Genomic DNA, 71,943 nt, shown 5'->3' with positions numbered 1-71,943 from the left:
GAGGCGGCCATCTTGTACGCGCAGCCGAGTGACCGCTCCATCATGCAGAGCCAGAGCCTGCTGCTGCAGCTGGCGCGTGATGACCAGGTGTGGGTGCGCCTGTACAAGGGCGAGCGCGAGAACGCCGTCTTCAGCGACGACTTCGACACCTACGTCACCTTCAGCGGACACCTCATCAAGGCCGAGAGCGAGGGATAGGACACAGCCAATGGGCTGCCTTAGCCCACGTGATGTCACTGCCATTTACACTGTGTGTCATACGCATTACTGCCTTACGGTTCAATGACTTATTTGAGTTTTTAAAATCATTACTTTATTTCTTTGTATTCTATAATGTTTATTTAAAGAGAGTGAGATTCGTCTTTGGGAGAGGCATGTTGGAATAGCAGAATCATGAGTATTGAACAGCAGACGTACTAATCCCTGATCAGGTGTAAATCCATTTATTGATTACCAGAATCTGTCTTATCCAAACACACACACACACACACACACACACCACACACACACGGCTGCCCCTACTGATCTCATAGTTGGCCTGGGAGGCAGTCGTATACACACACACAGAACAAACACACACACAGTGGTATGATGGATGATCTCAAGACCAGATGTGGGCAGATGAGGCTAGGTGTTACCCATGCTGCATCAGGGCCGCATCAGGGCCAGAGTCTGAGCAGAAGGCATGCCAGGTGATGGGGTACAATCTACATCTCAACAACAAGTGACATCCTCCATCAGAGTGTTACGGGTTCTAATGAACTCTGAATCTGCACGTCTGTTTCCAGTTCAGTAAAAGGTGCTTTACTCCAAACTAGCCGCACCAGGCTGACTCTCTTGCAATACCAGACTTGATCATGTGCGGCACTATCAAATACATTGCAAGTCAATGACAGAGTGCTGTGTGCCTGCATTAAAGACAACCTGAATCTTACAGAATTACACATAGTTCCTTTAAGTGCCTAGCAACAGACAGAACCCCCAACCAAACCCACAAGCAAATCAACAATTCCATTAACATACAGGAACAAATTTCACAAATTTCACAATTTGCCCTTCTATGCTTTTATCAGCTATTCCCGTTTGCTTTTGTTTATGTAAAGCACATTGAATGACCTCTGTGTATGAAATGCGCTATATAAATAAAGTTGACTTGACTTGACCTTGACATGGTGTAGCACTGAAATAGACTCATACAATACAAATGATCACGATAAACAATTGTTTTTGCCCTTTATTCCTCACCATGGCAAGTGCTGACAGCGAAGCCGATGCGCTTGTTTTGGTGGTCAAACACCACATAGAAGCCCTCCATGATGACGGCACCCATGACGGTACCTGTGCTGGACTGGGACACGGCAAACTTGTAGCAGTCCTCGTGCGGCAGGCCCATGCCCTCTACAGGTAGCAGGTACTGCTGCAGAGGGCACAGGGGACAGGACAGGGACATGTCAGTAGACACAGAGTCACACATCGATGCTGCCTCCAAAAATGACCGCTATTCAGGAAATATAAGATATCCTAGAAAGCAGCGAAATTAGTCGTTTCCGTTTCAAACCGCACTAGTTGCCTCGCTCCCCAGTTAGATATCTTAAAAGGCAGCAGTTTTTCCCGTTTCAAACAGACCCATAATCTATCTCAAATTGTCAGCTGAAATGTAAGCTCTCAGGACAGCTCACAGAGGAATCACAGCGCCCTCTATAGGTTACTAATCGATATGAATGAAAACACTTGTTCAGAAATGTCCCTTCACCCCAACACATTTTAAAAGGTATTATATTTATTGTCTTGGAAATAGAAAAGATTATATGTCTCCAACAACCACATCCACCAGAGTTCTTGAGGACATACGTGTTAAAGAACTTTCAACAGACCAAAAAAAATTCAAATCGTCCTTACCTGTGGCAGGATGGAGATGCGGAAGGACTGGTTGTGGTTTTCGCTCATCAGGTACAGGGAGATGACGGGGAAGATGTGCCAGGGGGTAGTGCCCGCCTGCCAGCACACCAGCACCTCTCCCAACCAGAAGCCTGAGGGGAACAGCTGAGTCTGCAGGACCAAACAGAAACAAATAGTTCGCAACACACGCTGAACTTGAATCAAACATTCTTTAGAACACAGCTGATCAACCGTCTGCTTTCACTTTTGAATGAAGTTCCAATGCAAGAAGTGACCGGAATACTTGCGGAGTGATATGATCAGCAGCACAAAACCCGTTTCCATTGACAGCGGTAATTATATGTTTGCAGCGGTAATTACATGAATTTATTTTACTGTAGAACGTTACGTCTGTCTCATTCTCACCTGTGGCACTAGCACATCACACATCACACATCACACACACACATCACACATCACACATCACACATCACACACACCTGGAAGTCTTGGTGTATCCAACACCACACAGCTGCAGGGAGAAAAGGTCGGGTACGTTTGTCTGACGAACCAGTGAGTCAAAGAAAGGCTCCAGCGTCTTGTCTGGCTGTAGGGTAAAAACACAAACAACCACTCCAATTAACACTGGGTCCACATGCACTTAGTATGTGTGTGCACTTGCTCGTCTTACAAAACACAACTCACCCGTGCGATTTCAGCATAGGCCAATCCCAGGATTCCTTCCCTGTTGGAGCCCTTGATGAAGAAGTGGTCCGACTTGGTTATGGCTGCGATGTTGGCCCTCAGTGAGGCGTTGGGCCCATGGGGTATGGAGACCACATCAGTGCCCAGCTCCCCTGTCTGTAGGGAACAGACACGTTGCGAGGTCTTTGTACGAGGCGGACCTGTAACAAGAAGTGGAGGTTAAATGCCACGGACAGAGAAACCTTCTGATGCATTTTTAACATCCAATTACAGCCATAACAGGATCGCAATAGCAACTTAAACTTTAAAGATTTAGCAATTTAATTAAACAATTTAATGGCAAAAGGTCTGCAGCATGTTGGTATATGATGATTAACTGGGTTAAATCTATCATAGGCTATTGTGGATAACTGGATTAAAGCTACCATCACACGTGATGCCAAGAAACAATTCTCAATTGAAAAAATATAATAAAATATAATAATATAATACACTGTGCATTAAATAATTGGGAGTCAAAAGCAGTGTTGCGGACATTATATTTTTTCAATTGAGTATAGTTTTCTTTTGTCCTGCACCTGCCAGAAGGTGGGATGTGCACACATTAACTGTTTGCTGAACGAAGAAACAATTCTCAACCATTATAGCAGTGCCACCTCTGCCCATGCAATGCAGTGGTGACTAAAGAGCGTTTAACATGGGTGCTAACTCACAGCGACCGATGGTAGTATCTGCGGAGGAAGGAGCTGCTCCGACCGATGGTAGTATCTGCGGAGGAAGGAGCTGCTCCGACCGATGGTAGTATCTGCGGAGGAAGGGGTGAGGAGCTGCTCCGACTGAGAAATTACTGCTGCCCGTATCTACCAGAATATGCAACTGCAAGGAAAAACACAAACATTCCATGCCCTTTAGCTTAGTCTAATATGATTTGTTATGCCACATACTGTGAAGTGGAGGTGGGTTCTAGCTACTGACACAGGAGATTAATGATGATGACACACAGAGCACAAGCCATGAGCAGAGCATCATGGGTAATCATGATCTATCTTAGACAGTGATTGATCATAAGAGTGATTTGAAACTGTGTTAATGAGAGATAATTAAATGTGAAACACATATAACATACTCTCAAATTGTGACTGTCAAGATTAAAAATGTATGTTTTTTTCTCTCTGAAATAGGTCCTTTTTTTCAAGATAAACACAGATTTCTTGGCAGCAGACTTTCAACATCTTTCCACACACTTTTCATCAGCCGACGAAGCAGTGGGCTACTACAGCAGCCATCTGAGCAGCCTCCTGGACCTCCATGCCCCTGTCAAAACCAGAACAGTCACCTTCACCCGCTCAGCTCCCTGGTTCACAGATGGGCAGCAGGGCGGGTCCCTGAGCGGCGCTATGAAGCCTCTGAGCGGCGCTATAAAGCCTCTGGCCTCACTGTCCATCCCTGAGCGGCGCTATGAAGCCTCTGGCCTCACTGTCCATCCCTGAGCGGCGCTATGAAGCCTCTGGCCTCACTGTCCATCCCTGAGCGGCGCTATGAAGCCTCACTGTCCATCCCTGAGCGGCGCTATGAAGCCTCACTGTCCATCCCTGAGCGGCGCTATGAAGCCTCTGGCCTCACTGTCCATCCCTGAGCGGCGCTATGAAGCCTCTGGCCTCACTGTCCATCCCTGAGCGGCGCTATGAAGCCTCTGGCCTCACTGTCCATCCCTGAGCGGCGCTATAAAGCCTCACTGTCCATCCCTGAGCGGCGCTCTGGCCTCACTGTCCACTAACAAGTTTACCGGGAGCAACGACAAAAATATGCACAGTCCCTCAAAGATGCAAGGTCACAGTTTTACTCCGATGCCATCAGAAACAGTCCAGGAAATTCCAAGCAGCTTTTATTCCACTGTAACCCCCCCCCCCCCACAGAAGAGCAGTGTCAATCACCTACTCAACCCCCCCCCCCCCACAGAAGAGCAGTGTCAATCACCTACTCAATCACCTACTCAACCCCCCCCCCCCCACAGAAGAGCAGTGTCAATCACCTACTCAATCACCTACTCAACCCCCCCACACAGAAGAGCAGTGTCAATCACCTACTCAACCCCCCCCCCCCCCCACAGAAGAGCAATAAATTCACTTTTTCACATCAAAAATTGCACATATTCGCTCTGCCCTTCCTGGTCCTCCCAGCCTAACTGTTTCTCCAACATATACTGTCTCGCAATCCCTAAACTGCTTTCCTGAGGTTTCATCAGAAGAGGTGCAGAACATCATCAGGAAGATGAAATCCTCCACCTGTCCCCTGGACCCTCTCCCAACCTCCCTGGTGAAAACCCATATCACTGTCCTAACCCCCCTGATTACCGCTGTCATCAACCATTCCCTCCAAACTGGTCACGTTCCCCCTGCCTTGAAAAATGCCATAATCAGACCATTGCTCAAAAAACCCACTCTTGATCCGGAAGTCCTATCCAACTACAGGCCCATCTCCAATCTCCCTTTCATATAGAAAGTACTTGAGAAAGCTAGCCTGACGAGCCAGACCCACATTAAAATGTAGGGTCTGGGCACTCACCGTTCGCAGTGCTCAGTCCAAGGTTCGGGATAATCGGTTGTCTTTCAAATTCACTCTGCAAGCAACAGGACAGCGCTATGAGTCATGCGTTTCCCAACAACGGAGCTAGTTGGCTAGTTCAAACTTTTGCCAACTTAATAAAAGCTTAACCCGTGTCACACTGTTCGCCAACAGCAACATCCATCTTCTTTGTTTTCAAGTAGCAGGGAATCAAACCGTTGCAACTCTGCCATCAATCATTATGTTAAGCCCGCCTAACGACTCTATACACGATTTGATTGCCCTGATAGAAGTTTAATTTTTCGAGCTCACAAGCCAACGGAGAGTTGCTAGACTAGCCCTGGAAGTAAATGCAATTTGCTGCCGCTAGGGTGCGTCTAGATTTCTAGGCTATGAGAAAGCAGTTGCCACCCACCTTCAGGACCACCTCAAACAAAATTCTAGTCCGGTTTCTGCTCCACCCACAGCACAGAGACTGCCCTGATGGTGGCTCTCCCTCCCTCCTCATCCTCCTGGACCTTTCTGCTTCATTTGATACTGTTGACCATGACATTCTTTTAAACCGGCTCTACCATACCACTGGACTCAATGACACTGCTCTCAGTTGGTTCAAATCATACCTCACAAACCGGACAGAATACATCTCCCTGGGCCACTCCAAATCAAATTCACACACAGTCACCTGCGGTGTCCCCCAGGGGTCAGTCCTTGGCCCCCTCCTCTTCATCCTCTACCTCACCCCCCTTGGCCAAATCATCAGCCGTCACAAAATTTCATTCCATTGCTATGCTGATGACACACAGCTCTATGTAAATGCCACAGCTGCAACCCCATCCTCACAGTTATCCCCATCAAAACTCACCACCTGTCTGGAGGAGATAAAGGTATGGATGGAGCACAACTTCCTCCAACTAAACAGCTCCAAAACTGAAGTCATACTATTTGGCACTCCTCACCTGACCAAATCATCATCCATAACCAGCATCACCTTTTCTGGCTCCAACATCCCCCTCTCATCAACAGTCACAAATCTTGATGTAAAAATGGACTCCCAACTCACTTTTGAAGCCCATATAAATCACCTCTGCAAGACCTCATTCTACCACTGTTGGAGCCATTTCTGCTATTCAAGTTATTTGTAATTTATAAGTTAGTATGAGTATAATTTATGTATGATTATTTTATAGTTTGTAATATGTAGCACATTTGTGTCACAGGGTGCTTGATTGTGGGCACGGATTGGGTGCCTCTGCTTCGCCTACTTTAGATACACACCTACACAGGTGAAGCAGCTGATGAGTTTGAATGGGCTGGCGGGAGTGGAGGAAGATAGTTTTTTGACCGTGGTCGTGATCGTAGCCTACTCTAATTTATGGAACATATGCATTCGAACATAATAAATACATAATAAAACATAATAAATACATAATAAAACATAATAAATACATAATAAAACATAATAAATACATAATAAAACATAATAAATACTGAAGGAATAACGATACCTGCGCGTACAAGACCTTGTCTACTCTTGGCAAAAACGCGTCGGATGCCACAATAACCACCTCCGTAACATTTTCCAAACTCCGCCCCATTCTCTCCCTCTCAGATGCTGAAAAGCTGGTTCATGCCTTTGTCTCCTCCAGACTGGACTACTGTAACACACTTCTCATTGGGATCCCTAGCAAGAGTCTGCAGAGGCTTCAGTACATCCAAAACTCTGCAGCTAGGATCCTGATGAGAGTGCGGAAACATGAGCACATTACCCCCATTCTCCACTCACTCCACTGGCTTCCCGTCTCCACCAGGATTGAGTACAAGGTTTCCCTCCTCACTCACCAATGCATCCATGGACATGCCGCCCCCCCCCCCCCCCCCCTCAAAGAAATGATCAACCCACAAAACACAACACGCTCCCTCCGCTCTACTCACTCAAACCTCCTCCACACACCCAGAACCAGACCCAGGATCATGGGGGATAGGGCTTTCACACACACACACACACACACACCTCCACATACCCAGAACCAGACCCAGGATCATGGGAGATAGGGCTTTCTGTGCTGCTGCCCCATGTCCGTGGAATGCCCTTCCTGACACCTTGAGGGCACCACAATCCACTGACTGTTTTAAAAAAGGTCTTAAGACATTTCTTTTTAGCAAAGCTGTTGGTCCCCTTTAGATGTTTCTCTTTAGCAAAGCTTTTGGTCCCCTTTAGATGTTTCTCTTTAGCAAAGCTTTTGGTCCCCTTTAGATGTTTCTTTTTAGCAAAGCTTTTGGTCCCCTTTACAGTAGATGTTTATTTTTAGCAAAGCTGTTGGTCCCCTTCAGATGTTTCTTTTTAGCAAAGCTGTTGGTCCCCTTTAGATGTTTCTTTTTAGCAAAGCTTTTGGTCCCCTTTAGATGTTTCTTTTTAAAAAAACTTTTCTTTTTTTTCTTTTTTCCGTAAACTGCTCACATTTTGTGTGTGTGTGTGTGTGTGTGTGTGTGTGTGTAGCACTTTGAGATCTTCTGATGAAAAGTGCATTATAAATAAAATTTATAATTATTATTATTATTATTATTATTATTATTATTATTATGAGATCCTCTACTCTTTATGTATGCCATCTACATTTGAAGTGTTCCTGTAACCTTCTTGATTGCTAGAAACCTTAATTAGGTCTATCGTGCAGATGGGTTTTGAAGAGACTAGTACACTCTCCTTATCACTATCCAAAACACTATGCAGAAGTATTGTGAATCTCACTTACAGGTGTTGTATGATGTATGATGTATAATATGATAAATTATCAGTGCAAGGTTTTGTGGCTCCTTGGGTACCACTTGACTTGGTGAAAAATAGAAAATAGTTTAGTTATCTTACAGCCACACTACACTGAAGTTTATTTGAGCTTATATCAAAATAACATCTTTGATATGGCATCCTCAGGTGTGTGTGTGTGTGTGTGTGTGTGTGTGTGTATGATGGGGTGGTCCTGCAAGTCTTTTGAAGCTCTGCAAAATGTGATCCTCATTCAACCTCACACTGAGTGAATGGGAGCAAGGGAGAGACAGACCAGAAGTTGAGACAGAGAGGGCAACCTGAGAACAGTCAAGGTGTGTGTGGAGAGAGAGAGAGGGGGCCGAGGGGCAACAGGAGCCAGATGACTCCACTCAGAGCAGGGTAATGAGAAAAAGAGGGACAGAGAGATTGAGACAGAGCGATCAAGATCAGTGAGAATTAGAGATATCCAACAGACAGTGACGGACTGGACGGTCTGGCATTTGGGCAGATGCCAGAAGGGCCGCGGCCCCTCGTGGGTCGTTTGGGCCGGCCAATCACGGAGCGGCATGCTTGTCGGGTTTGCGCGGCCCATTTATCGTAAAGACGGTTTTACAATATCTCTCGGCCCACTCAAGTATCAATAGTGTTACATGGCTTCCAATCAGCCATTTATCTCTGACTCCCTTTTCCTCCTCCACAGTAGCAAACTGATCAGTATTTATACCAGACATGAGTCTCTACACTACAGTCATGGTGACCCTCAATATTTACATCAGTCTACATTCTTTTGTAACCTTATTCAATCAAATGATTTAAAAGTGCATTGTTTGAAATTGGAATACAATAAATATGCTGCCTGTACTGTATCTTTTATTTTATTATTGGTTTACAAAAGTTAGGCTACATGAAGCAATGACTTCTGGAAATTTCAAAAACGAATGCGTCTACTTCCTTCAGCACGGGGAATTGCCGATCTAGCATGCCTTGATCCTCGGAATTTTCCCCTTATAAAAGCTAATAAACTGCCCCCAAATGCACTTCGAAACATAAGAGAATGTCTGCTTAAATTCAGTGAAGGTGCTACGGTTGAAAATCTACAGTCGGAATTGACACATCTCGCCACGCACTGGGACAGCCTAAAAAAAAGTCTCCTCTAAACGAGTATACAGTCAAAGCGTCGGACTTTGATGATGCCGCGGAGATATAGGAAGATACAGAAATAAACCTGGTGAGCAAGAAATGTGCTACCTGCAAGAATTGTGCAATCTGTTTCTATTTCCTTCTCCAGCAGTTAAACCTCTTTACCTGTGCCTACAACTATATATGGTTAGCAAATGAATTCCTACTAACACTGTCATGTACTTTGGCATGCAAACGGAGTTTTTCCACTCTTAAATTCATCAAGAATCGCCCAAGGACACGATTGTCACAGGATATGCTGATAGCGACAGAGAAAGAGGTCCTATAATGAACTTGGATGCTGATGACGTGATAGACAGGGTTGTGGAGAAGAGCAAGCTCCTTCGCACCTTGTTAACTGCATGACGTTAATTAAGACACGTTTGTGGAGCGGCTGCTCTGATGGGTTTCCCGTTTACCAACAAAACTAGGCCTACATTCGCACGCAGCCGTGGGGCAGAAGACGCTTGGTGCCACAACGTTATAAACTTGACTTAAATAGTCTACAATCGGAATTTTTTATATACCCCTGGTCCCCTGTTGTCTCAATGATAATAACATCTCATTTCAGGCTATATTTCAGAGTTTGCCGTTCATTTGCATTAACATCGTATTTTGTCATTTTTGGCGAAGACATGCATTCCTTTAGGGATATTGAACATATTGAACATTCTCTAACCATCGTGATTTCGAATTGGTGCAGTTTCCAGCACAAAAACTCATTTTGTTCTTTTCATGGAGAGCACTGCTCTATGCTGTTCTATGGTGCTTTCTGCCTCTTGCGCACACATGTTTTCGTGACGTTGCATAGAAATCCATGTAGCCTATTCTAGGCTATTTTTTTTTTCATTTTCATATTTCATATTGCGTTCATTTTTTTGGAGTTGTGCATTGATATATCCATGTTCTTTGTTCAGTCTTTATGCATATTAAAGTTAGAGTTCATCACCAATGGGGCTACAAACGTGTTATGTCTGTGCATGTGAAGTTATATCTGTGTGTTGCGGGCACATGCATGCACGTGAGTGCGCGTCCCCGTGTGGGCCGCTGGTTGGTAAAAATGCCAGGGCCGTTTTTTAATCCCAGTCCGTCACTGCCAACAGAGCATCCTTTTAGGAAATACTGAAAGTGCACAAGAACTTCAATGAAGGCTGACTTTCAGTGAAGTCCTTAACTGAATGAAAGGAAATCCAAAGGTTTCTATGTGCCCAGATCATCTCTTGTTTTTTTTTGACATATCACCAAAGGCAGGGAATTTCACAACCATTGTGGTTTGTCAGCATGGATGTTTGCCTCTTTCCCTCGCTTTCCCTGCCCCTGGCATCCGGCCATGCAGTCTGCCGTCTGAGGGATGATCCGTCTTGTGCCTTGTGCCAGCTCCTCCCCCCTCTCTTCCTCTGCTCTGTCAAAAATAAGAGCCCTTACGCGGAAGTGTGCTCAGGTCATCTACGGGTTCTGGACACACAGCAAGCATATGACAAGGTGATCTGCTGATGCAGGGGAAAAATGAGCAAATAACACAATGGGAATATGAGCTGTACTAAGCAAGAACACACACACACACACTATACACACACACACACTATACACACACTATACACACACACCCTACACACACACACACTATACACACACACACACTATACACACACTATACACACACACCCTACACACACACACACTATACACACACACACACACACTATACACACACACACACTATACACACACACCCTACACACACACACACACACTATACACACACACACACACACACTATACACACACACACACACACCCTACACACACACACACTATACACACACACACTATACTAAGCAAGAACACATGGGCTACTACTGGCCAATCCTCTCCAATTGTTTAGAATTGGACTCTGGGCGTTTGGGAACAGCTGAGGGAGGAGGCTACTTGAAACTGTGAGTTTCGGTCGGTGTGAGCGAGCGGACTTTCAGTTGACAGTAATTAACACCCTTTTGAACAATCTAAGCTGTGCGAACGTCAGAGGGCGGTCTACGCTGATTCATCATTAGTGAGACACGAGGACAGCTGCATGCAATTCCTGTCAGCATAACAATAGTGGCTGTAGCTGAAGCATCAGCCCTCATTTCAGCCGTCCTCGTTTAAGACGGACGCGGTCAAGACGAGCAAGTTTACCTGTGCAAGTTCACCGAGCACAGGCGCCGACAAAGGCAAAAATGTGCCATTCCACCATATCTGTTATCACCGGCCAAAAACGGCATCATGCCAAAAGGGGCAGAAATCGCCTTAACCTCCAGCAACTTAAACGGTCCTCACCGACAGAAACCTCCTTCTCCATGGGCTTGTGGAACTGTCAATCCGCAGTCAACAAAACTGACTTCATAGCTGGCTATGCCAACCACCTTTCATTGGAACTCCTTGCTCTCACTGAGACTTGGATCAAACCAGAGAACACTGCCACCCCGGCTGCACTCTCCACTAACCTTACACTATCCCACACCCCTCGCCTATCTGGACGAGGAGGCGGGACGGGCCTGCTGATCTCCAACAAATGGAAATTCACCCCGCTACTGCCTTCAAACAAATATGTCTCATTCGAATTCCATGCCATCACAGTGATCGCCCCAGCAAAACTCTACGTGCTGGTCATCTACCGCCCTCCAGGCCAACTAGGTGACTTTATGGACGAACTTGACACTCTGCTGTCCTCCATCCCTGAGCATGACTGTCCGCTTCTTGTTCTCGGTGATATGAACATCCACTTAGATGCCCCAGGCTCAGCAGACTTTTTGGCCCTGATCCACTCCTTTGACCTCAAACTGGTTCAAAGCCCACCGACTCACAAAGCTGGCAAAGAGCTTGACTTGATCTTCACTTGGAACTGCAGCACAGACACCCTCATGGTGACGCCTCTCCATCTTTCTGACCACTTCTTCATCCAGTTCAACGTCTGCCGATGGTCCTCAGCTGATGGTCACGTTCCTCCGCAACATCCGGAACCTGTCTCCAACGCACTTCTCCTCTGTGGTTGCCTCCGGTCTACCTCCACTCAACACCTTCTCCTCTCTGGAGGTTAATGAGGCCACAGACTCGCTCTGCTCCACACTGACCTCGTGTCTAGACGAGCTGTGCCCTCTTACCACAAGGCCAGCTCGATCCAAACACTCTCATCCATGGCTAAATGATACCCTCCGATCGCAGCGCACCAAACTCAGAGCCGCGGAGAGGAAATGGCACAAATCCAAACTAACTGATGACCTCAAAAACTACCAGACACTCCTGACCTCCTTCTCAGCCAGCATCACTGCTGCTAAGACGGCTTTCTACAATGACAAAATCAACAGCGCTACAGACACTCGAAAACTTTTCTCAACCTTCAAATCGCTATTCAACCCTCAGCTGCCTCCTCCTCCATCCAGCCTTACTGCAGATACCCTCGCCTCATTTTTTACAAACAAAGTGGCGGCAATCAGCAGTCAATTCTCTACATGCCCACTCAACGCATCTGACTCAGATACCGCACTCCTACAACCTCTAGGGACTGCTGGAACATCTTTTTCAGCATTCACGCCTCTCTCCGAGAGTGAAGTATCTAGACTCCTGACATGCAGCCGTCCTACCACATGCTCGCTGGACCCTATACCTACGAGCCTACTTCAGTCCATCAGCCCGACCATCGCTCCAGCTATCACACATGTGATCAATGCCTCGCTAACCTCCAGCACATTTCCAACAGCGTTCAAAATGGCCCGGGTAACACCGTTACTTAAGAAAGCTTCTCTCAACCCTGCTCAAGTCGAGAACTACCGCCCTGTCTCACTCCTGCCTTTCCTATCCAAAGGCATTGAACGAGCAGTCTCCAAACAGGTCTCTGACTTCCTTTCACAGAACAACCTTCTGGATCCAAATCAGTCTGAGTTCAAAAGCGGCCACTCTACCGAAACGGCTCTGCTTTCTGTAACAGAAGCCTTAAAAGAAGCCAGGGCGACCGCTCGGTCATCAGTACTCATTCTGCTTGACTTATCGGCTGCCTTTGACACGGTTAATCACCGCATCCTTCTCTCTATACTCGCTAACATGGAAATCTCTGGTTCTGCTCTCTCCTGGTTTGAATCCTACCTCACAGGACGCTCGTTTAACGTATCATGGCTTGGTCAGCTATCTGCACCTCACCATCTTACCACAGGGGTCCCCCAGGGCTCAGTGCTGGGCCCCCTTCTCTTTGCTATCTACACCACCTCCTTGGGACAGATTATCCGTTCGCATGGCTTCTCATACCACTGCTATGCAGACGACACACAGCTCTATCTGTCCTTTCCACCTGATGACCCCTTGGTTTCAGCACGGATCTCGGATTGCCTCTCAGGCATAGCTACATGGATGAAGGCACACCACCTCCAGCTGAACCTCTCAAAGACTGAACTGCTGGTCCTCCCAGCTAAACCTACCATACACCACGACATCAACATCAAATTTGACTCCCTGTCTGTTTCACCTACCAGGACTGCAAGAAATCTAGGAGTTGTTCTCGACAACCAACTAAACTTCTCAGATCATGTTGCCTCAGTCGCCCGGTCATGCCGTTTCGCACTCTACAACATACGGAAAATCAGGACTTACTTGACTCAAGATGCTACCCAACTTCTGGTTCAGGCAATAGTCATCTCACGACTCGACTACTGCAATGCCCTCCTGACAGGTCTCCCAGCCTGCGCAGTGAAACCACTTCAGATGATCTAGAACACGGCGGCGCGCCTGGTCTACAACCAACCCAAAAGGGCACATGTTACCCCGCTGCTCATCCAGCTACACTGGCTACCTATGGCGGCCCGCATCAAATTCAAGGCTCTAACGCTTGCCTACAAAGTAGTCTCCGGTTCTGCTCCCACCTACTTGAATGCCCTCATACAGACATACGCTACCTCCAGACCGCTGCGCTCCTCAGACGAACGGCGTCTAGCTCTACCACCGGTACGCTCAAGCCAATCCAAACTTTTCTCATCTGTTGTTCCTCGTTGGTGGAACACACTGCCAGTTCCTACAAGGGCAGGGACATCCTTCTCCATTTTCAAAAAACTCCTGAAGACCCAGCTCTTTAGAGAACATCTCCTCTCATAGCAACACTTACAACAAGTCTTACTGATCCTAGCACTCACCAGCCGTCTTAAACTGACAAGTAACTGTTAAAAACAGTGCTCACTGATGCACTTATTCTTACTGTACTCTAATGTTTTTAAATTGTCCTAAAATTGTTGAGAATTGCTCTAAAACTTAAACTGTTTACCATGTTGTTAGTCGCTTTGGCTAAAAATGCGTCAGCCAAATGTAATGTAATGTAATGTATAGCACAATATTAACAATGATAAGCATGATATTAAGTTGGCACACACAGCTTTCATTCCTTTGGAAATAGAAGCATGTAATGACATGATGCTTGCTGGACATTTTCTGTTTTCAAGACTCACCAGTTCCATTACACAAAGGCAAAAACAACTCTTATATTCTTGTCCATTTTCCAAATCACAGTCAGTGCAGCCCATATATCAAAGTGCCCTGGCTCTCAACAGGGACGTCACTAGGGTTGAAAGACAAGGGGGACTTAGCGGCATGGAGCGCTCCAAAATCTCTCTCCAAAATCAAACCTTAAAAGGGATTCTGTGAATTGGTAGCTACCCTTTGAGGCCTAGGCTATTGTCAGTTCAATTTTACTATTATGCTCATTGGGCCAAGACAGTATAGGTTACCCATATATGGGAAAGTATGATGTGTAATAATAATAAATAATACCCCTCCCCCTTCCTACTTGTTACAGAGTGGAAAATGGTGCTAAATGGTGCTAAATGGTTACATAACTGACAGAGAAGTGGAGTGTAAGACAGGGAGTGCAAAGGTGAGATGTTCTCAGTTAAGAGAAGTGAAACCAGACTAAAAGAGAACACTGACTAGACTTGTACTAAAATACTCTCTTGAGCCATCACTGTCTGGGTGTGAATGTTGCAGAAAACCATCAAATTCTAAAAGCAGACGTACAGATTGAGAAATTATGCCTTCTCTCTCCGCCCTTCCTCTCTATTTTTATTTTTTATTTAGCACTTTTAAAAAGACAGAGTCAAAAAAGAAACAAAGAAAATAAATCAGTGCAGGCAGAAAAGTAGACATGTTACCATCTGAGAAAATTGAGGCAAAAAGCCAACAGTTATGACGAGTTAACAATTCCAAAGGCGGCCTAATAAATAAGCTATAGATGAATACATAAACACATCAGATGAACACATCGACAGCAACAACACACACCAACGTATCACAACAACAACACACACCCCAAGCAGAGAAGTGATCAAACACAGCTTTCATCAAGAAAGAGAAAGCCTGAATGCCACTGTTATAGCCTAGAAAATCTAGACGCACCCTAGCGGCAGCAAATTAAATTTGCTGCCAGGGCTAGTCTAGCAACTCTCCGTTGGCTTGTGAGCTCGAAAAATGAAAAATTATGTATAGAGTCGTTAGGCGGGCTTAACATAATGATTGATTATGGCAGAGTTGCAACGGTTTGGCTGGAATTCCCTGCTACTTGAAAACAAATAAGATAATGTTGCTGTTGGTGAACAGTGTGACACGAGTTAAACTTTTATTAAGTTGGCAAAAGTTTGTACTAGCCAACTAGCTCCGCTGGTGGGAAACGCATGGGACTCATAGCGCTGTCCTGTTGCGTGCAGAGGATATTTGAAAGACAACTGATTATCCCGCCCCTCGGACTGAGCACTGCGAACGGTGAGTGCCCAGACCCTACATTTTAATGGCCATCAGAGAGTCTGAGGACATTGATATCAACATAACAAGTTAAATGATCTCACCTCACAGTGTCATTCCTCCTCAAAATGCTCTCAGTGACAATAAGCAATCAGTCATGAACTCTGGACTGCAGCAATTATACCTGACCACTAGATGGCGACAGAGAGGTTTTAGCTTCCAGTGCATTTTCATGCTGCACACCATCTCTCTATTGAAGTAACATGCTGACATGGGCACCAGTAAAGCCTACATGTGTACATTATGGACAGTAGCCTGATGGAAGATAAACATAGTGATGGAGAGAAGGAGGAGAGGAAGAGGAGTTTAGGGAGAAGACTGGAGGAAGAGGAGTTTAGGACACATGATGAAGAGAAGGAGGAGGAGGAGGAGGAGTGTGGATATGGGGAGGAAGGAGCAGGACAAATGATGAAGAGGAGGAGGAAGAGGAGGGGGAGCTGCAGGAGAAATACGAGCCAGGAGGAGGAGAACGAGCAGATGAGGAGGTGATCAGTTTAAGGAGCCGACAGCCAGGGAGAGAGAAGGAGCAGGAGGAGGAGAGAGGAGGAGGAGGAGACCAGGAGAGGAGGAGGCAGTGGCGTAACGTGCCAACACCGGGCCCGTATGCAGGATTATCAAGGCGGGCCCCCCTACTACAGCATGTGATGACGTAATGTCCACGAGTAGCCTAACATGAATAGGACAGGATAAGATCCTTGAGACACAGCATATAAGACATGACTTGACTGACAATATCAGGAGTACATGCACCACAAAAACAACAGAAAAAATACTGGTGAGGGCGCTGGATGTTAATCTGTTGGGGAATAGCTGTTTTAGCTGGAAACACCAAAAACTCTGTTTTTGAGAGATTAAGCTGAAGGTGCCGATCTTTCATTCAGGCTGAAATATCCTTAAGGCATGCAGAAATCCGGTGGGAAACACTAGAGTGATCAGGTGGGAAAGACAGGTAAAGTTGAGTGTCGTCTGCATAACAGTGATAGTCAAATCCATGGGAGCGAATGGTATCACCTAAGGAAGTGGTGCAAATAGAGAAAAACAAGGGTCCTAATGCTGATCCCTGAGGCACACCTGTGGTGAGGTCATGAGACTTAGATACCTGTCCCTGCCAAGACACGTTGAAAGAACGCCCTTTAAGGTAAGATTCAAACCAGTCAAGAGCTTTTCCAGAAATTCCCAGTTCAGATAGTATAGAAAGGAGAATGTCATGGTTAACAGTATCAAAGGCTGCAGATAAATCTAGTAGAATGAATACTGATGACTGAGCAGAGCTACTCTCAATGCTTCAGTCACAGACAGAAGAGCAGTTTCACATTTACACGTCTAATGTGTCTGTTTCAGACACACACATACATTCACAGTAATCATACGTATGACACATACACACACAGTAGACATATGTACGCATGCATGCACATGCAAACACACAGGCACACCCACAAGCACATGCATGCACACACACACACAAACATAAACACGTACACGCACACCTGCACAAAATTCAAGAATTTCTCAGAATTATGAACAAGCAAGATGGGGGTGGGGTTGTATAAAATGTATTTTACATGTGAAATCTATTACAGTAACTAATCATGTTTTGGTACTTGTTGTCTAGCAGATACCAGTGAGAATTGATTGTGCATAATGCAATTCAGTGAGACAGTTAGAATCATACTGTATATGCCTTTCACCTTTTGTTTTTAGCCAGCAGCCAGACCAGCAGATACCCTGACTTTGCTGAATTACTGAAGCTAAGCAGGCTCCTTGGAAGAGTAGGTTCCTGCTAGAAGTGGTGTTGGTGGCTGGCCAGTAGGTGGCACTCTTCCCTGTGGCCAAAAGCCACCAAACAAATATCAATCCCAATGTTCTATTGCAGTGATAGGGACACTGTACTGCAGGAGGTGTTTTCCTTGCATGAATGTTAAATTGAGGTCCTGACTCACCATGGTTGTTATAGATCCCATGGCACTTATTGCAAAGAGTAGGTGGTTCCCTGATTTGCTTTATTTATGTACACATACATAAAGACGCACACACATACACACACACATAAAAACACACACACACAAAGACACGTAAACACACACACACACTACACATGCACACACACATACATGCACACACACGACATGCACAAACACGCACACGCACACATAAACACACATACTTACACACACCCTCACACACATACACACACACAAAAAACACACACAAAACACATATACACAAAAACAACCACACACTCAATTACAAACAATCACAAAAAAGGAACAAAGAAGGAAATGAACACAATTTGACAAGCGTGACTTATTTTTGTGGAAAAAATGTGCTGGACTGGGTGGTGGTCATATTTTGTACCGCTCTGCGTCTCTGTACATCTAGTTAATGTGTGGTATGGACACATGGATAAACCGCATTCCTCTTGAAGGCTAAATCCCCAACTTTTTACAGATCAAATCTTTCGCCAATATTTAAAAGAACAAATTTCCTTATATTTTCAGAAGAATGGCATCTCTGGGACCTGGGAAGCATTTAAAGCTTTTATTAGGGGTAGTATACTCTTATTTGAAGCATCTAGGAGGAAACAAAACATGACCAAATAAAAGGAGCTGGAAGAGCAGATCAAAGTTGTGGACAACAAAAATGCTCAGTCGCCATCTATGGTTCTTCATAGAGAAATAGCAACACTAAAATACAAATACAATCAAATTATGTCTGGGAAAGTAAGTCGGGCTTTTCTGTATGCGAGACAAAGGTTCTTTGAGTTGAGTTCTTTGAGCCATTTAGATAGATAGATAGATACTTTATTGATCCCTAGGGGAAATTCAAGACAGCTCAGAAAAATGGAAAATGATAGGACTATACACAAAATAAAAGAGAACACAATGCTCACAAAACCTAAAGATGTTAATAAGTGCAAACTCCCCAGACTAGACAGGAAAGATTGTGAATTGCTGAACAATGAGCTTACAGTTGGAGAGATTCATGTAGCCATCTCCTCGCTAAAGGCCTCTAAATCTCCAGGCCCTGACGGACTCTCTGGGGAGTTGTACAAGGCATTTAGTGAAAAACTGTCTCCTTATTTATTAAGAGTATTTGAACACGCCCAGACAACAGGTAACAGTAATTCATAAAAGGGATAGATCCAATGGAGGTTGGTGCATATCGTCCTATTTCACTACTCAGTGTTGATGGGAAATGATTTGCTAAAATATTACCTAAATACTAGCTAAATTATTTGCTAAAATACTAGCTAACAGACTCAATCCCGTGCTAGAGAGACTAATTCATCCAGATCAGACAGGTTTTGTACCTAATAGTACAGCGGGTAACCATGAAAATTGTGCACTTTTTGAAAGAAACATGAAACTTCTACCATAGTTAGGTTATACCATGAGGTTTATTTTCAGATTGGGAGGGAAGTCAAATTTGACCTCTGAGGCCCAGGAGAGGTCAAATCCAAGATGGCCACCAATAATATTCAAAAGTGCCTCAAGTTGGAACCAAACACAGTAGAAAAACACTTAAGGTGTCATTTCCCACTAACTTTTGGGTGCCTATTCTGTATCTGATAACTTTGAAACCACCAGAGTTCAAGAAAATGCATTTATGTAAAGGTCAAGGTAAACAAAACATCAAATATTCATTTTTTAGCACCAGTTCAGTTTTTCAGTTCAGTCTATAAAACACACATTCTGGCCACCTGTATTACTGAACTGATAAGCGTTACACGGACCATTCTGGCCACCTGCATTACTGAGGCTTTTATGAATAGCAGCAAAACACAAGAGATGAGTAAATAAGCACTTAATATGGTCAACCTTGCCATGATTTTACACAATCTTTTTTTCATGGAAGCGCTGACTGTATACATAATATATAAACACCATTTACTTCTCATGTGTTTGATTTACTTTGAAGAATAGTAGTATCAGGTCAAAGCTCCTTTACCTTCCATAATGTGTTCAGTTTGTCAGTAACAATTTGTTTTTATGATCAGTGGCATTCTTCTTTATGGTCATTGCAAATTGTCTGTTGGGTTAATTTGATGAACTAAATACATTTTACAGGAACCCATCCCTAGAAAATAACTGTCACAACAGAGAAAATGAAGAATGTCATTTATTCATTAAGCAGTGAAGTAAAGGACATTATACCCATTTATGTAAATAAAATCTGAATATTTAATCTCACATCATAAAAACAGAAGCTATTATCAGAACATCATAACCCCAAATAATTGCGAGAAACAGTCTAATAGTTTCCTAATACTACCTTAAAGTATATTATCCCTGAGAATATTGTTTATCTATTAATTATGCAATGAAGTAAAGGGCGGTATACCTATATATCTAAATAAACCCAGCATCTCAATATAAAATGTATCTATATACATCCCACTTTAAAAACAACTGAAGCTATTATCATAACATCATAACCCCAGATAATTGAGAGAAAGTGTCTATAGTGCTTTCCTAATTCTCCCCTTTTGAGTATGTTCAGTTGATCATATGCCTTATTTTCCCTGAGAAAATCTGAATCTGAAAAGCAAACACCTGTGTCTGATATGTCTTTTATATGTGAAGGAACATAGGCAGGGGTAACAGGAGTAGTCCACTATCTGGCCAATGAAAGCTGCTATTTCAAATATCCGGGGATGGCACTCTCTCATATTTGACCTTTGACCCTCTAGTCTTGTAGATCAGTACACACACCATAGCAACAGCTACCAGGAGACCCCCAACAACAACAACAAGGTTCATGTTTGCAGTGGGTTGGGCCTGCAAAGAAACTGCAAAACAGAAAAAGTACAGGTTTCTTCTTAGAACAAAGCACAGTTGTATATGTTTTCCCAAAGGGAAAGGATGATATTTTAGAGGGGAAAAATTATATTTTAGTTTTTGCCCTCAAAGTAATCTGCTGTTGCTTTAACACACTTTGCTATGGAGTGATTCAGTACCTGGGCTGGCCACATCTCGTCTGAGGCGCAGGGGACCCTGGGAAATGTAGTGCTTGGCGGTCTGGAATGGAGCCTCCCTCTTGCTGATTCGGTGCCCTGAGACGGAGCTGTTGGTGCAGCCCTGAGAGCACCTGCTGCCAGGTACCCCAGCCTTACACAGGATGACCGAGCAGGTGATGAACACCTGCACACAAACATGAACACACCTTATAGAACGCCTGCACTCAAACATGGACACACCTTATAGAACACCTGCACACAAACATGAACACACCTTATAGAACACCTGCACTCAAACATGAACACACCTTATAGAACACCTGCACTCAAACATGGACACCTTATAGACCCTATGTTATCACCTTTCTCCACTAGTTGACCTACAAGACCTTCATGCCAAATTCAACGCAGGAAACAATGAAACTGCTGAAAGACATTAGAAACCTATGGGAGACATTTGCATATCAGGCATGTCAGTGCAAAACACTAACTGACCCTCTAATGCAGCGGTGTCAACACTACGGCCCGGGGGTCTCAGCGCTACAGCCCGCCAGCAGGTTTCATACAATCCCCCCAGATACTGACCCTCTAATGCCCTCCCTGAGAGGTGTACTACTGACCCTCTAATGCCCCCCCTGAGAGGTGTACTACTGACCCTCTAATGCCCTCCCTGAGAGGTGTACTACGAAGCCAGGTTACTTACCCAGGTTACCTTTTGGTTACTGCTGATCATTAGGCTATTGATCATTGATATTGCAATTCCTATTGTTTTTTTCTCAATGTCGTCTTACAAACATTTTAAAGCTGTTCACTGTTAATTTTAACTATTGAATTGTTTTTATTTGTAAGTCGCTTTGGACAAAATCGTCTGCCAAATCCCATAACCACCTCAAAACTAAATGTCACTTCAGAAGCAATACTTGCAGTTAAGTGTTGTCTTGGAGATCAGCGGATACTCCCCAAGTTACTGGGGTAAGTCAGTAACCTCTCTTCATAGTATACTCCTCTGCACTTCGATCTGTCCAGCTAGCCTATGGACCCATGGGTAAACCAGTAACCTCTCTTTATAGTATACTCCACTGCACTTAGATCAGTCTAGCTAGCCTATGGAGCCATGGGCTGAAGCCAGTCTTTGTGATGAGACTCCTAAAGAACAATGTGCATGGGCACTAAGCTCTTATCTTGACCTGGTCATGCAGCCCAAGGAACTTGAAGGCCTTCATCCCCAGCTGGACTTTGGACTGGTGGCTGGAGTACATCTGCACAGTCTCGTCCACCTTGCATCTTCAGTAGGGGAGGGAATCCATATAAGAAGATGAGAGATTACATAAAAAAATAATGTTTTTTTTTTTTTTTAATTCATTGCATTTGATAATACATGATGTGGAAGTCCAAGCAGGTCTTACCCATTCTCAATGATGTTGTAGGAAAGAGGTTCATTCGGGTTGTCACTAGGCGCCGCAATGCAGGACTCCACAAAGAGCTCTGTGTTTGGGACAGAGCAGATGGCTTCAATCTGCCAGTACATCATGTCTCCCAGGATGAAGTCCAGTGGGTAGGTGTTTGGGTCCATCATCTGCAAAAACTGAGCAGACTGAAAGAACTCAAACTGGTAGGTGAACGAGCCAAAGCCTTTCTGTTTGAAGGTGTGGGACGGTCTGTGGATGTCAAACTCGATGGTCACTCCACTTCTTTTAGGGTACTTGCAGCAGAACTCAATCTCCACTTCATGTCTCCTGGTGATGATGTCATTGGGGTCATCGAACGATGTCACCTCATTTTTAAAAATGAGATATTCTCCATCGTCCTTCATGAAAGACCAACAGACAGATGTGAGATGCTCATTTGGGAAACAGGGTCACTCAACCAGGGGTGGAATAAGCAAGTAGGAGTGTCTCACCTCCATCAAGGTCCCACAGGCGGTGAGCGACATGTTGACCAACACATGGGTGCCGTTGGAGTAGAGGGTGCAGTTGGGGTCGTTGAGCCGCAGGTGGTCTTCATGGAGCCCAATGGCAGCAGATCTCTCCAGCTCAAAGGCCATGAACTTCTCCATACAGATCACACGCACTGCAGGCACTGAGGAGGCCACAACGTAGAGCACATCTCTTCAAATCTTCTGCTTCGGCATTTTATGCTCATTATGTTAGAACCACGGGATATAACATTTTAGCGCAGAGGTGGAAAAGTCCGGCTTCAGAAATGTAAAGTCCTACCACATATCTACTACAACCATTCCCTTAAACCAGCCGATTCTAATTAGCTCAACCCTTCAGCCAGGTAGATCAGTTATTAGTGGAATCGCCTGTGTTCAAATTCCAGAGAATTTCTAATAAGGGGAGAACTTTAACTCTCAGGGAAAAAAATCCACTTTTGTTTAGATATAAATTTTGTCTAGTAATTTGAAAGGGGAGGCAAAAAAAATCGCACTGCTGAGTATTATATTTTTATTATAAGTGCATTTTTTGGTCTAAAAATCCTTTAAAAAATGTCAATGACGTCATTCATTAGCAGCAGAATGCTAGTGTGTTATGGGCAATGATGACCCAACCTATAAGAAATCAAAACGACAAGTACTTGTTCATTCAACTTTCGATTTTTCAACGACAATCAGGTGAGAGAGACAAATTTAGCCATCTAGCTCCATAGACCCCATTCATTTAGCACTTAACCCTCCATTACCCCCAGTGGAAGTTAATAGGAAGTGAACAGGCTATCTGTAGATGGCTCTTGTAGGACTTTTACTTTCTAAAGCCGAACATTTACACCTCCGCGTGAGAATGTTATGAGGAGAACCCGTGGGACATGACTAGTGTGACATAGACACTTAATTCCAAAATATATTTATTCATTTGCAGATGCGTTTATTCAAATAAAATAAGAACACTTCAATGACCATAAATATATAGTATCTTCATTTCTCATATAGGCAGTATATAAATACAGTAAAGGTTTGCTGTCTCTATGGACATTAAGGTACCATTTAGTTTCAAAATATAAATTATCTTACCTTTGCTGGTATTTGTGGGTAAACAAACTCTAGTGACCCCTGTAGATAAAGATATGGTTGTGAATGCCTGGTACAAGAGTCTAAACTAGGGCTGTCAAAATAACTGATTCATTTTGATTAATTAATTTGAGAAAATATAACTGAAATAGCGCAGATTAATCGATTCCGTATGACCTTGACCCTGAGCCGTTCTAGTCAGTAACCATTACTGTAAAATGAAGGAGAGAGAAGAAAATGTGTTGCCTAGATCATTGATTGGAACATTTACTTAAAAAAACGGCCTGATGGTGTTGATAAAAATAAAGTGTTGATTAAAATCATCTGCAATGTCTGCAGTAAGGAATTTGCATATCACCAGAGTTTGTCAACTCTAAAGTTGCACATGAATGGAAAGAAATAGTGTTGACAATGAGGGGAGTGTTAATTTATTTTCATTGTGTCCCCTAGGTTATATCTGTGGCCTGAAACGCCTTGTGTGTGAAAAAAACTTCTTCCCGAAGCACTTTTGAATTTATTTCCTCAGCATATTAGGTCATATCATAGATTATTATGGCCATTATTTAAACAGTGAAAATAATAATAAAAGAGTTTTTGAACTTTAATGTCACTAATGCTGATTATTCAATGATTCATTTGAATTTAAATATTTAAAATACTTTCTCAGCAAAAATTAAATATGAGATTAATTTAGATTAATTAATCACAGAGTATGTAATTAATTAGAACTTTAAGAGACCCCCGGTGCTGTTCCGTCTCCAGCTCTCAGTGCTGTATCCCCCCTCCCACCAGCTCTCAGTGCTGTTCCGTGCAGCGTAGTGGCTAAAGAACTGGGCTAGCATAAAGTAGCCAGAAAAGTTGCTACGGATAAAAGTATTAGCTAAAGGAATAACTAAGTGCCATTCTGCTGAACCTTCCCACTGGGCTATTCAATCAGTAGCATAGAGCTATCTATCTATCTATCTACCCTGCTCTTCCTCACCATAGGCAACAGCCTTGCCTCTGAAATACAGCTAGAGAGATTCCTCACAGAACCAAGGTTTCATTCATAACCAGGACGTTCTGTTTCAGTGTAACTCTTTCCTTCGTAACCAGGACGCTCTGTTTCAGTGTAACTCTTTCATTCGTAACCAGGACGCTCTGTTTCAGTGTAACTCTTTCATTCGTAACCAGGACGCTCTGTTTCAGTGTAACTCTTTCATTCGTAACCAGGACGCTCTGTTTCAGTATAACTCTTTCATTCGTAACCAGGACGCTCTGTTTTAGTGTAACTCTTTGACGTCACCTTTGGGCTACATCTACCAACCACCCTCATGAGCAGGTCATTTGCAACGTTGGAATGTGGCGGAAGTCAGCTAGCGACGATGAATCCAAATTTCATTCCTACCTTCTATGGCCATGATGCTCTTCTCCAGTCTGCTGCTGATGTTGTCCAGTGCCTCAAAGTTGTCCACTCTAAACACGTAGTCTGATTCTGGTGAAGATGCGATACTCCTGAGCTCATCTTGTGCTGACTGACTGCTAAAGGCACTTCCAATCTGCCACATAAGGAAAAGAATTAGCATGTCACAGTAGGGGCTATTAAGATTTTACAAATCACATCCAGAAAAGTTTTATTCTGTGGATAAAAGATGTGAGGTGCAGTGTGTGGTGTGATGTGCAGTGTGTGAGGTGAGGTGTGGTGTGTGGTGTGAGGTGTGGTGTGTGTGCAGTGTGTGAGGTGTGATGTGAGGTGCAGTGTGTGTGATGTGTGTGTGTGTGAGTGCAGTGTGTGAGGTGTGGTGTGAGGTGCAGTGTGTGAGATGTGTGTGTGTGTGTGTGTGTGTGTGTGATGTGAGGTGCAGTATGTGATGTGCGGTGTGTGAGGTGTGGTGTGTGAGATGCAGTGTGTGAGGTGTGTGTGTCATGTGAGGTGCAGTATGTGATGTGCGGTGTGTGAGGTGTGTGTGTGATGTGCAGTGTGTGAGGTGTGTGTGTGTGAGGTGTGGTGTGAGGTGCTGTGTGTGAGGTGAGGTGTGTGAGGTGTGGTAGTGTGAGGTGCGGTGGAAAAAACAGTGAAGGTAAACATATTAGTTAGCACCTCATACCCCAATAGCGTATCTAGTAATATTTTTTCCATCAGCCAGTGCTGTGACACTGGGGTAGTTTGAAGCATCCGAGGATTGGCCATCTGTGAGGACAATGAGGATTCTATGGGCATCAGGTCTCGCTCCAGCAGAAGAATCAAACAGGCTGTTCCTGTGTAAATGAGGATAGATTCATGATATACCTCAAAGAGATCATAGACTATTGTACTATTATAAATTCTTCGTAAACAACAGACAAAGATACATCATTCAGCTCATATAAGATAAATGACTTCATTGCAAATCCACATGCAGGTAAATTAGTATAGATTCATGACATACTTCACATGATCACATACTATTATAAGCTCTTCATAAATAACATGTTTATTAGCTCATATATGCTAAGTTATGAAAAAAACAATGCAGGTAAACCTTTTCCGTTTTAATGAAAAAGATTTAGTTACAATAGATAAAAGTATAAGGTTCATATAAGTGTAAGACTTACACAACTGTCTGGATAGCATTTGCAGTATTTGTGCCTCCTCTTATCTGGCTGATACTGTCCACCTGATTTTCCCATCCTGTTCTCTGGAACTGATGAAAGTTCACATGGATGCTGGTTCCACTGGAGTACTGTGCAAAGGCAAACTGCAGAGACAAAAAAATAGTTATTCAGTATACAGTGTGATGTCCTCTGGATACATAAATGGATATCTGGACCGTTTATTTATCATTTTTCTCAAAGCTATTGAAGCAACAACATAATCGAATCAGGAAGGAGTCAGACTCACTGAGGTGTTAAACTCCAGGAGACTTGCGGTCACATTTTTTACAAACGTTTTCATGACAATGAAGTCGTCTGCCGCCACACTCCCAGATCCATCCAGCAGGAAGGCAATATCTGCAGCCGCTGAGGAGGGAACATGTTACAGATGAGCAATACGAGTGCAGATGAGCTGGGTACAATATGAGTGTGACTGTGTTATTGCAGATGAGCTGGGTACAATACGAGTGTGACTGTTGATGCTCTGATGAAGACATGTTTTGTCGCAACGCGTAAGCCCACTTAAATTAAAGGCTTTTTAACTATAAAAAGCAGTGTGCCTTTGGAATTTTTTGGTCAAACCAACTCTTTTAAGACAAGAAGTATTCCCTTGAAACCAAAGAGCACCTGCTTTCGAGAAACATATCAGTGATGAAGCACTTCCGACAACCAACCTTTTTTGGTATTTGACGAGTGTGACTGTGTTTGGAACATATTCATTTTGACCAAGAGAAAGGTATTTTGCACTTTTGCGAATGTTAAAAGGACAGTTACTTTGTGAACTAAGTTTTTGCTGAATCAGGTAACATCAAATGTCAAATTAAGCGGCTTGATTGCTGTTATGCCTTTTCAAATATTTCTCCAAGTATCTCTCTGTAATACTCAGTTGGCTAATAGAGTGTGTCTGTGCTGTACACATTGGGGTGTGGACACTGAGGGGATTAGCGGAGGCTCCATTCATCTTTTATGGGAGTAAAACAGCCAACAACGCTAAAAGGAATCAATCAAGTTCAATTATGAAGTAATACAATACAATACACAATAACATGTCAATAAAGAGAGAGATGATGCAGGGCAGTTATTCTACTCAACTTAAAGCAACACTTCAGATTTAATAGACTAGGTGGCATAGAAGTGAATGACATGAAAAAGCAAAATTAAGACATTAAAAGGCAAACAAAAGTAAAGGCTGTACAAAAACAAATACTAATCACTTGACTCTGACGAAGACGTGGCACACGTCGAAACGTTAGTCCTTATGTTGACACCTGATTAATAAAAACGACTAAAATTCAACATCTTTGTCGCTCCGGTGAACTCTCTCTCTCTCAAAAAGTAAAGGCTGCTTTTGAGATACTAGGCGGGTGGGGCCAGGCTACACGACTACAACCTCTGGATTGGATGCTAGTCAAGAGTTCTGCCCATAGCGGCCGCTACACGACTACAACCTCTGGATTGGATGCTAGTCAAGAGTTCTGCCCATAGCGGCCGCTACACGACTACACCCTCTGGATTGGATACTAGTCAAGAGTTCTGCCCATAGCGGCCGCTACCGTTGAGGCATTTCTGTACCCCAAGAACCGCTTAAGCAACAATTTGGACATTTTGCATGTCTGTTGGTCATGTCTGTAGTCAGTGTGTGCGTCCACAACCAATCATAACACCGGCCGAACAAAAGGAAACGGCCATGTTCATTTGTGTCCTAGAACCACTACAGCCCTACTGTGTAATGCTTCTGTTTTTGCACAATTTCTAAATGCCCTGAACTTGCCCTAAACTTTTCCTTCTCTGTCGGGTAGCAGTTTCATGACTTAGTTTCCTTCCCTGTCGGTTAACAGTTTCATGACTTAGTTTCACGACATGCCCTGCATGCAGATACGGCAGTTTCCTTGTTAGGGGCCGGCCATAGTTTAAGAAGCGCTGCTCTATAATGTCAACTCACATATCATCAACATTAACATAATTATCGTAGACAATGTATATCGCACATTGCTACCAACAACATAGATAAAGATAGATAAAGTGGCATCCTTGTGCCTGATTAAACAGGCCTGTTAGACCCAAATCTTATGAAATCCTTACATTCTGATTGGTTGGGAATTTTCATGATTTATGTCATATGTGATTGCTATAAAGTACTCTTTGTCCATACAAGTTGTCTGTATTCAACAGAGTGTCTGTATGACTGTGAAATTTGCTTTAGTTATGCAGAGTTTTGCTGGTGGTGAAGATTGACTGAGAGAGGTATTCAGAAAGTTTGGGAGAAGTGCATTTAGTACCAAAGCAATATAGAAGTATACACAGTTTAGTTCACATAGTCTATTGATATGATGAATCTGTAAAAACTCCTACCTTGGTTCGTATGGTATGTGAGTTCAGACGTGGCTACAGGCAAACAAGTTGCAGAGGTCACCCCTATAGAAAACAATATGATTGCAGATATGGGAATGTGTGGCACAAATGTTTAAACGTTAATATTTAAATGAGATATCTTTACATTTATTACAATTCATAAAATAATAATAAAAAGCAATGCTCAACACCATATTGCAAACTATACTAGGTGCTGAATTTTCCCAACTGATGAATACAGTTTTGAAATTTAAATCACCCAACCTTAAACTTTCAGTAATTCAGCAAAGTCAGGGTATCTGCTGGTCTGGCTTCTGGCTGGTGAAAGTCATATATGATTCTAACTGTCTCACTGAATTGCATTATGCACACTCAATTCTCACTGGTATCTGCTAGACAACAACCAAAACATGATTAGTTCATAGATTTCACATGTAAAATACATTTTATACAACCCGACCCCCATCTTGCCTGTTCATAATTCTGAGAAATTGTTGAATTGTGTGCATGTGTGCGTGTACGTGTTTATGTGTATGTGTGTGTGTGTGTGTGTGCGCGCATGCGTGCGTGCGTGTGTGCATCTGCATGCGTGTGTGCATGTGCTTGTGGGTGTGCCTGTGTGTGCGCATGTGCATGCATGCGTACATATATTTACTGTGTGTATGTGTCATACGTACAGTGTTGGGAGGGTTACTTTCAAAACGTATTCCGTTACAGAATACATGCCCAAAAATGTTATCTGTAACATATTCTGTTACGTTACTCAATCTGAGTAACGTATTCTGAATACTTAGATTACTTTCGCATTGAATTGCATTTTATGTGTAGGAATGCGGCCATCAAATTCTGCTTAAGCCTGCTAAACAATAGCAAGGTGACCACTAAAACTACAGCGAGCGACTAGGCTAATTAACACAAACAAATTATAATTAAGGTGTGCCTGTGAGATTTTTCGGTGGCATCAACCCAGTACAAGTGAGGGGCGCATATGACAGGTGGAACGCAAATGACCTGTAAATGTAAACACTATGGGCTACTGTATATCAGTGCTCTCAAAATGAACGTGATTGCGTAATGACAATCAAAAACCGCACGTTAAAATATGCTAGGCCTACTCGCAAGAATAATTCTTCAGAGGCTGCACCATATAATTCATTTTAAAACGTAAATGTAGATCTAATTAGAAAAAATAATAATCCATAAAGCTATTTTAAGTTAGAATAAAAAACTTAGAATGCAGTGCCTATTTTAGAGATTGGTTTTATTGTAGGTCTAAATCAACACGTGAACTAGGCTTTGCTTGCTTAGCAAACTGTGTAACCGATTGGCCGAAGTAGCCTGAGCTATTAATACTTGGGAAAATATCCTTTGAACAGACATCAGGAACCACGATCAGTGAGGAACAGGAGTTACCTCCACTTACTTTACTCCTAATTTGCTGTGCAAACAGTCATTTCAGGGTCTCCGATGACGCGTCCATAATGCGCACTGGCTGCGTTTTGAGGCTAGTGCAAGACGGCGGGGCTTGGATTTAAACATGTAAACAATTTCATCATAGATTGCTTTCAGGAGCTTCTGGGAAATGGAGTTGCCTTAATTTATTTAGAGTGAACAAACTTATGAAACAGAGAAGTATCATCATGTAATCCATTGATTTCAACAATGTAACTGTATTCTAAATACCAACTATTTAACTTGTAACTGTATCGGAATACAGTTACTCATAATTTGTATTCTGAATACGTAACGCCGGTACATGTATTCCGTTACTCCCCAACACTGCATACATATGATTACTGTGAATGTATGTGTGTGTTTGAATATCTGTTTATGCACATGTGTGTAAATGGAATTGGTTAACATGACCCCTGGAGGCAAACATATGCAAAAAATTGGTCATCCTAGGCCCTGCGGTTCTCAAGATATTCACAGAAAACTCTGTTGGTGTACGGTCACTAAATGTACACATAAATTAATTTATTGTATGGCCCCCCATGAACGAAAGTCCACGAAACTTGGCATGCATTCAGAGAGTGTCATAATGATCCTACACTTCCAATTTTGTGCAGTTTTGACCATGTCAGCCAGAGATATTGTGATTACAATACCTAATTTTTTGCTTTTTAATTTTTAACTAGGTGGCGCTATACATGAATTGAGTGGTAATGGGATGGGTTGACATGACCCCTTAAGACCAACATACACAAAAAAGGTGGTCCTCCTAAACCCTACGGTTCTCGAGATATTCACAGAAAACTGTGTCCACCCTACCCTCCTTTCGGGGGTTCCAGTCCAGCAGGGGGGCTACAGATCAAAACGAAAAACAATGGTTCCATGCTATCCTTGTGGGGCTATATGCCCACCAAGTTTCGTGCACCCCGGTCTTTCAGTGGCCCAGGAATCCTTGATGGAAATTTGGCCATGCGAAAAAGAAAAAAAAAAATCTGACGCTGCGCGGCGGTCATAATAATGGGGAGTGTAACATTGATAAATGTTCTCAGTTGCAATTTCCTTATTTGTCCTGTGGGTGGCCCCAGTGAGAAGTCCCTATGAAGTCGCTTTTAAACCTAATTTATGCTTCTGCGTCGACTCAATGCTGTTGCTTCGACACCGTTATGAACCTTTTTCAGTTCGGTGTGTCCTGTGTCGTTGTAGCTTTCCACCAAAACAGTGGTTAGAATGGCAAACTCTATAGACGCCCATGCCTAAATATAATTGTTATTTCTGCCTTTTCTTGCTTTCATGAAAATCAGGCCATAAAACATTGCATTTGGACCCTGAGCAAAAATGTCAAGATCATTACATGCTTACATGACCAGCAGCACTATCTGTATAATAACTGTATTGTTGTGATTATTATTACGATTGTTACTATTATAATGTGAAGCAACAATTTGATCAAAGCAAAAGGGAATTGGGGTGAGAGCCATTTAGAATAAACTTAAAGGGCTCTATTTTGACAATCAGAAATGCAGCGCAAAGCTTATTCTTATCGTGCCGCAAAGCTTATTCTTATCTTACACTCAGTCAGAGGCGAATTTTGTGCCATGCCTTCACTTTTATGAAGCCTTATGAAGAAGGTGTGGTCTGGTGCATGATCCAAAAAATCGCTGTCTTAAAATCTTCACACCACTAAGAAAAACCTGGTCTATAGCGAAAGGCGCATCTAAAGCACAGCTGAAGACGCACTGTCATGAGATGAAAGCAGATTTTAGCAAGAAGTCCCAAGCAACTTCTCTGCAGGATAAATAGCCTTAGGATTTTTATTCAGTCATTCGAACATTACTGTTCTGACACGTGAGTCTAGCCCATTTGTTCAATTGCCTGAGTCTTCTTGGCCTACCCGTGAACTGAACTCTGCCTGAGCCCTGCCACTTTGAATATCTGCCTGAGCCCTGCCACTCTGGAGATCTGCCTGAGCCCTGCCACTCTGGAGATCTGCCTGAGCCCTGCCACTCTGGAGATCTGCCTGAGCCCTGCCACTCTGGAGATCTGCCTGAGCCCTGCCACTTTGAATATCTGCCTGAGCCCTGCCACTCTGGAGATCTGCCTGAGCCCTGCCTGTCCTGCTGCCTGTGTTTTTGTCTGCCTACCTGTGTACCCAACTCTGCCTGTTTTTTGCCACTTTTTGATTATTGACTGAGCCCTTCCTGTACCTTTGCTGTGCTTTTACATTTTCTGAGTTGACGCTGCCTACCAAGTGGTTCTGCCTGCCTAGGTGCCTGTCCATCAGCAATAAAACCCACATGACCCCCTCTCTGCCTCTGAGTACCCACATGACCCACTCTCTGCCTCTAAGTCAATAAAACCCACATGACCCACTCTCTGCCTCTGAGTACCCACATGACCCACTCTCTGGGTCATGTGATTAACACAGTTAACGTTAAAAAGCTGCTGATGTGTGAATGCAATTCTACAGAGTTAAAATAAAGGTTCCTACTTCTCCTTGGGACAAGCACTTTTGAATTTTGGAAAACCCTTTTCCATTTACATCGGGATTTTGCAAACATTCAGTGTCAGAGTCAATAAAATGAGCCCTTCAACGAAATTGACAAGCAGCTGTAAGTAGGCTAAGCATGCTAAATTCGACATCCAAACAGTATTCTAACTTTGAGATACTGCTTAATTGCATAACTTCACTTAGTTTAGTCTCTTCAATGTAGCCTACTATGTTGTGATAAGACCTTCGCAGAGTTAACTTCAATGCAGCAGTTTTGAACAAATTTGCGCAGCATGGTCACGATGCTAAGCGGATTTAATAGCAATTTAGCCAGACGTCTTCTATGCAATGCTTCTATGTGGTAACAACAATCCTTCAACAATCGTGAATATTTTGTTAAATGCACATGCAGAGGAGGGGCAGCGGGCTACGAGAGATAGCGGGACGGGGTAAGGATAGGCTGTGTGCGTAAAAAGCGCAGCCGCAGCTCAATGGCAATGCAAGGATTTGATCTTATATTTAATTTAAATTAAATTAAATTAAACATAGACTATTCATCTGTGGCGACCGATTTTGATTTCGTGGCGCCCCGCCACAGATTAGTCAATGTATGGGAAACACTGCGCCTTGATTTAGGTGATGTTTTAAAGCTAATTCAGACCAAAGGCTTAAATACTGTTGTGGCCCCCAGAACGTTTTTTACATTTCTGATCAAAAAATGGCTCTTTTGAAAGTTAACCACATATAGTCTACGGATCTCTCTTACCTTGGATTGCAGTCACTGGTGGCTCAGATGCAGTTATGGGTGAACAAGTTGTAGCGATCACCCCTGTAGACAAAGATATTGTTGTAAAAGTAGCACTTTCTGGTAAAAGTGTCTAAACCTTAATATTCCTTGAGATATCTTTATATCTATTACAATTCACTCTGTGTGTGATAACAGGCTCTGGTTTTAAACATCTGCTGGAACTGGAGGCTTCAAATGGACTTCTTCAGCTACTTATCTACGTGCCAGATGGAGACTCTTGGCCTTCTAGGTCCAGCAGATTGGTTTCTGGTTTAACTGGCCAATGTGATGGCCCATGAGATAATGTGCCCAATGAGCAAAGAGGTAAACGCGTCTGACGTCACTACTATAATCACCAAGATGCACCAGTACGCAGGTAAGGTAGTCTTGTAACTGCGTTAGTGCGGCCATGGTAACAGATGTTAACTAGTTAGGTCCTTTTTTTGTTACACCAGAAAGCCATAATTCTTGAATAAATTCTATTTATTCTATTTGCAAGTGCCAATGAATGCAAAGTTTTAAAGACCTTCTAAGACCATGATGCTCTTCTCCAGTCTGCTGCTGTTGTCCAGTGCCTCAAAGTTGTCCACTCTAAACACGTAGTCTGATTCTGGTGAAGATGCGATACTCCTGAGCTCATCTTGTGCTGACTGACTGCTAAAGGCACTTCCAATCTGCCACATAAGGAAAAGAATTAGCATGTCACAGTATAGGAAATTTGTCTGGTAACATTTTGCACAACACACCCAGACAAGTCCAATGTTGGATTTTAAAAATCAATACATATGTTCCTTTAAGTCAACTTGTTTCACAAGGTACTGTGCTACCAACACCAAGATCACAGGATCAATAAGGTGCACAAATAAGTATTTTTGTTATTACTTTGGTAATACTTTTCGTGGCTTGTTCCCCCTGTACACATTGAAAATGGTTTTGTTGTGGAGGCAAGGCGAACAGGCAATCTACAAAAAGCTATATATACTGACAAGGTAATTTTTCATGAATGATATCTTCAGGTCGACTTACTATTCTTGAAGTTGCATGGCTGGTTCTCTCATTAGCGACTCGCTACGGCAATGCTATATGGCTATGCTACTGTAGGTGAACGATTCCCCTATTACAAGTTTGTTTAACATCAAATTGGCTTCATAAAGGTTATATTAAGGTGAAAATCTTGCATAGTGTACTATACCTTTAAGGTGCATTGGATAAAAATGAAAACAGTGAAGGTAAACATATTAGTTAGCACCTCATACCCCAATAGCGTATCTAGTAATATTTTTTCCATCAGCCAGTGCTGTGACACTGGGGTAGTTTGAAGCATCCGAGGATTGGCCATCTGTGAGGACAATGAGGATTCTATGGGCATCAGGTCTCGCTCCAGCAGAAGAATCAAACAGGCTGTTCCTGTGTAAATGAGGATAGATTCATGATATACCTCAAAGAGATCATAGACTGTACTATTATAAATTATTTGTAAACAACAGACAAAGATACATCATTCAGCTCATATAAAATGACTTCATTGCAAATCCACATGCAGGTAAATTAGTATAGATTCATGACATACTTCACATGATCATCATACTATTATAAGCTCTTCATAAATAACATGTTTATTAGCTCATATATGCCTGAGTTATGAAAAAAAACAATGCAGGTAAACCTTTTCCGTTTTAATGAAAAAGATTTAGTTACAATAGATAAAAGTATAAGGTTAGAACATAGTTCAGCTCATATAAGATAAATGACTTCATTGCAAATCCACATGCATATGACTTTTACAGTTTTTCTGCAGATTGGAAAAAAGTGGTTAAAGTCTAAAGCGACTGCCTAGTGGAGGAGTTAAAAGGTTTTGTCTATGATTCTGAATGACATACTGTAAACAAACACCAACATACTGTAAACAAACACCAACATACTGCACCGTCTCCAAGGAAACACCAGTGAACACACTGCAAAATGGCTCCTGGTCCTAATATACGACAAATAATTACAAATCCAAGCATTTGTACTTAAAGCTAGCCTGGCTAGCGCCACCACTTCTCAATGAGACGTGGTCTGGGAACCAAACGTTCTCGTATTTGAAAAAAATGCCCAGATCCGTTTATTGGGTGCCACGGATGTCTATCAAATCCGTCTGTGCATAGCTCATCATCGTCTTGCTTTCCCACCTGTTCTGTGATTGGTTCCCTATCTCAGGCGAAAATTTGCTCCATGGTCTCCAGGCTGCCTTAGCAGCGTGAATCAAATCGCGCGAAAGGCAGCATGGGAACACCCAGGCTAACTTAAAGCAGGACTTTGGTAGGGAACAAAGTGAAAGCAATCGGTGCTACTGTACCTAACAAGACTTAGCCTGCTAGCAGCTAATGAAGCCATGCAGCTACAAAGCTATGCTCTGGGGGCATCACTTAAACTGTGCCTTTGTACCACTTGTACTACCAACAGACTCAAAAACTCATGACAAGTGTTGTGCAACATGAACAGGGTCCTTACATGGCACCATAATGTGTTCATTCAACTCATGGAGAGCTAGTAGGTTGTGAGGAGATATGTAGCTAGGCAGATAATAGACAAATCATGCAAATAGTGATACAAGCACCACATTTGGCACAGTTGTTTTCTAGGGCATGCTAAAACAATTACTTAAAAAACATATGAGTCCAAAGTTAGGCTACATGCATTGGCACAACATCCAGCCAAAAGGCATGTTTGCTGAATGCAGTGCCCCCTAGAGGTCAAAGGGCACCAAATTGTATGTGTGTCCTCACAATGAATTCACCAGTCCACATACCAAGTTTGGCTTTGATACATGAAAGTGTTGCTGAGATAAGACCATGCAAATTTTTAAAAATGAGTTACTGTTTGAATCCTTGGATCCTCTCCTGTATGTTACTGTTGGTGAAATTGAGCCAGTATATGCATTTCTTCGGGAAAACCATCTAGTCAGGTCAATTTTTGGCAGCCATCTTGAAATATGGCTGCAATCTTGGATTTTCCAGTGGCCAATCTGACACAGTGTTTCAGCATGCCCTAGAGAACAACTGTGCCAATCTGACACAGTGTTTCAGCATGCCCTAGAGAACAACTGTGCCAATCTGACACAGTGTTTTAGCATGCCCTAGAGAACAACTGTGCCAAATTGGGTGCTTGTATCACTATTTGCACGATTCCACTGAAAAACTGCTGTTAGCCACCCTACTAATTCGTTGAATGTGATAATAATAAGTGTTACAGGGAAGCAATGGCTTAGAAGCGCTGATGGTTTCTTTAACAGGGAAGTTGAAACATATAAAGGTCTCAGGCCAGACTACACACATCTTCATGTAAGACTTACACAACTGTCTGGATAGCAGCTGCAGTATTTGTGCCTCCTCTTATCTGGCTGATACTGTCCACCTGATTTTCCCATCCTGTTCTCTGGAACTGGTGAAAGGTCACGTGGATGCTGGTTCCACTGGAGTACTGTGCAAAGGCAAACTGCAGGGACAAAAACATACAATGCTCAGCAGATGGCGTAACGTACCCAGGAAATGTATGGATATCTGGACTGTTTATCAGGATACTTTATTCATAGTGTATTACTATTGCTAACACACAGATTCTGAAATTAGGGCCCTCTTTACCAAACATCCAACAAAAATAGAAAGCATCAGATAAAGCCACCTGATGTGTGGCAAAAGCCCAAACTCTCAGTACCACAACCCAAGTTTACCAGGAAATGGAATTGATAACCTCGACAATGAATTCTCTAAGTTCCAAAAACTCCCTAACTCAAACTTGTGGCTTCCAGGAAAAATTCAAGTGAGACTAAACCTCTTAAAACACTGCTGATTAAATACAAATGATTTAATAAATGTCAAATGTCATGAAACACACGACATGCTATACATGCAATTCAAAAAGTGCAATTACAACAAAGCACTTGTTCACTAGCCTGGCATGGCCAAACTTAAATTCTTATTGTCAATATCTTGTATAACAGAACAGATGTGATAGCGAAATCTCCAGACCGAATTTCCTGCTCTGTAAAGTTAATTTAGCTATTGTAAATGTAAATCAGGTTATAGGTCAAGTATAGTTGCATATACAAGGAATTTGGTCTCTGAATGTATCCCAATCCATGAATTAGTGAACACACAGAGCACACAGTGAACACACACTAACCCGGAGCAGTGAGCTGCCTTGCAACAGTGGCACTCGGGGAGCAGTGAGGGGTTAGGTGCCTTGCTCATGGAAACTTTAGCTGTGGATGTGGGCATGGCAGAGCAGTGCTCAACCACTCCCCATGCCCACATTTTTCTTACTGGTCGGGGATCAAACTGACAGTCCTTCGGTTCCAAGCCCAAAGCCCTAACCAGTAGGCCAAGGCTACCCTGATTATTGAACCAACAATAATACTGAATCAGGAGTCAGACTCACTGAGGTGTTAAACTCCAGGAGACTCCTGGTCACATTTTTCACAAACGTTTTCATGACCAAGAACTGGTCTGCCGCCACACTCCCAGATCCATCCAGTAAGAAGACAATATCTGCAGCCGCTGAAGAGGAAACATGTTGTGGATGATTTTATATTATTACAATATGGAATGTATTCAAACATGTTTGCTCAATACCTGGCCTTCACTGCACATATACACATTTGCCCATAATTTACATATAGCAGTAATTTTGCTTAATATTGTGTTGTTGTTTTTGTTGTTATAGTTTGATGTGTTTTAGTGTATATCCAGAAAATGTGCGCTCATTTTACTAATCTGTGTGCTCATTTTACTAAATTGTGTGCTAATTTTACTAAATTGTGCTCTCATTTTAATCTTTTGTAAGATGAGCGCACAATTTAGTTAAATAAGTGTACTATATTCAGTAAAATGAGCACACGATAAGCTAAATTATGCACACAATCTAGTAAAATGAGTGTACAATCTAGTAAAATGAGCGCACATGCTAGATATACAAAAATATCTTGACACCTCCTGGGCTCTGTAATTGACAGAAGTGTTGATGAAAAGTACAGAGTTTAGCTCACAGTGACATGGTGTACGTGTGCTCTCTTACCTTGACTTGTACGGTTTGTGAGTTCAGTGGCTGAGGATGAACAAGAGGTCCCTGGAGACAAAGATGCAGTTGTGGATGTAATGTCTGGTACAAGTGCCTAATCCTCAATATTTATTCAGATATTCCCCCCTTGCTGGCTGCTATATAATCATCATATGTGCTTGACTTTTTAAAGTTTGCTGCAATCAAGACACGTCACTAAACTGTACAACATGTTCAACTGAAAACAAAAATGTATGTTTGGTAGGGCAGATTTCAACTATATGGGCAACCTTGCCTGTTTTTATGTTAAGGGTTTTCATATTCTGGCAGGTGAAAGTGTTTTGAACAAAGTGTCAACATTTTCTGTGGTTCTGAAGAGCTTCCCTTATGGTGAACATTGACTGAGAGGTATTCAAACATTTTGTAAGAAGTAGTGATTGTATGTGTTTAGTATCAAAACAATGCAAAAGGTATACACTGTTTGGATCCCATACTGATATGGTGAATGTGCACAAACTCTCCTACCTTGGCTTGCAGTCACTGGTGGCTCAGGTACAGTTATGGGTGAACAAGTTGTGGCGATCACCCCTGTAGACAAAGATATTGTTGTAAAAGTAGCACTTTCTGGTAAACGTGTCTAAACCTTATTATTCCTTGAGATATCTTTATATCTATTACAATATATGAAATCGCTACACTCTGTGTGTGAAAACAGGCTCCTGTACATTTCAAGCTGTTTTTAAACATCTGCTTGAGCAAGGCATCTAACCGATCACTGCTCCCCGAGCGCCACAGTAGCAAGGCAATCACTGCTCCGGGATAGTGTGTGCTTCACCTCATTGTGTGTTGACTTTGTGCTCTGTGTGTTCACTAATTCATGGATGGTATAAATGCAGAGACCAAATTCCTTGTTTACACAAGTATACTTGGCCAGGAAACCTGATTTACATTTACATGTAACTGCATTAGTGCAGCCAGTGTAACAGATGTTAACTAGTTAGGTCCTTTTTTTTGTTACAGCAGAACTCCATAATCCCTTGCTAGATATGATGCATCATTCATTGGTTTCAAGTCTATTTGCAAGTGCTAATGAATGCAAAGTTTTTAAAGACCTTCTAAGACCATGATGCTCTTCTCCAGTCTGCTGCTGATGTTGTCCAGTGCCTCAAAGTTGTCCACTCTAAACACGTAGTCTGATTCTGGTGAAGATGCGATACTCCTGAGCTCATCTTGTGCTGACTGACTGCTAAAGGCACTTCCAATCTGCCACATAAGGAAAAGAATTAGCATGTCACAGTATAGGAAATTTGTCTGGTAACATTTTGCACAACACACCCAGACAAATCCAATGTTGAATTTAAAGAATCAATACAAATTTGTTCCTTGAAGTCGACTTGTACAAGGTAGTACCAACACCAAGATCACAGGATCAACAGAGAGCCCAAATACTGTCTGTGCTGTGCTTTAAAGGTACACTATGATGTTCCAGGTATCTTGGTAACTGAAGAGCTCCCCCTAGAGTCACAATATATATTTTACTCCACCGTTGTAAATAGTCTACTTCTTGTGGCTTGATCCCCCTGTATACAATGAAAATACTTTTGTTGTGGAAGTGAAGGATTACCAACAGGCAATCTCCAAAGTGCTATCTATACTGACAAGGTCATTTTTCCATGACTCTCACGAGATGTCTTCAGGTCGACTATTCTTGAAGTTGCATGGCTGGTTCTCTCATTAGCGACTCGCTACGGCAACGCTGTATGGCTATGCTGAACCATTCCCTATTACAAGGTTGTTTAACATCAAATTGGCTTTGTAAACGTTATATTAAGGTGAAAATCTTGCATAGTGTACCTGCATTGGATAAAAATGAAAACAGTGAAGGTAAACATATTAGTTAGCACCTCATACCCCAATAGCGTATCTAGTAATATTTTTTCCATCAGCCAGTGCTGTGACACTGGGGTAGTTTGAAGCATCCGAGGATTGGCCATCTGTGAGGACAATGAGGATTCTATGGGCATCAGGTCTCGCTCCAGCAGAAGAATCAAACAGGCTGTTCCTGTGTAAATGAGTATAGATTCATGATATACCTCAAAGAGTTCAACGACTGTACTATTATAAATTATTTGTAAACAACAGACAAAGATACATCATTCAGCTCATATAAGATTAATGACTTAATAGGAAATCTACATGTATGTAAACTTTACAGTTTTTCTGCACATCGAAAAGAAATTGGTTAAAGTCTGAAGCAAAAGCCTAGTGGAGGAGTTTAAAGGCTTTGTCTACGATTTTGAATGACATACCATCTATTGATTTTGTAAACAAACACCAACAAAACACCACAGAACACACTGCAAAAATGGCTCTCCAGATATAAGACAAATGATTACAAATCCAAGCATATTTGTACATAAAGCCGGACTCTGGTAGGGAACAAAGTCAAAACAATCGGTGCTACCTAACGCGACTTAGCCTGCTAGCAGCTAATGAAGCCATGCAGCTAATTCGTTGAATGTGATAATAATATGTGTTACGGGGAAGGAATGGCTTAGAAGCGCTGATGGTTTCTTTAACAGGGCAGTTGAAACATATAAAGGTCTCAGGCCAGACTACACACATCTTCATGTAAGACTTACACAACTGTCTGGATAGCAGCTGCAGTATTTGTGCCTCCTCTTATCTGGCTGATACTGTCCACCTGATTTTCCCATCCTGTTCTCTGGAACTGGTGAAAGGTCACGTGGATGCTGGTTCCACTGGAGTACTGTGCAAAGGCAAACTGCAGAGACAAAAACATACAATGCTCAGCAGATGGCGTAACGTACCCAGGAAATGTATGGATATCTGGACTGTTATATGCTATACCTCTTAAAACACTGCTGATTAAATACACATGATTTAATAATAAATACAACTGCACAAACATATTAACATATATTCATATAATACACAATTATTAATATAATAAGCAATTAGAATAATGCAAAAACACAATACACTACAATAGTACATAATATAATTTATATGCATGACAAAATATATAACAATGCAATCCAGCCCAGATAAGTTGAATCTACTTCAAATATTTGAGGAAACCGGTTGCCCTAAACTAAAGCATTTAAGTTTTAGTAAGTTCATTAAACTTAAAATCTGTTTGTAATCTTAATTGGTTTGTCTAATTCCAATCCGATTATTATCTTAAGTTGTTAAGCGAATGAAAGTTTAATTTTAATCTTGTATTCAAATGTCATGAAACACACTACATGCTATTCAAAAGGTGCATTTACAACAAAGCACTTGCTCACTAGCCTGGTATGGCCAAACTAACAGCTGTCAGTATCTTGTATAATAGAACATACATGATAGGGAATCTCCAGACAGAATTTCCCCCTCTCAAATGTTAATTTATTGAACCAACAATACTGAATCTGGAGTCAGACTCACTGAGGTGTTAAACTGCAGGAGACTCCTGGTCACATTTTTCACAAATGTTTTCATGACCAAGAACTGGTCTGCCGCCACACTCCCAGATCCATCCAGTAAGAAGACAATATCTGCAGCCGCTGAAGAGGAAACATGTTGTGGATGATTTTACATTATTACACTATGGAATGTATTCAAACATGTTTACTCAATACCTGGCCTTCACTGCACATATGCATATTTGCCGATAATTTACACACAGCAGTAATTTTGCTTAATATTGTGTTTAGCTCACAGTGACATGGTGTACGTGTGCTCTCTTACCTTGACTTGTACGGTTTATGAGTTCAGTGGCTGAGGATGAACAAGAGGTCCCTGGAGACAAAGATGCAGTTGTGGATGTAATGTCTGGTACAAGTGCCTAATCCTCAATATTTATTCAGATATTTTCATATCAATTACGATCATGAATTGGAGGTGCCATTTAGTTCATTTCAAAGTAAAATCACTCTTGCCTTGGCATTACTAGTGACTAGGCCTACATATTACATAGTCTACTGTCTTAATAGTTAGCGGCTTACTTATTGGTTTTGGCAAAAAGATTCAGAGTGTCCCTCTGTTATCATAGGCCTATGTAATTCAGTGACAAGTCTGTGACACTGCTGTCATGCTATCAGGCAAAATATTCTTTGGTCACCGCTATAAACCGATATACGACTCCCATTGACTTCCATTCAACACATCAAAACAATACTTCAATCATGTGCTCAAACTACCACTGACTTATGCTAGCAACCATTTCACTTTGATAATAAACTACTTTGCTAATAAAATACTTGGTACAAGTAATACCATTATACAGGTGATCTTGGCGGCCATTATCCCTTACATGTCAGAGTGATTATTTTCAAAAACATAGCTTCATATTACATCACAATTTATAAAGGAACAAAGTTTATAAAGAAAAACACAATATATCAGATGGGTTACATGAATAATTAGTTAGATTAAATATTTCTGTTAGATTAAATATTTCATGACGCTATTGGGCTGCACGGCCACCAGATGACGCCATTTCACTGCTTGCTATTACATCCAAAAAAAGGCCCGAAGTGCAGTACCATGCTGCCATCTGGTCGCCTGAAATTAATGTAGCACATTATATTTATAAGAAAATAATAATCGAACCTTCGAATAATCTTGTACTTCCTTGGTGGTGTATCATTAAGGTAGCCTACGTTATTGAATGTAATTACTCTGACAATCGACATTAGATGACCATTAGAGTTTTAGGGCCTGTGGCCGGTTGCACAAAGCACTTTAGGTTAAGTTTTTCACTTAAAATCTGATTTAAGGGTTCCTTTAAATTAAACCCAGTTGAACAAACACAAGTATTCTCCTTAAGGTTTCATTAACATTTTCCCTTAAGTATTTAAGGTTTTGTCATTATCTTGTAAGAAAGTGTATCAAAGTGAAATGGTTGCTGGCATAAGTCAACAGCATTAGTTTGAGCACATAATTGACATATTGTTTTGATGTGTTGAATGGAAGTCAATGGGAGCCGCAAATCGGTAAATAGTGGTGACCAAATAATATTTTGCCGGATAGCGTGCCAGCGGTGTCTGCGACAGCCTAACTTCCCTTCTCAAAACACCCTCTGTCTCTGCCCCTATCCTGGTGGGTCGTGTCATCACTGCACCTAAGTGCTGCATGGAAAGTGGTGTAGCTCAAATCAAATAAAAGCTGGTGCAGCACTTCCAACATGCTGCATGATTGTTACTGGACGTGGCCTACGTTGTAGACTTGTTCTACACCCGTTGTAGTCATCTCCCATCCCCTGACAGCAGATGCTAAGGCCTCTCTCTTACATCTTCCCTTGTCATTTTGATTTATTCATTTAGCTTTTATTCAAAGCGACTTGCATAATAATGTCAATTATATTACAATGGCCATTATCCCCAGAGCAACTCAGGGTTAAGATCTAGAGGATATAAAACCCCTGTATATCTTCATTAAGTAGGTAAACCTTTGAACTAGCTGATAGCCTAATTAGCTCGATTGCCACCGCTTGGCAGCAACAACAGTCGTCTTGCTATTTCGCCGTCCACGACCCCGAGGCAAAATTAGCTATTTACGGTATTCGTGAGGTGTTTTGCTGTCTGGAAACCTACTGTTACTGTTAAGGAGGCCCTGAAACAAACACCTGCACTTCATGATGTTCTTAAAGGTATCTAATGCAATTCTAATTAGCATTGCAATATGGCTGCCGAGTGGAGGGACTTGCCTAAAAGGACTTTGTTATAACTCGTTAAAAAAAAAAAAAAAAAAATTGCTGTGCTGCCAAAGATTTTTTATTTTACACTGTCTTCTTCTATTACCAACGGTCCTCTTTGGCTGCTACTATTTTGATCCTTTGGTGCACCGTTTCTTGTCCTCAAACTGCCACAGACACTTAAGTATAGTATAAGTATATATACTCTTTTGATCCCCTGAGGGAAATTTGGTCTCTCCATTTATCCCAATCCGTGAATTAGTGAAACACACAGTGAACACACAGTGAGGTGAAGCACACACTAATACCGGCGCAGTGAGCTGCCTGCAACAACAGCGGCGCTCGGGGAGCAGTGAGGGGTTAGGTGCCTTGCTCAAGGGCACTTCAGCCGTGCCTACTGGTCGGGGTCGACGCCTACAAGTCCGAAGCGCTAACCAGTAGGCCACGGCTGCCCCACTTCCTAGAAGGCTCCTAGTCATGGAGATTATAAACACCAACGCAGATCTGAACTTCCAGTCGGCTGATTGGTGCTTTAAAGCTCTGCAGACACCGGCCCCAACATGAGTGTGGCGCACTCTGCTTTCGACATTCGATTAGATTAGATTCCATTGTTCTCAATACAACTCCACACACCAGCATCGCACTGTCGCCACAGCCGTGTAAACGGTTCGGTACGTTTCAGTTCTAATGAATATAGGCTATAAGGAGTATTTTTTTTGTTTGTAATGCCCTTTATACTGTGTATATCCTACATTTTGTGCATGCACTTCTTCTGTAGCATTTATTTCAGTTTATATCAGCTATATTTCTGAAGAATACATTGTGTTGGTTCAGGCCCGGTGTACATCTTTTCAAATTTGATTTGACGTCTTAAAGTTTAGAAAGTAACTTCCTTTGCTTTCATTTGATTCCCAATAAAAAGATACACTAATTGCTTTTCTAAAATTGCTTTTCTTTTGCATTTCTAAACATGAACATTTAGAAATGCAAAATCGTACCATTTTAATCATGTGATAAAATATGTGATTAATCACGATTAACTATAGAAATTCAGTGATTAATCCTGATTAAAAAAATTATCATTTGACATCTCTATGTTTTAATACATTAAGATGGAAAGAGAAGTGTACTTACCCTGGGCAGCGGTACACCCTGTTGAGCAAACACCAAGACAGCACAAATGAGATGCACACACTCATTCCACTTACTAGAATAACTTTCTACTGTAGCCTTTTCTTTTCTGGAAATTTCTAGGTGCCCATGCATGTAACTGTGTGTGTGCCCATGCATGTAACTGTGTGTGTGTGTGTCCATGCATTGAACTGTATGTGTGTGTGTGTGCATGCATGTAACTGTGTGTGTGTGTGCCCATGCATGTAACTGTATGTGTGTGTGTCCATGCATGTAACTGTGTGTGTTTCCATGCATTGAACTGTGTGTGTGTGTGTGTGTGTCCATGCATGTAACTGTATGAGTGTGTGTCCCGTGAGAATCACGCATTAAACCAGACAATTGCAAGTGGTACCCACTGTAGGTGGAGGCAGAGAGAAAATAGCTACTACATAAACTTCTGGAGACGGCAAAGAAGAATGTGGTGTGTTGTGTAGGTGGATCCTGCTTGACCCATCAATACTAATGTATGGATTAATCTATATACAATATGGGCTGTGGACGTTTCAGCATTTGCTCATCTACAGTATGATTAGCCATCCATGTTGTGGACGTTTCACCATTCGCTCATCTATGATTAGCCATCCATGTTGTAGCAGGCAGGTGGAGGCAGCTGGAGAAACCTACTGCATTGTTGATATTGATAGTAAGGATGAACATATTAAACAAGAAATAACTTGTAGTACATTTCAATAAACTAATCAGACAGACAACACTTACTCATGGCCACCACAAAGAGACACCATGCAATTGGATTCATCATAGTCTGTTTTTCTTTCTTTCAGCAGATCTTGTGTCCTAAAACTGGGAAAACAAAAGATCATTTTCATTTGATGTATTTCATGTTTGTTTGACTAACTGTGTCAGGATACAGTACTACTTTTGGAGTTTAATATCTAGAGTGCTGTACCATTAGACCTTTATTTTCCTTTAGTTTGTACACGAAAGTCTGAAGTTCAATGTGCAACTTGGTCTTGCAATATGCAACTCTCCATCAATCTGGATTATTTTGGTTATACATTAGAATAAACATTAATGAATTACTAAAAGAGCGTAGTGAAGTGTCTGTGTGTGTGTGTGTGTAGGAGGTGTAAGAAACAGAGGTGGGGTGAGTGATTAGCCTACAAGTTAGAGACAGGGCCCAAGCACAAATGCAGTTCACAGATTTATTTGACGACTCAGCTAATGAGGAACAGTCTCAGATATCTTATGATTGAGCCACAGGCATAAACAAGGCAAAAAAAGCAGTTCTACAAACTGGCAATTCAACTAAAAAAGTGCTCTAAACAGCGGGCAAAATCAGGAAATTCTGAAAATAGGCACATAATCCAAAATCCAAACACAGAAATTCAGACAGAGAAAATTCCAAAAACAGATTTGCAGATTCTGAGTCAACAAACAGATTGAGGAAAACTCAAAAACGTAGAGGTTCCACGGCTGGCAGTGGACAGAGAGCAAGGATGTGACAAGCACATGGAGCAAGACATCAATCTGACAATGAGGCACAGGTAGAGCAGGGAGTACGTAGGGCAGGTAACACAAGCAATGAGGAGCAGGGCCTCGTTTCCCGAAAGCATCATAAGCCTAAGTAGTTTGTAAAGTCCCTCTTACGAACGTCTTAAAGCAACACCAAAGAGTTTTCTATACCTTAAAATAATGTTTCCAAAATCGTTTCAGTGGTTCATCAACTCGTAACAGGGTGAACGGCAATTCTGCATTCGCTTCGCGGCCCTCTATCGGCTATAACCGCACAATGTAAGGTTGCCAGATCGGGTAGCGGATCTGTAGTTCGATGGAATGAGACATAAGAAACTACAAATTTGACTTGCATCTGATGTCGCAATACATCGTACTTTTATAAGTCATGCAAAATATTCTACCTTGTCTGTGGACATTGTTATTTGCAAAGCCGGTGCTGGATAAACAAATAGCGTGCGTGCGACAGAGGGAAAGTTCTTTGGTGTTGCTTTAAGATTTGCAGACTGTTTCCATCGTTGCTTAAAAACATTATGAAAACATTCCTAGATTAACGAATGGTCTGGAGTAGTCATAGATGGCTTCTCACTGACGGACATACAGGGAAATTACTACTGAGAATATAGTTATCACACTTACGTTCCCATTCTTTATTATATTATATTCACTTGAATCCCAATGAATCAGATTTTAGCGTTCAAAATGTCATAAATGTAATTTGGTTAAAACAGACATAATTGCAATTAGGTTATGAAATGAGACATTGGCAGAATAGTTTCTGATTCTCTTTGGCAAAGTGTAGGCTACCCTTTATTAGGCCTATAAGGTATGAGCAGATTATTACTATTAACGTGGACAGCTGCCCTTAAGAACATCTTAAGAGCAGTGCACGCACATTCATCCTTACAGTTGGAAAAACCAAACGAACGTCCTTAAGATGAATCTTAGAAAAGCTTTGTAAGGCTACGTTTACAGCTGAATTGGTCAAGCGGTACAAAGTGGAGACAAGTCTCTGATATCGTCAGTGCATGCCCAGATTGAGCAATGTTGCAAGGTAACCACATAACTGGTTCCATGTTCCGATTGGATGATTAAAGTTAAAGTTAAAGAAACTGATCATTAAAGAAACTTGAGGGACTGGTATGAGGAAAAACTTGAGGGACTGGTATGAGGGACTGTTTTGTTTGTGTGAGCAACCTACAAGTTACTAATCTTGCACTGGGTCATCTTCCTGAATCTCAATATTATGATCACAAGTCTGGGCAAATTATTAATTAAATTAACTTTTCATCATGTTGCTTTATGCTAGGGGGGCATATAACATCTATTACTATTTAAAATTATGTAAAATACATGTATCAGAAATACTGCCTGCAGCAACTCAAGCTAGGTAGTACCAATTTGTTTGTGTTTATTTTGTGTTTATGTCCATTTTGATCCAATTTGACCACTTTGCTATGTTGCCCACACAGGATTTCTTCCAGCCCACGCTAATGTAGTAGGCTAGAGCCAGCCCTGTTCCTGGGACAGGGTGTGGGCAGGTGGCAGTGTTAGTGTGAATGTGTGTGACTCTGTGTGTGTGTGTGCGTGTGCCGAGAAACGCAGGTGGGGCAAGTGACAGCTATCCATCAATCTTATGGGCTCAGCCTGCTCCTGCCATATTCTGTGACAGGACCTTTAAGAATTTCATTATTCAAAATAGGTCACACATAAAGGGCAAAAAAAAAATGCTTCTGGTACTGCTTAATTTTGTAAACAATCCAATGCACTGCAAAAAGTGATATTTTGCAGAGTGTTATAATCTTAGATAAAATGTTATTGAGATAAAAGATAACCCTGATAAAAATTAAATGTTTGCGGCAGATTTGTAGCTTGTGGGTAATTTGTGGAATACAAATGAGTTCACTAGAAAATATCGCCAGAAGTTTGCCAGTGTTGGCCGCTATAGGCAAACTTCCAGCAAAGTTCTGGCAACAATGAGAAGTTTGCCATTGATGGCCACTATTAGGCAAACTTCAAGCAAAGTTCTGGCAACAATGAGAAGTTTGCCACTAATGGCAAATGTGTTCACCAATGATTTGCCACCACACTTGCCAATAATGGCAAACTTCCAGTGAACTTTTGGTGACAAACCTAATTTGCATGACTTTGCTGCAACATTGCCAAAAGTGAACCACAACTGTTTGCCTTTCTCGTAAGATTATTTAACTTAAAATAAGAATTAAATGAAGACATAAAAACAAGTACATTTATCTGCCAATGGATTAAGTAAATGTATCTGAATTTAAGATAAGATTTAAAACAATTTAAGATACATTTACTTAATCCATTGGCAGATAAATTGACTTGTTTTTATTGTATTATATAATTATATTAATCTTATATTAAGATAAAAAAATTTTTTTAGTATAAAGCGCAGTACATAGCTCTGTCTCAAGATAATTTTGACTTGATTTAAGAAGACAGATTTGCTTAAAGGCCGTGTTGCAGGGTTCATTTTCCAACGAATTTGCACAATTTGCTTGTTGATAATAAACATTTAAACTGTTATCCATTGTATTTGATGTTGTTGGGTATCACAAAACGGAATATAATACGAAAAAGCAGGTAACATTTCACAGCATTTGAAGTGATTCTCCTTTCCCCCACAATGCATTGCATTACGTCACCTTGGGGAGACTACAGACCAAAGCCCACCTTGAGACCCTTGAGAATAACGAGAGAGGAGTAAAGAGAGACGAGTAAGGTATTGTTCAGCAGTAGATAGCGCAGATTATAGATAAATATATAGGCTATAGATAGCCTAGATATGTATATAGACAGATAGATAGCTAGATAGATCATGTCATTATGCTGGTCACAGGGGAGCTCCTCGACCAGCGGCCAAAATGCACTCGCTTCCCTAGTTACTGCAGCTCTCCACCACAGTTTCCATCGGGACGGCACAGCCCACACAAGCACCTGCAAAACTGCGACTTGCCCATATTATCTCCCTCTTTGGTAAGCCGTACCCTGACGATGTCAATGGCAATCAATCACGAGCAGTAGTTATCGAAAATATTCATGCTGAAGACACGACCAGCCTAATTGGCGGCGGCTAGAAGCTAAGTAACTGGGGTGGCTCACAGGTGGGACTAAAAAGTTAGCCCAGCTAGCTATCATGATGCTTCATATTCTGATCTTCTGACTAAGTTTGCCCAGTAGCCTACTTATCTGAACTAACGACATGATCACTATCACTAGATATAAAGAAAATGTTGACTTTCACTCGGTGCTGTTCACTGACAGTAAAAAAAAAAGTGTCGTAATGTTATAAGCATAATACATTGAACTGAATAGGTGCATTATAGCCTCATAACGAGGCCTCTCAAATTCAGAAAATTGCATTAAACTAAAATCGGAAGACATTGTTATCTTTGTTAGACCATAGGGTCGTTGTCATATAAATGCTGTAACGAAATTCGAAGTGTAAATATACAAACTTTATGTTGAAAGTGTAACCGCGACCGTTTCCCATAGGAATGAATGTAAAACATATACCCTCCAAAACGAGACCTCCCGAAATTCTGAAAAAATACTAAATTGATATCAGGCACCGTTATTACCATTGGTAGATCATAGGGTAGCTGTGATATAAATGCTGTGACGAAATTCGAAGTGTAAATATACAAACTTTATGTTGAAAGTGTAACCGCGATGTCCATTGAAATGCATTGAAATGAATGAAGCACAGATCAAGTAGTCCCCAAAGTGACGTCATCACCGAATTGCGTACAAAAAACCCGCTAATGCTAAAAACAACAAAAACTGGCATTTAACACCATTTGGAGACATTTTTAAAATGATATACATATATTGAGTGCTTTATGTACCCATTAATCAACAGTGGTGTTTAACCTGCAACACAGGCTTTAACACACTGGCAGCCAAATTTGTTTGATTTTCAGATAAATTTGCTGGTAACACTTTACTTGACTCTACATAAGAGTGTCATGACACATGACCCTGTCATGACACATGAACCCTAACCCTAACTTGTCATGACAAAAAACTAGAGATGCACCAATAGATCGGCTGGTGACCGGAATCGGCCGATTTTCACGTGATCGGCCATGACCGGCCGGTCAGTCTGAGACATGCCGATTTTATGCCGGTCAAATATACTCGTGCGCCGCAATTGTAACAACACCCAGCTGAGTTTGCAAAGTTTGAAGAAGCTAGCAACCAGGCCAACACTCAGGGCTGGATGTAGGGCTACAAAGAAAGCGCTAATAGGCTACTAAGTTTTTCTATGCAGCAAACGCTGTGCTTTACCATTGGCCTACTGCGTGTGTAACGGTGGTCAGGCGGTGAAGGGACTGAGACCAAAATGGGCTTTTATGACATTTATTCCTTTGGAAAAACCAAAACAACATATGCCTTCAGGCACTGGCGTACGTAAAACAGCATCCAATGCAAAGCATAACGCTTCTGATAATTATCTCTTTAAAATAACACAGAAAGAAACATTCCTACAGAAGCATACACCTTTAGCATACTAGACATTGATAAAATAAACTTAAGAAAGATGCACAGGAAAATATTTCCTCATTCTATAACTAATTCACATTTTACATATGGAGCAACATACCTTTGGAAAAACCAAAACAACATATGCCTTCAGGCACTGGCGTACGTAAAACAGCATCTGCGCAAGCAAAATAAAAGGAAGTACACTAAGTTGAATGGGCTATATTAGATGCATCATTCATATCATCACTGTCAGCCCTACTAAAAAGGGAGACATGCAACATGTAGCGTTCAGGTGCACAGAACAAATTAATTAAAATTCCAAGAGACTCACTAAACATTCACAGACGAAGACAGAGATAATCCATACACATAATGCTAAACTAACTGTAGATTCATTGCTAATTAATTGACTGAATTGTACTTTCCATGGACACTAAACTAAACTACACTGAATGCATGGAAAGTTGCTAGCGGAGTTTACAGCTAGTCACGTAAGACTCGGTGTGTGATCTCGTGGTCATAATGAAAACATAAATAAACTTTCTCCAAGTTGCTAGAAACGCACCCAAATCCTAACAGTACATGTAAAGTAATATAACATAAGTGATATGTCGAAGTTTTCAACTTAAACAACATTTTACAGTTACAAAATTAAAACAAAGTGGGGAGTGCTTTGTACAGTCAACCTACCCAATGCAAAGCATAACGCTTCTGATCGGGTACGGCAACAACACATGGACAAAAAGTAGCAAAGCTGCAGTACACCGTTTCTCCAAAGGGGGCTCCAAAACACCAATCTCAATACAGCTGCTTAATTACGGCGAAAATCACATACAAACACTAAACTACATTTATAACTCTGTTACACGTGGAATTTACTAAGCTGTCACTTCATTAGGCTACGTAAACATCGCTCATCACCGCCCGTCACTGCCGCTAATTGCGTGCCCACAGCTGAACCACAAGCCTGCTGAACGGAGATAAACGATTGCGACATTAAAAATAATCAAAGTTTAGCGATCATAGACTAGGCTACATAATCAACAAGCAGCGACATACAGTAGCCCTAGTAGTTCTACTCCACTTAAAAAAAAAAACTCTAAGCCTAACTATTTACTGCACGTAGACTAGGGCTATGCCTTAAAATACCCTAGTCTAGCAGATTGAGAAGTGGATGTCGTGAAAGTGAACAAATGATAGCCTATTAGAAAGGCAAACAAACGTTAAAGTTGCTTTTGACATAGTAGCCTACAATGAAGAAAACTGATGCTCTGAATACTGAATCAGCCGTCTCTGAAAGTTTCTATAGCCTAATTGATGCATTTAACCGGAATTTGGATTACATTTTTTCACCGCAAAACGTGCACTGTTTTCATATGGTGGAGCACCTGATCGCTATTAGCACTTCTCCCCTGTGTTTGCGTGATAGCCTAGGCTGCTACCACTTTTCCCTCGCCCTCCCATAAATTCATCAATGAATATGAAAATATGTTACATGGTAGTATGTTCAAATGTATCATGAAAATTGTTCTTAAATCTTTAGTTGGATATTGGATGTGAGAAGCATAAAATGGGTGTTCCATAACTTAACTTAATCCATAATTTGATACTGCATCTGAAGTTAGACAAGAATCTTCTTAGAAAAAGAATCTGTCTGCTCACCGGTTTCCATTTTCCTCAACAGCCATTTCATCATTGATAAGTTGATTACACGTCTATATTAACATGTTCTATCAAGGAAAAGATAGAAAATAACTATTTGTGTGTGTGCTGTAAAATGGTTAGAAGAAATGAAATCGGAATCGGCTAAAATCGGTATCGGCAGGTCAAACTCTATGAAAAATCGGAAATCGGTATCGGCCCAGAAAATTGCAATCGGTGCATCGCTACAAAAAACGAATGACATTTATTGACAGAAGGGTTATTTCATACATTTTTATGACTTGTTTATAATGTTTATGACACGTTCATGACAGTGTCATCATGTCACTCTTATGTGGATACCTTCAAGAAAAGTGTTACCAATTTTCTCAACCCAATGGCAGCCATATTTGCTTGTTTTCATGATAAGACATCTTAAAATGAGTCAAACTCATTTGAATTAAATTAAGTCAAATGTTTTTATAAAAAAGCACTAGGTACATCTCTTTACACTAAAAACAATACCATCTACATTGTTTTTATCTTAAAGGGACACCAGGCAAGGTTTTCATGTTAATTACTCATCTTCGTAAGTCGGTATATGGTTAAATGACTCATTACAGGGCGAATGAAGACTCTCTCGCCCGCCCCTACTGCCTGTAGGAAGAATATCCCGCTTGCAAGTTCAGTGTATCGTACCCGCCGACCGAAGCAGGATCAGTTTACATCCTGCATCCACAGCACAGAGGCAGGCTAACGAAACGCTAGCGATTGTTGCAAACGTGTGTATAATGGCAGAGCCGGCGAAGAAGCAGCGAAAACCCTTGACGGAAGATGCAAAGAAAAGGAAAAGAGCTTCAGACCGAGCGAGGAGGAGTTTTGTAGAGAAAAAGCATCAGGCTTGCCTGGTGTCTCTTTAACATAAGATTAATGACTTTTGGCTAGATAAGCAGTTTGTGCAGTGTAGAAAGGTGTTAACAATAGATTGGGCGACTGTCTTACAGTAAGTATTAATCCTCATCAATATTGCATGACTCACCCGTAGTACATGACCAACACAGCATTGATGCATGAACAAGTCGAACCTCATATGACTCACCCGTAGCACATGGGCAACACAGCACTGATGCATGAACAAGTTTTATCTCTTTGCATCTGAACCTTCTTTTTAAGTAACTCCATTCTGTGTTTATTGAGGTTACAGTAGATGTGAACCCAGTTACTACAATTATATTTTTAATACACACATGAACCTGAAACAAGTCAATCAAAATATGAAGGGATTCAATCAAAACTGCAACATTAAGACTGCCAGTGACAGCATCCCAACCACATACAGGTCCAGGAGCCACAGCACCGCTATGATTCTGACCAGCGATGAAATCCTGATCCCGACTCGTATCTCCCTCTCCCTATTTGCCACCCTCAACTGACTAATTTACAGACAGAGAAGTCAAATGTCAACCCTTACCAGAGTCTCTTGTAGTTGACCAGGGTTGTAATGGCCCCTACTGGAATCTGCTGCGTCTGTAGGCCTGACAGCGACTTCTCATCCAGCACACAGTCACTCAGAAACACGGGCATATATGTAGTAAGAGTGACTCAAGGGGAGTGTTTAGATTTTTATTTGTGTACTGGACACAGACACCTCCCTTCTTAAGAATTCATAGCAGGATCGTCTCCCACACCACCTTCAGGGTTCCCGTGGGTCATGGAATTTCTGGAATATCATGCAATTTTAATAAAGTCTATGCCAGACATGGCAAAGTCAGGGAATATCAGGGAATTTTGTAGCAGTTTGAAATGTACTTGCCAAAATATATTAATAGAAGTATATTTCCACGCAGCATTATTAGCTTTTACCACTACTGCTTACTCGAGTGGTTGTGGTTAGCCCCACTTTGTTTTTTTGTCAATGCCCATTTATCCATTTTCCACTCTAAAAGTCGAAGATTGTAGAATGCTCCATGGCTGCTCTGAATTCAATCATTCACTATATAGAAGGTCATGGAAATTCAGGTTATTTGTCAGAATTTTACATTTGACTTAAAAACACATAATTGTGGGGGTTTTTTTGTGACAGATATTGCAATTTGATTTGCAATATAATTCTTCAAAGTCAAGCTTCAGTTCAATATTCCAGATTTTGCTTTAAGTATGGCCTCTGCTTTAAGGTGAACATGTGTTATGACCAGGCACACTGGCCACTACATGACATGACAAAAAGTCACTTGGGATAAATAACACAATAGGAGATAACCATCAAAGTAAGGAAAATGCAGTTTAGTTTAGTGTATTGGTTTATTTAAGACAGGGATCATGTACAAGGTTCCTTAATTACGTGGAGTAAAAAGATGGCTTGTACCAGATTACAGCTAAAAGCTAATTTCCATCTGCAGTCCCTGGGAAGGCCAACACCAGGCGTGGTAACCGGAACCAGTCTCCCACGGATATTTCCCACGGAACCAGTCTCTCCCAGATATTTCCCACGGAACCAGTCTCTCCCAGATATTTAAAAGAGTGGTTTCAGCCGTGCCTACTGGTCGGGGTTCGAACCGGCAACCCTTCGGTTACAAGTCCGAAGCGCTAACCAGTAGGCCACGACTGCCCACAATAGTAGTCAGTTCAGAGATGGACTACTGAATGGGCCTACTGGACCCAAGGGCTCAGGGGTCTCTGCATGAAGCTTCTCCTCCACCCTTCTCTTCTCTTTTCACAAAACTCACCACAAGTCATCATTTAAGGGGTCATTTAAAAAACAATATTCCGGGAGAACATGTCCCCTGACCCCCCCATCTTAACTGGGGGGGCGGGGGGCTTCTTGCATCTATGCCCAGGGATTCATAATCCATCCATGCCTATGTTCGTCAAAAGTTTTGGAATGCCCTAATTGACTGACTAATGACATAGTAATATTTTTGCATGGCAGAAAATGTATTGAAATTCTGTTTGGGGATCCCCAGACCCCACCACAGATTTGTTCCCCCCCAGTGTTGACATCATGACTACGGCCTTGATTGTGCGTACTCTCGGCTGGGGTGAGCAGCTCATACAGGTATATGGTCTATAGTGCGAGCTGGGGTTACCTCCCCCAGTGCAAGGGTAGCAACACTGACATGTTCTCAGCTGCGCACTTGTGACCCTCCTGCACCAGCGGGCTGCCACCTGAAAACTCCATCCACTACGATCGGTGCAAAACACACCTGAAAACTCCATCCACTACGATCGGTGCAAAACACACCTGAAAACTCCATCCACTACGATCGGTGCAAAACACACCACACGCTTCTAACTACCCCTCCTGCACCAGCAGACTGCCCCTCTCTCAGTTTACCCCACGCTTCTAACTACCCCTCCTGCACCAGCGGGCTGCCACTAGTGCCGTTCAGCGGGACGTGCAGCTGAAGACTCGTACAGGAGCATGGTGCCGACCAGCGGTGGAGGTGGCCTCGACCAACCAGGGGGACAGTTAGCTGTTCAGGAGCGTGGTGCTGGTGGCCTCGACCAACCAGCGGGACAGTCAGCTGTTCAGTCTTGCATTGGGGGTGGGGGGGTGGTTGCGTTTGCGCAGCGCAATCAGCAAAGAGAGTTTGTGTACTGAACTATTAATACTGTACTGTTAAAACTTCATTACCTTCACCAAAGAGGTGCTTTTTTCAGCGGTTTGTCAGTGCAGGATTGAAGGGTCTCCCATAGCCTGGAAACCAGACTCTCTGACTTCGCAGTACTGTAGGGAAAAGAAATCGACCAGAAGTACGTAGACAGGCCAAGGCCAGGCTAGGTCTCCCATGTCCCAAGGACAAACCCATCGCTTGGTTAAAGCAAACATATTTTCAATGTGAATCAATGAAAAAAATATTTTAGTTCCTCATTTGGTAACTTATTATACAAACCAGTTTTCAAGTTCCTGGTAAGGGGGGTGGCTTGCATTCTTATCTAAGGGTGGCTCACCCAACAAGATGTACAAGATGTTTGTGAAATTTGCACAGTACAGTTCTGTATTTTGACTGCAATTGTCTTTGCATTCTGATTAGATTCTTCATTAGAATCATGAGTGGCTCTTTGTAAACAGCATCATTTTCTGGGGCCATGCAAAACTGCATTACCACTAGTGTGGAGTTATTCTACATCATGACAGTAAAATAGACCATCCTTAGTCAATGTACTGCAGCAATTCCTCTGTCAACCTGTAGAAAATGCTGTGAACATCTGATTATGCATGGGGGAAAAAAAATACCGTCATATACCGTAAAACCGTAAGAATTTAGAAAAATACCGTGATATACATTTTTGGTCATACCGCCCAGCACTACAATCTACTGCATATTTCCTGAAGTACAATGCTGTTTTTAATGTCCAATATGCTGTATTCTGCAGTCAAGTGCAGTACAATATAGTTACAGTGCCATTTTTTTATGTCCAAAATATTGCATTCCTGCACAGGAACCGCAAGAACGCAAAAACAGCGGCGCTCATATACATATAGCCTACTTTAGAATCAACTTACATTGTAGGACTGTCGCTTGCCATGGTTACACAAGTGTTTTCACACTTCTTGAACTCCGAGCCATAATGGTGCATGCAAACTATATCATTTTTTTCAACTGCTTACACACTTCTCCCGTTCACTCCAGATGTGGGTTTTGAAGATGTGGTTGACACCGACATCTAGGGCTTGCAGCTTGGCTGTCAAACCTCCCAGAATGATTGCCAGATTGGTTTTGAGGGGCAGCCATGGCCTACTGGTTAGCGCTTCGGACTGGTTAGCGCTTCGGACCCCAACCAGTAGGCATGGCTGAAGTGCCCTTGAGCAAGGCACCTAACCCCTCACTGCTCCCCGAGCGCCGCTGTTGATGCAGGCAGCTCACTGCGCTGGGATTAGTGTGTGCTTCACCTCACTGTGTGTTCACTGTGTGTTTCACTAATTCACGGATTGGGATAAATGCAGAGACCAAATTTCCCTCACGGGATCAAAAGATTATTTATACTTATAACATTGAATTTAATTACCAAATTACAGATTGAGAAAGTTTTACTATCATACATGAATTAAGGTGCACCATGGTGTAGGCCTTTTAACATAGGGCAGTATTTTGGGCACCAGCGCATGGCGTAGTTCGTTATTCACCCGCGCAAAGTTGAATTCGGTATTTTGCACGTTTATTTTTTAAGCATTGCGCCCAGGGGTGTGGCAATTAACAACCTAGGGAGGGGCCTGGCGTGTCTAAAAATCGCTATCATACACCACCTAAACCTGGTCAGAAGTCAATGGCGAGTTGTTCATATGCTATTTTAAGAGCGCATGTCAACAGTCATATTGGCAGGTGCACGCACCATCCTTCTATCATTCATGAACGCACACCAGCGCACGTCCATGCAAAGCATTACAAATTGCACGATTACAATGGGAAACATAATTAGAATAAAGATATTACGAAATACTGTACATCTCATGATGATTAGTTATTCACCATCATTTGCAAATTGGTAATGACGGTTAAAAGTGATTAGGGGAGAGGCGAGAGACACGTATGGAGCACAGCTGAAGACGCACTGTCACGAGATATAAGCAACTCCTCTGCAGGATAAATGTTTTATTCAGTCATTTGAGCAACATTAGGGCAAGTGTTGCTTTTTCCAGCCTATGTTTTCGGTGGTAACCCATTGTCAGTCAATAGTGAAAGTAACTGCATATAACTGTCTTGTCGTTGACTGACTCCTCAGGAGTATCCCTTAGTTAGTTTCACTTTGCCAATGAGTTCGAATAATAGACGAGTGGAAATGCGTGAAGGCTATGCTAGGTTTTAGTAAAGCATGGTTTAAGAATGACTATTCCATACGGTCTCGCAAGCAGCCTCCTTCAAATGCGCCGTTGAATGCCAAAATACCGATGCATTTATTTGACATATCGCGCTTTGCGCCGTTAAAGGGAATGACAGATGTCATTCTCATTGGTTTAAAATGATGTTACGCCCCAAACACACCCATATGACTGATTAAAAAACCTAGGAACACCTTGTTGCGCCATGCGCTCCACGTTTGATAACGAAACCCCTCCCAATGTGAACTGGACATCCTACTAAATTTGAATAGACTTTTGACGAGTGACGATGCACTTTAGAATGTCATGATAGGGCCCATAGACTTTACAGCAGGGGCGGAGCCAGAGGGGTGGCTCCGGGTGGCACAGGCCACCCTTGAGATTCGATTGGCCACCCTAGGTGCCACCCCCAAATCCTAGTCTACGATTGGCCATTAACATGGTCTAAGACAGGACCTTTCTTGATGCACTTGCAGCAGTTTGAAGTGTCAGACGTCAGAAATGTAAGTGGCAAACACGCTTGCTTTTATTGGCCTACAGGCTTTTGCTTGTGCTAACACGCAAAGATATCTATTTACCTATTGTATCTGTCGGTGCCTATTTATTTAATCAAACACTTAAGTCGCCGACATTTGCTAGGTCATTAAGTGTTAACTGTAGGCTAGGCCTATACTTTTGTAAAAGTGTTTAATGGCAATAATCTCCTAATGTAATGTTAAGAAAACTTTTCATTTATGGTTCATCAAGTTTAGGCCTACTCACTAAACACTCGTCGCATCTAGGCTACATATTCTGAACATTTGTTGTAAAATATAGAAAGTATGGGAAGTTTACATAGCTTATGCTAAACTGTTTCTTTTGTCCCCCATGTCTGTTTATTTGTCCCGATCAGGAGGGATAAATGAAACATTGCATACGTTCCACTTTTGCTTAAATAATTCCTGAACGCAGGGCTGGACTGGCCATCTGGCATACATTTTTCTTTTTTTGTTTTGTTGGCCGAGCCGGTCTTTATAAAGTTAATTTTCTATAGTAGCGTGTGACAACAAAATCATAGGCCTATGCCTGCGTTCTATTCACAGAGCTTTCTCTGTCTATGATCTGCAGCGTTTATCAAATTATGAGCCTCCTCGACGAGTAGATTGCTGGTCTACGGAGCCATGAATTTAAATCACGCCCTCTATCTGTTAATTTGCGGCACAATTGAACCGTGGACCGAAAGGTTTCCCTGATCAGAAAATACTCCTTAATTTGCAACTTTGTGTAGGCCTAACAGAGGTAGCCTAAATATCGTGCCTATGGCCTAAAGCAACACGTTGAACATTTTATTTAATTAACTTCATATGGGACGGGCATTTTTAGGCTTTTCCCCCTCGGAATTCACTACTGCCTACTTCAGAGACCACTGTTCCACTGTTCCCACCTATTGTAGTTTGGCCTACCATCAAATTCTTGGTCTCTTTAGAAAGCTGAGACCTTGTAGTTTCTTAGGGAACAATCAGAATAGCTGTGGGAAGTACTGGCACAGAGGTACAGAGGCTAGAATACTGTTTATATTATGGCCGGATATCTCTAAACTGACCACATTTCAGCCCTCTAGGTCACTTGAGATGACTTAGAAACACAACTGAGTCCTAGCACCAGGTCTTGTCAAGCTGTGTCCAAATGTAGATCAATATGGAAATAAAAAATGACTGCTTTGGACCATTATTTGCCACGGTATGCTCATGGACTCCACATAGGACTTTTGGGTTCCCAAAATCCATACTGACAATAAAAGGCTTACTGTATGGCAACCTCTTGGTGTAGAAGCATAATCCTGGTTTCAAATGAAAGGTAACACTTTGATGTTTCTTGTGGACTATTTAGATCAGGGGTTCTCAAAGTTTTGATTAGTGAGGGCCAATTCAGGAACCCAACATTGAACTGAGGGCCGCCAAAGGGGCGGGGGGAGAAAAAAAACTGGAAAAAAATCCTATTTGTAATCATTTTAAAGACCAGGTTGCATCTCTACAGTTTCTATTTATTGCATTAAACACATTTTATGTGTTTTGGATGCAGTTCCATCAGAGTTCCACTGGGGGCGATCGCCATGAGTGCAGAATGAATGGGAGTCAATGGAGCTAGACGGCTAAATTTGTCTCTTTCACCTGATTGTCGTTGACAAATCTCAGATTTGAGTGTAGTTTGTATAACTTCAACATGGGTTATAGGTCAAAAGTTGAATGAACGAGTACTTATGTCCTTTTGATTTCTTACAGGTTGGGTCGTTGTTGCACATAACACGCTAGCATTGTGCTAATGAATGACATCATTGACACATTTTAAAGGCTTTTTAGAACAATTAAGTGACTTTAAAAAATATAATACTCAACCAAGTGTATTTTCTTTGCCTCCCCTTTCGAATACAATACTCAAATTACTTGAAAAAAAATTATATCCCGAGAAAAGTGGATTTTGAGGGGTACAGCTCCATAGACCTCCATGCATTCTGCACTCGTGGATGAGCGCCCTCATGTGGAACCACAGAAGGAACTGCAACCAGTTCAGAAACCGGAAGTTTTCCGAGAGTGGCAGTTCTCCCCTTATTAGACATTCTCTGATTATCCCTTACTTATCGCGGGCCGCCATTGGCCCCAGGGCCGCACTTTGAGAACCTATGATTTAGATTGTATGCCAGATGTTCTGATATAGACTGACTACACAACATATGGAATAATTACAAAAAAGTCTCTATTTTTGCATTTACTTTGTTGGTTCAAATGAGTGTGTGTAAGATAGACTATACATCTGTACAACTAATATTGGATAATAGTATAAGTATTAACTATATATACTCTTTTGATCCCGTGAGGGAAATTTGTTCTCTGCATTTATCCCAATCCGTGAATTAGTGAAACACACTCAGCACACACTAATCCCGGCGCAGTGAGCTGCCTGCAACAACAGCGGCGCTCGGGGAGCAGTGAGGGGTTAGGTGCCTTGCTCAAGGGCACTTCAGCCGTGCCTACTGGTCGTGCCTACTTTCTATGGATTCTTGTGAATATTTCAGTACCCAATATGTTGCATTTACTTATTGTTAGAGATGCACCGATATGGAATTTTAGGGCCGATAACGATAACCGATATTTATTGGTTTGTTGTGGCCGATACCGATACGATAACCGATAATATTACTCTTGAAAAAAAAATGTGAAAAGTGATTTGGGGAAAGCATTTAATAAGCATAATTTTATTGCAGTAATTTTACCTACCACCAAATTATGGACAGAACTCATGATAGTCCTCAATAGTACGGCAGTCAACAACATAACAGTAGCCTAGCCCTACAGTATGTGTGGCTCCTTTAAGTGAACCTGACGTCAGTGAATTGCGAGTGAGTGGCTAGAAAGTTTGAATCGTTTTCATTTAGGACTAAACGCTCATAAACGGCTCAGCTTGGAATAAGCTACAGTATAGCGACCAAATCAGAGTTTGTGAGGGAAACTTAGGTTTAGTTTCAACTGCGGGTAACTGAATAAAGCTGCAACTCCTCAGACTGTATCTTATGTCCGTCTACTCTGTTGCGCACAACCTGCTGCAGCAGAAATGAAAGGCGTTAGCCCCGAAGGTTTTAATAACTTATTATGATGACCTGTCTAGAACTGAAGCACGAATGGTTAGCATATTTCTAGGTAATAATACAAAACCCAAGCTAAAGTAATACAAATATAATACTAAAACACAACTTAGAACTAGGCCTACTTATGTACTCGTCCCACTAACGAGTTTGTTTATTTGTTTCCCCGACCAGCCAAAAATAATTCTGTGAAAATGCATGGATTTCAGTTGCTGCTACGGAAACAATTGAATCCATGCATTTCCACTGAATTATTTTTGGAATCTGATCCCTTATCATACCTGTTCGTTTGTACTCGTCGCTCGACTTATCGTGACTAAATTCAAGATGGCGTCGAACGGTAAAATTCCTTAAGTGAAAAAATTCCTTAAGGTAAATCGTCTTGTAAATAAACTACCAGTGCTTTTTCAAAGTTCTCTATGTCTCGTTTTAAATGTCAAGGCCCTAGGAAGTCTACCAATGAAGTATGGAGCTACTTTGAGCCTCGTAAATGGTGTAAAACAGTGATTTATTTGCATGGCTAGGCCGATGCCTGAGGCACCACAATGAAACACTGTGTTGGTAGCATTGGCTAACTAGCCCCAGATTTCTGAGTGCAGGGGACAAGCCGAGGTGAGCTATGAGACATACGTTCACACTCAGTATCATGTTTCAACACACTTTAGGTTAATGTCACACCGGAATTCTCCTTTAACAAGAATTAATGTTTTGTTTTTACAAGTTTAATGAACTCTAGAACTGGGCCAGACTACTAAATGCTGATGAAAAGCATGAAATTATGGATAATTATTAATCTTTAACTTCGAGTATTTTGAGGACATGGAATTGTTTTTTAAAAGAATTGAAAATATGAAGTTTAAAGTCACCTTGCATGTGACGTCACAACCACTGGCTGGCGGGCAAGAACGTTGTTCTCCATCAACGAAATCCAGTAAATTAGTGTAGGATCTGGCCAGAACTTCGCCAGTTTTACTATACAAAAGTTGGTGTTTTGAGGTGTAAATAACATGCTAGATAGTTGTTGTGCGATTGGATGCACTAACCGCCGAGGAGATAAGCCGGGGTTATGTTTTTACCGGATCCCATCTGATAAGGAGAATTCAGAGAGAAGACAACTATGAATACAGGCTATCAGACGTGCAATCGTTTCAGGAAATGGAACCTGGCAACCTTCACAGACACGTCTGTGCAGTGATTATTTCATCAAAGGTAATTTCAACATTTGTTTGAATACAATGGGTGTATGATCATGTAATTAATCGTGTCTTAAAGGTGCCATGTGAAATGTCCGCCAAAAAATCAATTCATACTCCACACTCCATAAAAGATGGGGGCAGTATTACTCCAGAAAGTGAGTTGGTCCACCCTAGAGTAACAACCGAGAAACGGCATGATGATGATAATCCCTCCTCCGATCCAAGCCTGTTCGTCTATGCTCCGCCCCTACCTTCACAACGACCCCAGAGCGGTAGAGCCATATAGCCGAGCCAACTGCACTAAGTAGGCCTACATAACTAACGTTTTGACTCCAGAGGAACGGTTGTCGTTGATATGACATCTTCAAGCTACTCCCTTTCACCTTTGCCAGTGAATATGTTCATATTACGTTTTTATTGTTAGTTTGAATTACATTAATTTGACACACAGCATTCGCTGATGTTGACCAAGCTAGCGTCAACGTAACGTTAGCCAATGTCAAGCGCTATGTTGAGCCAATATTTGCGTGAATAAATCTAGCTAATCTTGGCTCAGAGCGGTTTTAAACTGTAAATATAGTGTGAAATGGTGCATGTCTTCCTCATGTTTACTTCGAGATTCCGACTGTAACCATCAGGTCGTTTTTATCTGTTATGGCAGACTGATGATGAAGATTACACCCCAGTGCCCAGCCAGTCACAGCCTAGTCAGACAAGAAAGAAAAGGGGAGATTCTAGAGGAAGAGGCAGGGGCAGAGGAAGAGGAAGAGGCACGGGCACACGAGCAAATAGGGCAGCAGCAGCCAGGGCTGAAGAGGACAGAAGAGTGGAGGAGCGTCGCCGTGAAAGAATGTCCGCGACTCAGGTTAGGCTACTTGGACGGGGTGTCTGAAGCTAAACGTTATTTATGTCCACCCAGTTTGTAGTATTTCAAGTGGATTTCACTGGCCACACATGACATCCTAGACAGTTAGCCTATTTGAGGACATAACCATTGAATGTTATGAGTAGTAAATGTTCCACATTATGCAGTGATGATTTGCACATGATTAACCTACACTTTATGGCCTCGCAGAACCTCCTGCAAGATTTGAGCTTTGAGGAGCTGAGGTCCTTCACAAATGACATTCTACAGTGGCAAACAGGCTTGGTGTTTGATGTCCTGGCATTACGCCAGAATAATGCCCCCCCTCCCCCTCCATCAGCTGGTCTGCCATGGTGCACCTGTCATAACTGCAGGGACATGCCCACCGACAGGGAGAGAAAATGCTGCCGGCAGACACCAAACAACTGCATTAGTAACCTACCACACTTTATGGATTACTGCCTGGATGGAGGCTTCCTGCGCATTCACCGCCAGTATAGGGAAGACGTTACAGCGCTCGGCCGTGCCAGAGAACCAGGGGCAGAGAGCCGAGAGTTTCGCTATGCCGCCTATAGACATTACATTTACTGGCAGCATGGGTCCCTGGGAGCTGGGAACAGACTGGTAATCCCGAGTTGTTGTGTCTGTAAAATTAGGGACACATTTCCGGATCCTCAGGGCCAATACACAGGTTTTCTTCCTGGCTTTTAGTTTACCTTTTTGTTCTTAACGTTAAGTTTACATAACTATTTCACTTTCAGAAAGTTTACTGTAAATTGTGTTGTTACATTACTTTGCTTTGCTAATCTGTATTTAATAAACCTTTCTGTCCGTCGTTGACAATCAAACCCTGGGGCCAGCTCTTACTTTTTAATGTACAAGAAAGAAAGCAGTAGAATAATTCTTGCCAGTCTGGAACAAATTACTCTCTAATAACGATCAGGACAAACAATATGTTGCAGGGTTTCAGTCTGTGTAGACTGAAATAACTGTGGTAAAGCATGAAATGGTAGTGATAATACTTTTAGTACTATTTACTAATTTTAAATAAGTGTGATTGTTGGTGGGTGTCCCATTGGTCCCAATCCTTCTCTTTGTCGGAGGCTTGAACTGCGACGAGTGGAAATGAACAGTTGTAAGAAGTTGTAAAAGGCAATGACAATATGATTGAAATACATTTTACATGTCATACAAAAATTAAGCGACCTGACAGAGTGCATTTCACTCACCTATGCGTACACTGGATGCTGCAATTCTGGCTTCACTGGGGAGAACTCGACTGTAAATCAGGTCCTAAAACATACAAAACATTTCTTTGTAATTATGCTTGATTGATTGGTCAAACAGGAAAACCTGATACTACATTTCTTCCTCAAACTCATACTCAGTGTCAGGATCCACAAGATCCTACTATTTTGCATTCATTTACTACACGTCACTGAGGTACATATGTTATGCCAGTTTTAGCATTGCTATCTGAAAGAGAAGGACATTCATACAACTACAGCTATAACTCCCTAACCAGTGGTATGTTTGCTTGTACACACCCAAACACTACACAGGAGCTAATTTTTGCATACCTAGTCCTCTCCTGACTTGTCTTTGTACAAGCTCTGCCGTTGGTGGGGGTGGTACAGGTGGAAGTAAACCAAGCCTTCGTGGGTCATCTGGCCTTAGGGTTCTTGTTCTGGGCATTCCAGAGCCACTCTCCAGCCTACATCTCACCACCAGCGTCTGTAGTTCCCCAATGTAGCTGTAGGTTTTGGGAGTCTTGCGTGCATAGACACTACTGTTTCGCATTCTTCTTGTACACTCGTCTGTACCTGAAAATAGGGGGGTGATATTGTTGTTGAAAGACATTGAGACAAGTAACAAGAAAGATTTCAGTAGTTCTCGTAATACTTACATCTCTGTACCATCTGCCCTCTTCTGAGTAGGTCGGTCCCGATGGTAGTTGTAGTCCAGGGCTGCCAGAAGGACTCGGGCTTCGTACACCGGTGGACTGAAGGCAAAGCGCTTGCTGGCATACATCAATATGTGGTTTTGAAAGGATTCGAGGTCTGCCGTTGATCTGTAATGGAATTAAAACAGAACAAATTAAGACAGCTAAGCAGAACTGAGCAGTTGTTGGTCAAATGAACACTTTCACCCCAATTCCCACACATACCGAAAGCACAGGTATTTGTGCACATCCTTCAACCATCGTTTCTTGAGGATTATCTCCACAAGAGCCTTGTGTGCTTTAGAGTCTCTTTGAATCCATTGCTTCTCCAAATCTGCCAGCTGCCCATGTTTACAGCTGCCCATAGCCCACTCATGCTCGTTGCAGACATGATGTAAAAGGCCTGCCCAAAGTGTCTACAATTGTAATACACAACATAAAAAGAAACAACAATTATCAGTGGGCAGTTCACAATTGGGATGGCTTATTTATAAGGTTAAATTACAATAAGATTTGGGAAATTAACGGGAGAAACTACACAAAACTTACCAGGAACTCTTCATAGGAGTCGGCTGTTTTGCAGCACCACCAGAAGTGATTTATGATATCTTTCAGCCAAAGGAGCAAGACAGACAGTTCTTTTACCTGGGCTGCCTGGGTATAAGGATTAAAACCGTAATTAATAGCAATGCACAACAATGACAACATTATAAGACGCAAGGGTACAATTAAACTGCTACTATGGACACTCACAGCCGCAATCTTCTTTGCCAAATTCTTGGCACCATGCCACATATCTAAACTGTGATGAATCCCATGGTCCTTGTACCTCCCCTTTACAGGATCTACAAAACATGTACATGCAGAGATGGAAATAAGTCAAATGTTGACTACATGTCAAGTAACAGCTAGGGCATGTGGATATGAACTCACCCATCAGGGCACCAATCTGTGAGTGGGCATCTGTGCAGATTTCGACCAGTTTAACTTCAGTGACTAGTTGATCTATTGTCAAGATGAAGGCCTCCTTCTCCATAATGGCAGACCGTCTGTCGGTTTGTCTTTTGTCTATTGTGACTACACTGATGATCTCCAATGTGTCGTTTTCCATTGTAGTGTAACTACAGTACTGCGCACAGTGACCCGGCGTGTCGTTTCTGCCATCAGCTAGATGTATAGGACAAGAGAGTTTGTGTTAGATAAAAATACTGCAACATAATTTCTAGAAAGATAAACTGTATGTGTATCACCAACCAAGGACAACAACATCTTTGTCCTGAAGTCTTGCAATCACATCTGCCCTTTTTTCCATCCAGTACTTTTTGATGGAGTCGACACAGTACGTGTCTTGGATGGAGAAAAAAGTGTTTGGGCCAAAAATGCCCATGTTCATAAATCTAAATAGCAGTGCAATTTTAGCGTAGTTGTTTCCTGATAGCAGGATGTTGGTGCTCAGCATAAAGTCTATGGAGTCCGTACTTCATCAAGGGCTGTGAAACCCATCGCCACACAATGTGTCCATCAGCACAGCTCTAATGATAAGAACAGATAGACTTATAGAACAGCTATAGCAGTTTTTATACCAGTTAACTTTTTCTTAAAAACATTTAGAGGTAAGGGTACATGTTGGTGTCCATATGAAGTGTACATTCACATAGTTGTCATAACAACAGTGTCACATACCCATTCTAACATGCTTGCAGTGCCTTTCCCTTTGATGTTCACCAGGAATGGTGGGTGGCGTTGGCATGTTGCACCGGTCACATTTATTGCTGTGCACCGTTTCACCGGTGGTGTAACAAAGGCCGCAAGGTACTTCAAGCAATCATCATACACAATCGATGCCTTGGCACCAACAATGTCCTCTGCCTTCTGTACAGTTGGCACATTTGAATCAGCTGGTAAGGCAGTGGAGCTGTCAGGATCTGTAGATGGTTCAGACTCAAAATCTGAGTGAGGTCTTGTATAGTCTCTTCCAAACCAATGACTGGCAGCGCATCAAAGTTTGGAACATTTGGTAAAGCTCCACCCAACCTGTTTCAGTCAAACAGTACAAACATAGATATGTTACCAAAAACATGTAAACAAACATTTTCATTGCAAGGCAGTGTCCTTTTCACCTTATTCCACATGCAAACATGGGGGCTGACATGACACTTTGTCTCATAACATCCAATTGGGCAATGCACTGGAATGAATTAGTGATGGTAGTCATTTCAACTGTCTGTTTTAAGTTGTCTTTTTATAAAGTTGTGCCTCCATAATCAAACAGGTTTGTAGAATATGTCACCAGAACAACCAGGATGTTTTCAGCAGTAAAAACTGAGTTTCAGTGGTTAGTGTGAGGAGTTTTGCCATCACATTTCATGCAAATAGAATGGATAATAAGCTGAACAGAAAAACAGAGTGTAGCTGAGATGGTGAGCCAAGAATTGTGGAGCTATACATTTGTGACTTGATGGTAGTATTAAGTTGCAGTACAAGAGACATTAGGAAACTTACCGAAGAGAAAGTGGAGGGATGTACTCTTCATCAGAGCGGTCCTGCTCCTCATCATCAGTATCTGATGCCTTTACAGGTGGAGGGTTAACTGCCCAGTCAATCCTGATGAGACAAAACAGTCAATAACATAATATACACTGAGATGACATTCTTCAGTGACATCAACTCCGCTGATCAAAATACTCACGTGCTATTCCTCAAGTCATTGATGGCTTTTTCATCCAGATGTTCCTCCTCACCAATGCTCATTTCACCAAGGCTTGCAAACAGCATTATATAAGATAGAATATTAAATTAACACAAAATCAGAAAGAAGTAACACTGAAAAGCTCTTGGAAGAATATGCAATCACAGTGCACATTATGACCTACCTGCACTCAAGCCTGGCCAATTCTTCCACACCTGCTGAGCCCTTGCTGGCCTTTTCTGAGGCATGCTTGTCTCTGTAACAGGTTGAACACAAAAAAATGAGTGGGCCCAAGAATAAAAAGGTAATGTGACATTACAGTCTGTGGCAGAAATGTGAACTTTTCAATTAGGTCCTAGACATGATAATGACATCTAGTTCACAGTAAAACATGCCTGTGAGGAAACATGGGCAAAGTAGGACCTGAAACAAGTCAGCCACACTCACTTATCAGAATCACTTGACCCGATGCTTGTTAGAGTGAGATCTCTCAGTACTGCCCGTTTTTTCATGGGAGTGGAGGACAGTGGTCCTTCATACCTAAAAACAATTACACAGTTCAAATGTCAGGTACAAATGTTATGCCTAATGCCGGAACTAGTCTCGGATCCCAAAATCAGCTGGCCAGTCGATCGCCACTGCATAACTTCACCATCACTTTATCTTACATCGTCAAAACTGTTGTAGTGGAGTTAAAAATTATGAAGTATTCTTAGCTGCACATATACAAGTGAAACTAGGGACAACGTCTATTTAGAGTGTTACGTTTGCTGCCCGCCTGATGCAAATTTAGCAGCATATATCAAGTTTGATTTTCATTAGCAATACCACTTCTAGCAATTATCATAAGTAATTTATCATTAGTCACCAAAAAACATTCGGTCTCATTACACCTTGCAATGTTTTCCGTTACGTTTCGTGCGTCCATTTGGTGTTCATTATCATCTAAGACATTTCAAGCTTCTTAGCTAATGTTACATTTTGGCATCAGCTTGGTAACGTTAGATAACAGGTGAAAACCGGATCGGATCTTTGGGGTAGAGCTAACTATCCAACGCTAACAGCTATGGTTAGCCATCGCTAACATTAGCACGTTTGAGTTACCGAACAGCCTTCTATACATTTTCATGTTATGACTTCCCGAAAAAACTACACAAACATATCAAACAAACTTCTAGCGAAATACTAACAGCATTTTACTTACCAATCCAAAAGAAATGTTGCAAGTTCGGAGTCGAACCTCATTTCTTTCATGTCCATTAGTTGTCTCCAGCGATGGAAAGCAGTGCCAATATTTACTCTGGTCCTGTTCCTTTTTTTTAATCAGATTTTATTTGTGATTCCGAGCGCGATTTTTTCCCTGCAGCGGGTGGTTGTGGTGGTGGTAAGGTTCTCTTGCCAAGGGCTTCAGCCATTCTTGTAGCCTATTTGCTTGCCGCTCTCTTCCCTAAACTGAAATGTAGTAGTGGGCTGTACTTTCCACACGATTGACATCAGGTTCAAGTACGCCCACAAAGTAGTGTGAAACTAGCGACAGTAAAGAAAATTCCAATATGGCCGCCATTCGCGAATCATTCAAAATAAAAGTCAGAACATAGTCATTACTTTTTCAATGAAAAAGTAATGAATATGTTTAAAAATTATTAATTTAAAACTGTATTGTGTTACCAAAGGGAAAGTAAATTTAGAAAATAATTAAATAAGACATTTAAATCGAAAATACACATTAGAATGCTATATTTTTTCAACGTCAATATAATTAAACTGTGTGGATGTGAAAACAATAAGTTGTGCATATGTAAAAGGGGGGTGAAATGGAATCCTTATAACATGTACTTTCAGAATATATATAGATATTTATACCAAGTTCGCCTTTGTAGGTTACAGGCCATACTAACTCTGTACCGAGTCATATACTTTAGGCCTGTCATTGACATACACTGTTGAACTTCAAATTGTGTGGCTGTGAAAACAATAAGTTGTGCATATGTAAAAGTGGGGTCAAATGAAATCATTATAACATGTACTTTCAGAATATATATAGATATTTATACCAAGTTCGCCTTTGTAGGTACCAGGCCATACTAACTCTGTACCGAGTCATATACTTTAGGCCTGTCATTGACATACACTGTTGAACTTCAAATTGTGTGGCTGTGAAAACAATAAGTTGTGCATATGTAAAAGTGGGGTGAAATGGAATCCTTATAACATGTACTTTCAGAATATATATAGATATTTATACCAAGTTCGCCTTTGTGAGTGCCAGGCCATACTAAGTGTGTACCGAGTCATATACTATAGGCCTGTCATTGGCCCACTGTTGAACTTCAAATTGTGTGGCTGTGAAAACAATAAGTTGTGCATATGTAAAAGTGGGGTGAAATGGAATCCTTATAACATGTACTTTCAGAATATATATAGATATGTATACCAAGTTCGCCTTTGTAGGTACCAGGCCATACAAACTCTGTACCGAGTCATATACTATGTCTACCATTGACATACACTGTTGAACTTCAAATTGTGTGGCTGTGAAAACAATAAGTTGTGCATATGTAAAAGGGGGGTGAAATGGAATCCTTATAACATGTACTTTCAGAATATATATAGATGTTTATACCAAATTCGCCTTTGTGAGTACCAGGCCATACTAAGTGTGTACCAAGTCAAATACTATGTCTGCCATTGACATACACTGTTGAACT

At 41.9% G+C, this 71,943-nt stretch overlaps 4 protein-coding genes across 12 annotated transcripts in view; 1 reads left to right on the top strand and 3 right to left on the bottom strand.

Moving 5' to 3' along the window:
• The window catches only part of c1qtnf1 (C1q and TNF related 1), a 27,873-nt gene extending 26,655 nt beyond the window's left edge, over positions 1 to 1,218 (top strand). For both annotated transcript variants that reach the window (XM_042086839.1, XM_042086841.1), the window contains one exon: positions 1 to 1,218. This exon is cut by the window's left edge and continues 36 nt beyond it. In XM_042086839.1, the coding sequence (XP_041942773.1) occupies positions 1 to 198 (198 nt within the window). In that variant the 3' untranslated portion in view covers positions 199 to 1,218.
• LOC121705557 (beta-secretase 1-like) lies at positions 1,127 to 2,328 on the bottom strand. The gene is made up of 3 exons (XM_042086592.1): positions 2,305 to 2,328; positions 1,900 to 2,049; positions 1,127 to 1,417 (listed from the first exon to the last, which is right to left on the bottom strand). Exons 1-3 carry the CDS (start codon positions 2,326 to 2,328, stop codon positions 1,235 to 1,237), a joined length of 357 nt encoding a protein of 118 aa, XP_041942526.1. The 3' UTR covers positions 1,127 to 1,234.
• A 17,685-nt stretch (positions 2,329 to 20,013) lies between these two features.
• LOC121705638 (collagen alpha-6(VI) chain-like) lies at positions 20,014 to 54,670 on the bottom strand. 6 transcript variants are annotated; one of them, XM_042086735.1, is made up of 26 exons: positions 54,575 to 54,670; positions 46,195 to 46,278; positions 45,439 to 45,456; positions 42,357 to 42,407; positions 42,054 to 42,172; positions 41,246 to 41,388; positions 40,515 to 40,665; positions 39,716 to 39,866; positions 39,129 to 39,191; positions 38,622 to 38,672; positions 37,986 to 38,104; positions 36,901 to 37,043; positions 34,820 to 34,970; positions 34,090 to 34,237; positions 33,543 to 33,605; positions 28,837 to 28,899; positions 26,732 to 26,850; positions 26,446 to 26,588; positions 25,959 to 26,109; positions 25,259 to 25,409; positions 23,875 to 23,913; positions 22,765 to 22,943; positions 22,271 to 22,671; positions 22,052 to 22,148; positions 20,865 to 21,048; positions 20,014 to 20,696 (listed from the first exon to the last, which is right to left on the bottom strand). In XM_042086735.1, the coding sequence occupies exons 2-26, from the start codon at positions 46,235 to 46,237 to the stop codon at positions 20,548 to 20,550; spliced, it is 3,090 nt and encodes a 1,029-aa protein (XP_041942669.1). In that variant the 5' UTR covers positions 46,238 to 46,278; positions 54,575 to 54,670; the 3' UTR covers positions 20,014 to 20,547. The 6 variants fall into 6 exon arrangements, with proteins under 6 accessions (XP_041942669.1, XP_041942670.1, XP_041942674.1 ...); XM_042086736.1 differs by lacking the exon at positions 54,575 to 54,670 and adding an exon at positions 51,343 to 51,362; XM_042086740.1 differs by lacking the exons at positions 26,732 to 26,850; positions 28,837 to 28,899; positions 33,543 to 33,605; ... (1 more) ...; positions 34,820 to 34,970; positions 36,901 to 37,043.
• A 10,872-nt stretch (positions 54,671 to 65,542) lies between these two features.
• LOC121705662 lies at positions 65,543 to 70,738 on the bottom strand. 3 transcript variants are annotated; one of them, XM_042086805.1, is made up of 15 exons: positions 70,440 to 70,738; positions 69,683 to 69,775; positions 69,420 to 69,491; positions 69,236 to 69,307; positions 69,049 to 69,150; positions 68,230 to 68,580; positions 67,801 to 68,078; positions 67,480 to 67,713; positions 67,300 to 67,391; positions 67,096 to 67,200; positions 66,772 to 66,962; positions 66,511 to 66,675; positions 66,185 to 66,427; positions 65,834 to 65,897; positions 65,543 to 65,714 (listed from the first exon to the last, which is right to left on the bottom strand). In XM_042086805.1, the coding sequence occupies exons 7-13, from the start codon at positions 68,003 to 68,005 to the stop codon at positions 66,391 to 66,393; spliced, it is 1,029 nt and encodes a 342-aa protein (XP_041942739.1). In that variant the 5' UTR covers positions 68,006 to 68,078; positions 68,230 to 68,580; positions 69,049 to 69,150; positions 69,236 to 69,307; positions 69,420 to 69,491; positions 69,683 to 69,775; positions 70,440 to 70,738; the 3' UTR covers positions 65,543 to 65,714; positions 65,834 to 65,897; positions 66,185 to 66,390. The 3 variants fall into 3 exon arrangements, with proteins under 3 accessions (XP_041942739.1, XP_041942741.1, XP_041942740.1); XM_042086807.1 differs by lacking the exon at positions 67,801 to 68,078; XM_042086806.1 differs by lacking the exons at positions 65,543 to 65,714; positions 65,834 to 65,897 and having other exon boundaries at positions 65,915 to 66,427.
• Positions 70,739 to 71,943: the final 1,205 nt, after the last annotated feature.

The sequence above is a fragment of the Alosa sapidissima genome, chromosome 3 (assembly GCF_018492685.1).
Source record: "Alosa sapidissima isolate fAloSap1 chromosome 3, fAloSap1.pri, whole genome shotgun sequence".
In the NCBI taxonomy this organism is placed as follows: domain Eukaryota; kingdom Metazoa; phylum Chordata; class Actinopteri; order Clupeiformes; family Clupeidae; genus Alosa; species Alosa sapidissima.
This window is presented reverse-complemented; position numbering and strand designations above follow the sequence as displayed.

Coding starts and splice junctions, on each gene's coding strand:
- LOC121705638 (XM_042086735.1), bottom strand. CDS start 46,237: ATGATGAATCCAATTGCATGGTGTCTCTTTGTGGTGGCCATGA. Junction 41,389..42,053: donor TCCTGCAGTTTAACACCTCA/GTGAGTCTGACT, acceptor TTGTCTCTGCAG/TTTGCCTTTGCACAGTACTC. Junction 38,105..38,621: donor CACAAACCGTACAAGTCAAG/GTAAGAGAGCAC, acceptor TTTCCTCTTCAG/CGGCTGCAGATATTGTCTTC.
- LOC121705557 (XM_042086592.1), bottom strand. CDS start 2,328: ATGTGTGATGTGCTAGTGCCACAG. Junction 2,050..2,304: donor GTGATGTGCTAGTGCCACAG/GTGAGAATGAGA, acceptor TTGGTCCTGCAG/ACTCAGCTGTTCCCCTCAGG. Junction 1,418..1,899: donor GCATCTCCATCCTGCCACAG/GTAAGGACGATT, acceptor TGCCCTCTGCAG/CAGTACCTGCTACCTGTAGA.
- LOC121705662 (XM_042086805.1), bottom strand. CDS start 68,005: ATGCTGAGCACCAACATCCTGCTATCAGGAAACAACTACGCTAAAATT. Junction 66,963..67,095: donor ACTCCTATGAAGAGTTCCTG/GTAAGTTTTGTG, acceptor TTACAATTGTAG/ACACTTTGGGCAGGCCTTTT. Junction 66,428..66,510: donor AGGGCAGATGGTACAGAGAT/GTAAGTATTACG, acceptor CCCTATTTTCAG/GTACAGACGAGTGTACAAGA.